The 72,089-nt window shown below is 44.6% G+C and overlaps 1 protein-coding gene and 1 pseudogene across 4 annotated transcripts; one reads left to right on the top strand and one right to left on the bottom strand.

The window, feature by feature from the left end:
- Positions 1-11,891: 11,891 nt before the first annotated feature.
- On the bottom strand, positions 11,892-68,741 carry LOC147449919 (ethylene receptor 2-like). 4 transcript variants are annotated; one of them, XM_086522261.1, is made up of 4 exons: positions 68,426-68,741; positions 66,588-66,762; positions 13,230-15,040; positions 11,892-13,148 (listed from the first exon to the last, which is right to left on the bottom strand). In XM_086522261.1, exons 3-4 carry the CDS (start codon positions 15,000-15,002, stop codon positions 12,612-12,614), a joined length of 2,310 nt encoding a protein of 769 aa, XP_086378387.1. In that variant the 5' UTR covers positions 15,003-15,040; positions 66,588-66,762; positions 68,426-68,741; the 3' UTR covers positions 11,892-12,611. The 4 variants fall into 4 exon arrangements, with proteins under 4 accessions (XP_086378387.1, XP_086378385.1, XP_086378384.1 ...); XM_086522259.1 differs by having other exon boundaries at positions 11,892-13,157; positions 66,588-66,821; positions 68,426-68,740; XM_086522258.1 differs by having other exon boundaries at positions 11,892-13,157; positions 66,588-66,786; positions 68,426-68,740.
- Positions 16,493-21,164, top strand: LOC147449920 (uncharacterized; annotated as a pseudogene).
- Positions 68,742-72,089: the final 3,348 nt, after the last annotated feature.

Raw genomic sequence — 72,089 nt, 5'->3', positions numbered from 1 at the left:
CTTGTTCCATAACAGATATTGGCACATACAGACAGAAAGATTAAGGGTAAAGTGATAAGGTGGTTCTTGGTTAATTCAAGAACTATCCTGCATTGGATGCGAAGTGGATGGAGGAGGAGGACCTAGCAAATATTCCTCAGATTGTGAATCTTTACCCTGAAGCTTTTGGTTTAGCATAGTCTATTCCAAATGGAACCATGAACTCAGCTTGGGCGGAATCTGGTGCAGCGGGTATGCACAAGAGGGGGGTTGCTCCGCTCCTTTGTCAACAGTTTGCCTCGATTTTTTAGATTAAAGTCTCTGATTTCTCTTTGAGTTTCAGAGATACTGTGAGCTAACAATATTCTGTTGTATGACTTTTTCAACTGGAATTTCCGATAATATGATACTAATTTGTTCTTGACTTGTTTGAGTGCAAGAACTGATAGACAAAATGACTGCAGCATTTTTGTCTGAATGATCTCGATAGACATGGTTGCAAGAGGGATTAGTCAATCGGGCATCTATGAGGTCCTGAGTGGATCTAGATGTGATTGCTAATTGCATTGCCGATAAATCATGGTTTGAGATCCGAATGAATGCTGAATGTGATTTGTCATGTGATGTCCTGTGATGTCAAGTGATGTCATGTGATGTCGTGTGATGTGATTGTTGATTGGTACATGTGCTAGATGTGTGTTCCTATTGCGTTGGTATTAACAATCAGTGTTTGCTAAGACATTTTATGTCTTCTCTCGGTTTTGCAGGCGTAATCAAGGGCGATTACAATGCTTTCAAGAGGGGGGTATGTCACAAACGGGTGACGTGGGCAATGGGCAGCAGACCCACACACACATACCCTTGCTAGCGGTGGAGTGTGAAAAACGCAAGGAAATGCTGATGTGGCATGCCGTACGGACCCTCTGCAATTTGCGACGCCAAAAGCGCTAGCAGCAGTGTACGGAAGAGCAGATTCGTGGACAGCTATTCATCTACACAATTATCAAGTGAGAGAGAGAGTTCATTTTTAAAGCTTTGCTTTATTTTCCTACCAAGGAAGTGAGAGGAGTTGCTTGCTTTGAATGGGGAGCTTTTGGAACAGCTTTTGGGGCTCTACTTTTGGCATCCCTTGTAACTCTTTATAAGCGTGGCTTGGGCTCCCACTTTTGCGAGCATCTGGATGTAGAGTTTGAGAGTGAGACCCAGCCACTCCGTGTACCTTGTGCAACAGATTAATTCAAAAAGAAATACCGAAAGGTGCACCAGTCTTTGGGGCCAATATCTCTAGGCACGGAACTCCATCGGGGCGTGTCGAATCAATTGTGACCTGTGAAATTTTTGAAGTGAATTCATGTTGTGTCATGGTAGAATCTTGACCTGGAGTGTCCAAGTCTGTTATAGCTCCCACCCGTCAGATTTCAACTACTCGTGTGTGAGGGCTCTGTTGACCATTGCACCAGTCCCGTCGTGTTCACCCTTCCCATGGCCTGAAGCAAAGAAATTGTGCGTCATTTCGACACGTGTCATATTAAAGAGTCGTGCAACAAAATAGAATGGTCGCGGCTCGCCTTGATTTGAATTGTGACGCAGCACCATCTGACCACACCCAATGTCGCTTGACACTATAGCCGTGTCTTTTCAGTCATTCATTGTGCAAAAGAAAACAATGTTGCACAAACAAAGTGTCATGTGTCTTGTCATCAGAGATGTAGAGGTGTGACCTGAGATGAATACCAATGCTTTGACTGGATCTCATTCTGCACCTTGAAGGAGTAATTATCTGCAAAATGCACTATAGACACCACTACATCGTCAGGAAAATTGGCCAAACGCTCCTTGAACCGTTGAGCTTGCCATATGTACAAGTAGTTGTGTTTGATGAACTTCCCTAGTTTCCGTCGGAGCACAGAAATGAAACTCATCGGATTGAGTTGTTGAACCACAAGGTCTTTTCGACATTTATCTAGACCTTCTTCATCCTTTTCTTGTGTAGGAACCTTTTCAAAAAGCTTGACAGTCATTCTAGAGATACCATGACGGGACACAACAAGAGCCTTTCAACCCCGCAATCAGTGCATGTTCCCAAAAGACATTTGCTGCGGTGAAAATCACTATCAATTGGCTTTGGACACAATACAAACTCCCATACTTCTGTCAAGGATGAAAAAGTGGTTTTTGATGCTGTGTATTGCGCTATTCCACCACTCGGACTGCACACAAGACACCTACAAAAGCATGACGTTCCATGTAGCCCGTATCTTCCATGACGCATCTGATTTAAGCCTTCCTTCAAGTAAACAAGTTGAACATAGTATTCACAACAGCAGGTGTTGCGGTCCTTCAACTTGCATACGAAGTATGGCTTCAGACCCTCAAAGCATCTAAGGGACATCCTAATGTTAGGATTAGCCTCTTGGAACCACATGTACAAATCTCTCTGCCACACAAAAGACATTTAAAAATACTATGAAGTACTGAAATCTAGTTGCAATGCTTACATACTGCCACCTCGGGGTGTATTTTCACAAAAGTAGATATGACTTCACCTTTTGTCCACAAAAGAAGTAGGTATGTCACTTCTCCACCTTTTCAACCAAAGTGAGGTGGGGTTGGTTGAGCAGTGGGAGTTGGTAAAGAGTGGGAGTTGGTGTCCATCAATGAATCACTTCAGTGCACTTGGAGAACGCTCTGAAGCACTTTTAAGCACTTTAAAGCACTTTGGGACACTTGAAAGTACTTTGAAGCACTTTGTGGCACTTTCAAGCACCACGTGGCACTTTCAATCAACCTATCATGCACCTTGGTGCCCTTTGAAGCACTCTGCAGCACTGTAAAGCACTTTGGGGCACTTGAAAGCACTCTGAAGCACTTCGGTGCACTTTAAGAGCACTTCAAGGCACTTTGTGGCAAGTGTCCCAAAGTGCTTCACAGTGCTTTAAAAGTGACATAAAGTGCTTCACAGTGCTTTAAAAGTGACATAAAGTGCTTCACAGTGCTTGAAAGTTTCACAGAGTGCCTCAGAGTGCTTTGAAGTGCCACAAAGTGCTTGAAAGTGCTTTTAAAGTGCCACCAAGTAGTTTAGAGTGCTTCCCAAAGTGCACCCATGTAGTTCAAAGTGCACTAAACTGCTGGTAAAGTGCTTCAAAGTGCTATCAAGTTAGTACACTATAGAATTGTGTGGCACTTTGAAGTATGTTGAAGCACTGTAAAGCACTTTTTGACACCTTCAAGCACTTTCTGAAGCACTTTGAAGTATGTTGAAGCAATGTAAAGCACTTTTTGACACTTTCAAGCACTTTCTGAAGCACTCTAAAGTACTTTGAAGCGCTTTAAAACACTTTGAAGTAGTATGCAACACTTTAAATCACTTTTGGGCACTTGACTCTGAAGTGCACTTTAAGGGCTCTTTGAAATCACTCCAATGCTATTTAAGAGCATTCTCTGCAGCACTCCAAAGCGCTTTATAGTTTAGAAAGCACTTTGAAGCACTCTAAAATACTTTGTGGCACTTTCAAGCACCATGAAGCACTTTAGTGTACTTTGAAAGCGCTCTGAAATACTATGAAGCACTTTTTGGCACTTTCATGCACACAGAAATGCACTTTTCTAGTGCCGTCAAGCATTTGCAGGCTCTGAGTGATGCACTTTGAGACACTTATAGAGCATTTCAAAGCTTTTGCAAGCACCCAAAATTACTAAATAAAGCATTGTGACACACTTTCAAGATGTTCTGGTTGATATACCTGAGGTAAATCGAGGAGATGCACCGGATGCACCACATGTGCCCTCCTGCCGATTCTCTTTCGAACGACATCTTTCTTGTTTGGGGAGATGCGGGTTTCCATTGACCAGAATCGAAACATGATTTCTCTGATTTTGATTGTTAAGGTACTGGTCCTATGTTGTTGACGTTGACACATGTCTAAGGGAAGTGACCCCTCCGCTATATCAATTTGCAGCCGAAAACTGGCTCCCACAACATTTCTTCGATGAAGTCCTAATGCCTTCGCAACATCATTATTGCTCATTACATTGTCAGCCCCGTTGACTCCATTGAGGCATGCCATGACAATAGCCCGTTTCAAAAATAGTTCATTGTTTGAACAAGGAGTGTATGACAAATGTTAGAGAAAATCAGCCTCCCAACTGTCTCCGATGTGGGTTGCAACAGTGAGAACGTTGGATGACTGAGAAGTTGCTGTAGAATGCTCCATTGAAGACCCTTGAAAAGCCCATTTGTTTGATTACACCAACACTCAGCAACTACTCTACAGATTTTCTCTGCCTCCTGCTCATCAATGTCACCATCCTCTCGTGCTCATGCCATCCTTTTTTGCATGTTTCTTTGTTCTTTCTTCTTTGCAGCCCAGTAGTTTTGTAGACTCGGCAGAAGATCCCTTGGGATATGCTATGTAGCAGATAATGGAGAAAGGTAAAGGGGTTTGTACTGCCATTATGGGTATTATGTGATTCCATGTGGAACGTGCAAGAATGATATTGACACGACAATGAAGACGGTCAAAACAGTGTCATAGTAATCATATATATATATATATATATATATATATATATATATATATATATATATAGAGAGAGAGAGAGAGAGAGAGAGAGAGAGAGAGAGAGAGAGAGAGAGAGAATGGGCACAAGAGGCGGAGGGACCCATTGAGGCAGTACTGCAAAGAGCCCAGAGGAGTGGCGGCGAGAGCGAATTTAAATGCGCAGGCAGTTTGCTACTTTATGCTTTAGTATTAAAGTGAAATGGAATTTCCAGCCCCCCTAACTTCCAACCTCTCAGCCAAAAAGATTTTATCTTTCCTTTATATGAAATGAAAATGAATAACCCACCACCCATTTCATCTCCTCCCAAAGGAGTGTCCAAGACACTCCTTTTTGGTACCACCTAAACATGCTATCACCCTAGTACAAGGCCTTCTATTGGGGTGTCCATGGTAGCTTCTTCATCGACTTGGTCTCACTATTGATGTCCACTATGAGCTGCAAAGAGGGTGTTAAAGTTTTGGCATCTCAAGTGAACTGCTCAATGTGATCCCATTATTTAGTTTGGCTTTTAGGTATTTATTTTACTTATTTGTCAAATTCTTGGGTAGGGCAATTTAGTGAGATTGCTATATAAGCAACCTCTTGCCTCCATTGTATACACATTCAGTTATTCATAGCCAAGATTGATTGGTTCAGAAGACTCTCTCTCTCTCTCTCTCTCTCTCTCTCTCTCTCTCTCTCTCCTACTCACTCCCCTTGGTCTCTACGCTTCCGCATCGTCGACTTTGACAGTTAAGTGGGACAGGGATCTATTATCTTGGTTGAAAAGGAGTTAGTTCAAGGTACACTGTTGGGAACTATAGTCCATAATGGAGTCTCTCGGGGCTTGCCTTTGGCTTAACCATTATTGAGCTACTAGCAAGCTCAACCGGAACCATAACAACCAAGCAATGTTAAACCCTCTCCACTAGTCTTTGCAATCAATAGTTTCTAAACCACGGGTATGGCTGCTTGAGAACTAATTTTCAAAGGTTGCAACAAGTTATAGGCAACCCTTCTTTGCAAGCCGAAGTTATTCAACAACTTCGTGCTTATGGGATTTCCTTCCCTTTCCAAGAGGAGAGAGAGCTTAGGAGGCCTCTTAATGAGACTCCCAGAAGAAGACTCTCTCCCATAAGAGATGAGAATCCAAAGAACGAGAAAGAAGCAAATCACTAAGTTCCTCTAAAGATGTGGCTCCACGAAGACGACGGTCTAGACGATTGCCAACTCCTCCCAAAAGGAAACGGTCAACCCATAGTCCTTCGGTCAACCCATAGTCCTTCTCCTCGTCGCTCCAAAAGGGAAGACAGGAAACAAAGGAAGAAAAAGGTAAGAAAGAGGTCACCCTCTTCTCCTTCTTCTTCAACCCATAGTCCTTCTCCTCGTCGCTCCAAAAGGGAAGATAGGAAACAAAGGAAGAAAAAGGTAAGAAAGAGGTCACCCTCTTCTCCTTCTTCTTCACCTTCCTCCTCTTTGGACGAAAGCAACAGTTATTCTCCTAGAGAATACAAGAGGAGAGGACATCGTAAATCCTACCCAGCATGGAGAAGGTCCCAAAAGCTCAAGAAATTCAAAGAGGGAGGAAATAGTATCTCATTCCTTACCTATGATGGCACCTTTGGTGCTACCGACAAAGTGTTGCCCTTTATCCAGCAATCTGATGCGGCCTTTGGAGATGAGGGCTTCACGGAGTCCTCAAGCTATGTCATGTAGCTATGCACTTCCAGAAATCTGCTCGTCAATGGTGGGCTAGCCTTCGAGGCAACGACAAAGCCCCAAAAACATGGAAAATTTACGAGTTTCCATCATGAAGCAATTTCTTGCAAGCGATGCAAAGGACAAAGTGCTTTCCGAATGGCGGAGTTTGAAGCTGCTCTCCAAGGATTCTATTCACAAATATGTTGACAATTTTTGGGATTTACATCTCAAGGCTACAGTCTTTCAAAAGATAGACTTCGTTGAGCAAAAGCAACAATTCTATGCGAGATTACTTGAAGAAATGGCCGAGTATGTCAACTCCCCACTGCCTGGTTCTATCACCGAAGTAATCCACTACACTATGGTTGCTTCACGCATCAATTTCCAACAAGGGGCTCAAAGGAATGCCAAGCCCATGGAAAACAAAGATCAAAATGATGCAAAGGGGAAGAACACTGTCCAAAACTCTCCCCAAAGAAATTTCAACAACAACAACAACAACAATCAGTCCAAGAGAAGGGAGTTTACAAAGGCAAAAATAAACTCTCTCCTGAAGAGCTGGAAGCTTTTCGTAAAAGGACCACAAATGCTTCAAGTATGAGGAGCAAGGACAAGGCTATCGTTATTGTCCCAAAAGAAATGCCCGCAATGAGACTCCTAGAGCTTCCACAGTCAAAGCTCCAAAATAGGATGCTCATTGCAAAGGATCACCTCTCTCATATGCTTGGGGAAAGGTAAGGAAGCATGATGCCTTCATCTTGTTTGACCCTGGCTCTACTCACAACTTCATATCAACACTCTTGGGCATTCAAGCTTTCGAGATGGGAGATATTGTAACTGCCGATGGAGCTTTCAAGGGACAGCAAGCCTCCATTACTCCCTTGATTGGGAAGTTCATGCTTCGTGTCCAAAGCTACATCAACAAACAAGACTTTTTTATCTCTCCTCTCCAACTATTCTGTTGTGCTGACTAAGGTGCTTGAGGTGCTCCATGACTAAGGTGCTTGAGGGGCTCAAGGTACTCCCAAAAGTCATTAAGTATCCCTACTCATGGGGGCGAGCCCTCATTGTAGGATCATGAGAGAAAACACACATACCCTCACACAAGTCAAGCCTTTCCTAAAGAAGCAACAGTGACATATGCCCTTATAAGGTGTCTAAAGTCTATTGGTTGGCCTCTCAAGGGGTCCAATGATAATTTAGCTAATCTAATTAATTGTTCATGCATTTATCAAGTCCTCTCTCTCAAAGGGGAAAGGGGGACACTTGTCCCAAGGCTAGCATGGTTGCTTGATATACACTATGCATGTGATGAATTAGGATTGTAGAGGTCCGATCAACTTTCAGCATGAACTACAGATGGGGGGGATCGACCAAAGCAAGTTGGGGGTGTGCTTGGGGGGTATACTCTCTCTCACACAACATGCTCATTCTTGCTTGGCAAAGTGCAAGAGCTCCATCTCCTTCTCCAAGCTTGTTGAGAAGTTGAGAGCCTACACCAACACTCTTGGCTATGGAATGCAAATCCAACCAAGAGCCATGCTTCAATGCTTAAGCTTGCCATCTTCTCCATCTTCATTACTATGCTATTATGATATGCTAAACAAAAAGAGTAATGATAAGTGAGAAACTATTTCTTTCTCATATGATGTTTCTTCATCCTCTTCCCTACCCTCATTCTCCACTAGCTCTCTCCACCTTCGAAGGTGTTTGAGGCCTTGGGACTGAGGCCGAGGATGGTTAATGCTTTTACAAAGTTTACGTTATGTTCGTGTAGGTCACAAGGAACACAAAGATTGTATTGTACCAAGTCTCTCTTAATGGGAGAATCTATAATACCTATTGAAGGGGGGCTCGGCTCCACATAAATCGGGTCCTCAATTATTGCCATGTTCTCTAATTCTCTCTCTTACAAAATTATTGTTCATACCAAGTTAATTAAGTATAATGGTTGTGTTGCTGTTGCTAATTAAGTTCACCATATATGTTCTCATAGTCTCATAAAAATGGTCACTATAATTCTCTTAATTCCGTTATTCTCAATGTTATAGGCCATCTCCATTACATTTAGTCTTGTGTTTATCATCTTAATTTGAATCGACCTTGTCGATTATCAAGCAAATAACCAACCATAAGTTGAACGATGAAACCTTGACAGAGCATCCTGCATCGTAGCGAAGGCGCAAAAAAGTGTTCTTGAGTGGGATTAAGTCCACCATACTGGTATGTCATGCATGTTTGTTGTGCCTTTCTTACTCGAAGGCATTGAGAACAAATGCCTTGATAGGCCATCAGCATTAGTGCTACTCATAAAGTAGTTGCTCACATTCCTGGAAAGTGACTAGCATTTCCCTATCAAAATTTTTGCTACTAGCATGCACTACATACCCTCAAGCAAGTATGCGCACAATATATCTCAAGCTATGGAAATGCTTGTAGAAATCTCATGAATAGCCTTGCTAATTTTGTTATAGGGTCGTTCTCTGCAAAACAAACTTAAAAACCGAGTTCAAAATAAATAAACTTGATAACCTCCAACCTTGCTAACCAAGTGGAACAAGTATTTCTTAATTTCAAATCATCAATGCTGACATGCACTTGCATGTGTAGAAGCCTTGCTTCTCTTGGTTCAACGTGCTCAATCACTTCGCGGCCAGCTTCTAAAGCACGTAGCCTTCACGTAGCCTTTGAAGAATTGGGAAGAAGAACTGATATTCAAATACTAGAAAAAAAAAGATGATTTGATAAACATCAGAAACTTTGAGATACACACAACCTTACTCAATTCCGCATGTGTGGGTGTGTGGACACGATTCTAGCGGCCAACCCCTGCAAACTCAAAACAAGGCTTACATCCTAGCCACAATCCGGGTCTGCAGTGGGATGGTGGAAGCTTTAAGACGCCTTAATTACTGAAAACTAATCGTAAGAGAGTGGTTGAATTTTGGCTTGCTTGTATGCATGTAGCTGGAGCTGACATCCACAGTCGCCAAGTTGTAACGGCACTTTGTGGGGGGGCACCACAAGCTTTAAAAATATAAAGCACAGGTGTCTATGCTCTTGCATGTGCACGTAGCAATAAGGGCAACTCCCTTTGATCAAGAGGTCGCATGTTCGAACATGCCAAGTCCACTCTGTGGGTTGGCTTTCTGGTCAAAGCCTAGCAGCAGGTTGCGTTCAATCGACAACCGGCTTGGCGTGCTTTGTCATGAAGGCTAGCCTCATGACTAAGTGACACAGAGCATTTAAGAGGGGGGAGGGGTGAGGGGATCAATGGATGGGAACTCCATGCGCAACCGTCGAGACGATGTGCACCGTAAATCGCTTGTTAAAACTAAACCCCGCCAAGAACTAGACCCGGACATGAGGTTTGTCCGGGTTTAGTTATAGACCAGTCCAAGTTTATCATTTATAACACCATAGAAAATGGCATTCCTAATGGCCTTCCTTTCACATGCACGCGGACGGGCTACGTGGTTAGCTCAAGCCTCAAAAGGCATTGGAGCATGAGGTCATGGGTTCCAATCCGGGCTCCTCACACCGCCCCCATTTACTCGCCTAGTGCCGTGGGAAGGCTAATGCCTAATTTCCTCGAACTCAACTGCGTCTCATATCGTAGCCAATTGCATGACTACTGTGCGAGGGCCTAGGGGGCGCCTAACTTAACCCTTCTAGGCGGCAGCGAGAGAGAGACTCGTCGGCAGTGCTACAGGCAGTTTAAGACGGTCTTCCATGACACGAAAATGGTGCAGCGGGTCCATGCGAATCTCGTTGGCACCATGGCTCTTGCCTCTATGTAGCCCCCATTCCCGCGTTCACCTCCATTCTGAGTTTTCTTGCTTACCTCTTTCTCCTCGACCACTGCAATAATACACGTAGCGATATGATAGATCAGCAGTATGACAACGTAATTGTATGTCTAGAATAAAATTTATGGGGTTTCGACAACGATATATAAGATGTGGATCATCAGCATCAACCTCAACCCTTGAAATTAATGGTAAAAATAGTTTAGTGGTCTAAAAAATCTCCTATACTCTTGTAACTGGATTGAACTACAGTTTTTGGTTAAAGGGACTTTACCATGGCCAAATAGTGGGGAATTTTGCACGTTAATTATGTTTCCCATAAGAAGTGGTCTTTTAGCTTTAAGATTGAGCAAGGATTGTCATAAAATGACCAGTCTTGTTTTAACCTGTATTACGTGATATGCAAACAGAGAAAAGAAATGGGAATCAATAGGTGGCTCATCCTACAAAGGTTGCCCATCACTACTGCCTTTGCTTCCCATGTTATGGCCACTTCTAGCGTCTAACGTTTTCTTATGCCTAATAAATCTATAGATGTTGTAATAGAGGAGGAAATAATGCAAAATGCAAGCACAAATGGATACACCAATCCCTTGAGCTTCTAAAGAACGGTAGGTAGGGAACTCCTTTGCACGTTGGCTTGCTGGTCTCAAAAAGTTGGGAGAGCCACAGAGACCCGAGGGGGGTTTCAAAATGGCGCCATTGGATAAGCCAAAATGGAATTGTCAAAATGTAAAGATGTCAGGAAAACCAGAGTATAGTGCCAGGGAGTAGGAGGGAACTTGACATTGTTGCAGCTGATGATGTAATGCCTCGATTCCCCTCGAAAGAGACCACTCATGCACCAAGCTCTCTAATGAGCAACCCCTGAAGCTTGACAAAAACCATCGGGAAGATGATGCAAAACTTTTCACTTCAGGGTCCTACAAATTTTTGATGAGTGCCTCCTCAGCAGTTGGCCACCCTGTCTTGGGAGCAAAAGTTCAAGGCCATTCTAAACTAGAATGCTCCTCTCTTCCAAGGCAGCTTCTACTCTGAAGTTCTGCTACTCTCTTGTCACGATGAGGCACCGTTTGACACTCTTTTGTGATGATAACAAAGGCAACTAAAGTTGAAGCTCTCTTTGCCATTTCCCTCTTGAATAACAGGTCTTGAGTTCAACTCTCCTCATCGGATAGATCTTTAAGGTCTCTTGGGATAGTTTCCTACGACAATGAAATTTTCTTCTTCTTCTTCTCCTCTCTCTCTCTCTCTCTCTCTCTCTCTCCCCCCTCGTTGAGGAGCTCCAACACCTAAGGTGAAAAAAGGCAGATTTTGTACAAGTAGGCAACAAAACCCTTTGAGTAATTACAAGGGTTGACATTTGTCTGTTTTGTTTGACGTGCCCTTCATGGCACGATGCCCCAAGTGACATGTAACAATAGGATGTATCTGATAGGTAGTATAGGTCAGCTTTGGCCTGCAAAAGAAGTTAATAGGGTAAAAGCCCCTATTATGTAGAATGCATCAATCTGTGTGATCTAGAGTGCAAATGATAGCTCAGGACATCTAGTTTTAAGCAAAGTAGACAACAACGCATCCAACACTCCACAAACAAAACACGACAGTATGTCAATTCGCTGTGTTAAAAAGTATGCCCTGACAGACAAACATACACACCCTGTTGAAAAAGTACAGCAGTAGCAAGTAGAGAACCGAACCACCATTTCCACTAATAGACTTAATGCACGTTGCGCTAGACATCCCATTATTCGGTAACTTGTGCTCTCGGACGTCAATGTACTCAACATTTGTCCTCAAAATGAGGTGCGCATGTCCACGTATCGGGACATTTACCCTACACCCACTTGCACTCGCACATGCACACACACACACATTGGATAAAGAAGATGGGGGAAATCTCAATGGGAGAGAGAAGTTTTACAAATGGCCCCCAGCACAGAAATGGTAGTTTTTCCTCCATTTGTGGCCAACAACAGAGCCAAACGTACTATCTTTTACACCCAATGAATTGTCTGAAGCACACTTTTGTGAAGAGGCCAGCACTCCCCTCCTGTAAACATTTAGTTTTGCAAGGTATAAACCTGACTATTACATAATAAAGGGTAGTTGGCAGCCAACATGATACAATCGACAAGCTCATTTTGAAGAACTGTGCACGACTTAAATATGGAAGCCAGTGCAGCAGCTAATCCTCAAAGTCAACATTTGCAATAAAGAGTATGTTGACTATGTGCAGTGGGCAATAAAGAATTTTTGTTGACTTTGCAGGCCCCGGCCTTTGAACATTTCATGTCATGAGTCATGACTGAGGCTGTCAACAGGGTAAATAACTACCTCACTGTGACTGAAGAGACTATCTTCTTCACAGACATCGGTCCCAAGAGCTGATTTCGGTGTACTTCAGAGAAGCCCTTCGGCTGAGTTGCACTGCTTAGTGGGCCTTGTATCCCTCACACCCCCAAGAGTTTAGATTCTGAAGTTGAGCCATGGCATTGCCAAAGCAACAATCAATGTGCTCTAGAAAGCATTTGCACAGGTTGACCCATACACACAACCACTTTCGCTGAGGTACAAACATCACCGAACATTGTAATAAACTTTTGCCCTCCGCAGTATTGAGCAGAGCTTGTTGCTCATCTCCATCAGTGAAACTGGCTTAAGCACAACACCATCCATTCCCACCTTCAAACATCGATCCTGAGTACTTTTATCCGTGTCAGCCGTCAATGCAATAATCAATGGACGTCTTTCAGGATGAATGTTCTTCTGAATGCGAATCGCCACTTCATAGCCATCCATGTCAGGCATCCACAAATCCAGTAGCACAAGCTTATACATACTTCCAGGTTGAGCAAGAGTCGCCAAGCATTGTCGTCCAGATTCTACAACAGTGGCCTGGCATCCTAAATTCTCAAGAAGCTGCTTTGTTACTGTGCGATTTATTAAATTGTCATCTGTCACTAAGACCTTCAGCCCCTTCAAGGCGTCCCTGTAGATGGTTTCCTTCTGAGGAACACTTACAGACATAGTGGGTAACTGCAGTCTAACTACAAATGTTGCCACAAATCCAAACCCAGATCCATCATTCTCGATCCAAAGATGGCCGCTCATGAGCTGTGTGAGCTACAATCCAAGTCATTAGCAAAGAAAAAAGTACCCACAAAGCACAGAAAATGCAAGGAAAAGGAGTGTTACCTTCACAATCTTCTCACACATGGTTGACCTCGAACCAGAGTGACCATGATGGTCACCTGACATCGCATTCTCACCCTGCAAAAATTTCTGGAACAGCTTTGACCTGCCACAGTCTGCAAGCATGCTTGTGCCCTGCACTTCTGTGCGTAGAAACACAAATCCGTCACAAAAAGCAGGTCGCCATGTTGGCTTTTGTGGATCCCAACTGAAGTCCTCTTTTGTGTCCAGCCATACTTTTACCACCACACTTCCCTGCTTGGTAGATTTAATGGCATCTCCAATCAAATTCAGGGTGACCTGAAGAAGACGCTTTTCATCACCAATAACATGCTTGGGTATCTCACTTGAAAGATCCAAAACAAATCTTAAGCCCTTGCTTCTAGCCATAGGATTTGCAAAATTAGCAGCATCCCTGAAGACGCAAGGTAGTTCAAAGAGTCGCAGGTCGAGGTCTAGGCTACCATCCTCAAGCCTAGAATAGTCCAGCATGTCATTTATTACAGTGGACAAAAGCTCGCTGCTCTTTGCAACTGTTTCTACAACAGCCAGTTGCTCAGGGCTTATATCAGACTCTTGTAGCAGAGATGATAATGCCTTGATGGAGTGCAAGGGTGTCCGCATCTCATGATTCATAACGACCAAGAATTCGTTCCTAGCTAGGACAGCTGTCTCTGCCTCTTGTCTGACAAGATGCAAAGCCTTGTTCTGCTCCACAAGTAGGTCTTGTATTCTGTGCGATTCTTCTAATATGGCCGCATGAGACAGAGCAACTGCCACCTGATCAGCCACAGTCTCAACAATTTCAAGATCATTTGGGCCCCATTCTCTCCCACTTCTTTTAGGAAGCCCCAATACCATTACAGCATAAGCTGTATCAAGCCTCTGAGGTGTACCTCCCTTAAAATTTGAGCACCGTAAAATCGGAAGCCTGATGGCCAACATTGAGCCCAGCATGGCTCCTTCATGACTACTCTCTACTCCAAGAACAGAGTCAACAGGAACCATTAAAGCTTTTGTGGAGCCCTGCACAGCCTTAACTAGCTCGTCATCTGCAGGTACCACAACTGGAACCTGTAAAACTCTTCGCTTAAGTTCATGTGTGAGCTCCATTGCAGTTTTCTGAGAATTGGGCATCCATATTGTGCAATTCTCTAGCTGAAAAGTCTTTCCTAGTTCTTCGAGCATGATTGCGAGGATCGTATGCTTGTCTATAGAGCGCCGGATTTCTTGTGTAAGGATTCGAGTATGCCTTTCTGCCTCCTCTTGTCTTCTTATAAAGTTCACTTCACGATCGAGTTCTTCAGCTTTGTTTTTGAGAAACAACTCACGGACTTTCACATGTAGTAAAACAGGTATGATGCGAACAAGAGATATTGCAGTGGCACAAGATACAAGAGCTGTAAGCACCTTCAAGATAGTCTGAATAAGCATGATTTTGAAAGTATGTGGCCCATAGGTCCACATGGCGACAAAATGTGTGAGCCCACAAAGCACTATAAAAGCTCCAAATTGTGCTACTACCCACCAAAATGGGAATACCTCTGAATAACTGATAAAATATAAAAGCTCTACAGGAATTGAGAAATAAGCCAATGCAATCAAGAAATCACTTCCAAGCTGAAAGTGCATTAAGAATTCAAGATCCCACTCAGTCTCATCACAACTACAAGAGCTCAATCTGTAATGTGATTCTGGCAGACTAATCACTGCCAAAGCTATGACCATAAAAAATGCCAAAAATAGCACTGCAAATCCTGCGCTGGGCATTGCCATTGCCACAAAGACATCCAAACGAGTCACTGCATGGTCACCTGTAAAGTCAATGTACCAACTTTAACTTTGTTCACATAGCACATAAATTCAATAAAGAAAATTCCTAAGATTGGTTCCACAAGAGCAAATGATTTGCTATAACTATTTGATATTTCCAAACTATTGTTGTCAACTAGAAACTGTGCTAGCTTCCACCATTCATGATCAACAAAATAACCACATCATAAATGGAAGGACTGTCAATATCTATACCTACATAAATCCAGACATACCATATTGAGACAAACAAGTGATAAAATCATGACGCCTGCCAAAGGAGGGAATGATTACAAGGCCCACAAGGTGATCTTCAATTCTTATGCCTACCATTTTAAATTCCACTAACTTTAAATTTTATAGGCAAATGAAAGAATTTAGAGAGAGAGAGAGAGAGATTTTTAACGTCTATTAAAAGGCCGAAGTCGGCCTATGAGACAAATCAAAGTACATGAGGTGGGTGTCCTCTGTGTATCCATAAAGGATAAAAGGTACAAAAGTAAAAGTAAGCTATCCTGTGTAATGACTGGGGGAGGAGGTAAGTGATACAAGGGTTGGGGGGGAGCTCCAAAAATGGGGGAAGATGCAAACCTATATGCTGGGATAAGTACAAACATGAGATGCTATCCTATCTCTAGCTCCATCCAATCCCATCAGGGTAGTTTTCGTACGACGTACAGAACGTCTCGTTCCGTACTGCGGGTCACGGACCGTCCCATTCGTTTAGTACGTTCTTTTTTTTTGTAAAAGCAAAACTCACAATTGTGAGTGGATTATATTGAGCAGCCAAGGCCGTTTTGGGGCGCCAAGTCAAGCCCTAGCCACATTCAAACATTGGATTCTATGTGCTAGGGCTCCACTTCTCTTATGCTCTCCCTCTCCCCCACGCTCCCCCTCTCTCATCAAGAGTCATCCTCCATACTCTCTCTCGAGTCTCTCTCATGCTCTAGCCTCTTCCTATTTAAGCAATGCCTCTCCATCTTGTTCTCCAACACTTCCAAGCTCTCAATGCTCATTGCTCTCAAGCTCTCAATGCTCTCAGCCTCTCACTGCTCAATGCTTCCATGTTCTAGCTCTCAAGTGACAAGCTCTAGAGACTAGAGTCTTGCCTCGCCATCTTCTCTCCATTGGGTCTCTCCCTCTCAAGCTCCCATTGAAGATCTCATAACATCAAGTTTCTTTAAGTGTAAAGTTTAAACCCAAGGGCCTAAGCCTTAGACGTAAGAATTCTTTGTTTTCTTATTTTGAACGTACGTAACGTCATCGTACATCTTAATATTTTTTAGTTCGTTTAGTACCTCACATCATCGTACGTGTACAAAACGTACGAGACCGTACGAGACCACTATGAGTCCCATAGTCAGGATGTAGTACATAATGCATGGGCGGATAGGGTGTGAACAATCCGCGTAAGATGGCGGTTGGATCTGCGAAAGCTCGAATGCGTCGCTCCTCCAAAGATCTATCGTAGTGCTCCTCGATCTCCTGAATCTCTCTCTGGTGTAGGCGAGGTGCCCTACGTCCATGGGTACGTGTGTGTCTGCAAGCTCAGACCTCCTCAGCATGCTGTAGAGTCACTCCTCTCTGGATGGTCGGAGGTGATGGTGCTGCTGTGGGCCTCTGAAAAAAGTCCGTGAGCTTTTGTCTGGCGCTCATCCCTCCCACTTGATGCCGCCCGGAGGAGGGAGTCCCGATGCTGCTGTGCCTCTATGAGGAAGCGGCCGAACTGCCGCTGGTCTCTGGACTCAAAAATCTGATGTAAGGTGGGCTGATCTGCAAACAAGGTCAGATATCTGCCTCTAATCTCCTATTCTCTACATCTGCATACATAATGCTCCTCGCTCTCAACCTCTGCTGTGCAAAGTCTGCATATCCTCTCTGCTCTGGGAACATGTGCAGCTCTCCCTGCCTCAATCTCTAGCTGGTGTGATGATACTCTGAGCTGTCTAATGGCGACCCGTGCTCTATGTGGCATGTATACATCCATGTATCTCGGTCTCTGGATGAACCCATCTGCTAGAATGGTCAGGAAGTGGTCTTTGTAGTACTCTCTCTTCGTAGGAAAAGACTCTCTAGGTGTGATCCATGTCTCCCTGATGTATAGCTGCCAGAGATCTTGTCAGAGAACTCGATTCCTCTCGGTGTGTGAGAGGCGTATGTGAGGGGAGTCAAGATCAAACTGAAAAGGAGGCAGATCCGTGATGTCCAAGCCATGGGATGTAAACCACTCTATGAACTGTGAGTACCATGCCCTCGTGTCCCTCTCCTGATGCAGTTGTATCGATGCCTCAAAAGCTCTACGGGTGAGTCTGTCTGGTGGGAGCTCTCGCATGCGCTGGATGAAACAAACTCTCTAAAAGAGGGCCTCTACTAGCATCGGAGGTGCAGCTAGCTCTGCTCGAATGATGTCATGTGGTACTGAGGGTTTGCTGTGGAGCAAACAGAGATCATGATGATCTGTGGACGCTCTATCTGTTACCATAGAGATGCTGATAGCCATCGTGCCCATACTGCGGCTGCATACATCATGGCAAGTGTGACTAGAGTGCGGGGCTCCTGGAAGTGGGCCTGATGGCATCTACGCTCCAAGGTGGCTAGCGCTGCATATCCTCGTGTAAGCCGGTCTCGGGCTGCCTGGGCCATGGAAAATCTACCAATGGTGCCAGTGAAAGTCACCCCCAGGTATGCATATGAATCAACCACATCGACCTGCCCGCCTGCTACTGTGAGTACAGCTCTGCTCCGAACTGTCCTGGAGGTGTGGAAGATCATGACCTTGGTCTTGCCAAGGTTCACTGTGAGCCCTCGATGTGTGCAAAAATCATCCTAGGCTCGTAGGTGGCTCTGTAGAACCTCCTGTGTCTCAAAAACTAGAATGGTATCATCAGCATAGAGCATAATATGGACTCGTATACCTGCTAAGTCTGATCCCGCTCCGCCTGCTCGTAGAATGTAATCCGATATCTCGTCGATGTAGAGACCAAATAGAGTAGGGGAGAGGGGGCATCCTTGCTTCACCCCAATGGTGCTAGCAATGGAATCCGATAGTCCACCTGGGCATCGCACTCTACCAAAAACCTGTGCATACAAAGAATGAATGGCCCATATCATCTCAGATGGTATCTGTAGCTCTTGAAGGCGCTAAAAGGATAGTTACATGGGACGGCGGGTCGGGATCGGGAACGGGGTCGGGACGGCAAAAGTCAAGAAACGGGGACGGGGGTCGGAACGGCAAAAAAAAAAGAGAGTTTTTTTGGCATTTTTTGACCTACACACATGCCACACACATAGAGCATCACTTTGACCATAAATTTACACTAAATAGACCAAAGAACACGAGTCATATAGGCTAAAATGTGCTAATAAAACATCGATGATCGATGGATACAAAATGAGAAGTGCATGCCACAGGGGCTCATGGTGCTAGCAATGGAATCCGATAGTCCACCTGGGCATCGCACTCTACCAAAAACCTGTGCATACAAAGAATGAATGGCCCATATCATCTCAGATGGTATCTGTAGCTCCTGAAGGCGCTAAAAGGATAGTTACATGGGACGGCGGGTCGGGATCGAGAACGGGGTCGAGACGGCAAAAGTCAAGAAACGGGGACGGGGGTCGGAACGGCAAAAAAAAAAAGAGAGTTTTTTTGGCATTTTTTGACCTACACACATGCCACACACATAGAGCATCACTTTGACCATAAATTTACACTAAATAGACCAAAGAACACGAGTCATATAGGCTAAAATGTGCTAATAAAACATCGATGATCGATGGATACAAAATGAGAAGTGCATGCCACAGGGGCTCAAGAGTCAAAAAGCCTAAAGGACTTAGGACAAGCCTGAGGCCTCAAGGATAACAAAAAGTACAAAGGGCTATGTAGTAGGTAGAGTAGTAGACTCAAGAGTCTAGACTCGAGAGTCGAGTGATCAATGATCATCAAACTCAAGAAGTGCTCGCCTGCTGAATCTCCACATCGTCGTCGTAGTCGAGGTCGTCATCGACGTATGAGGGCTCCGGCTCGGGAGGCTCGCATTGAGGCTCGAAATCCTCCTCTAGCTCCTCCAAAAGAGTATCGGCCATAGATGGATTCTCTTGTGCCATCTCCCACTCAGTGAAAGGATCTGCCTTGTGTGTGACGCTCTTGGCAAGCATGCGCAAGTTAGCGCTCACAAACACCAAATCATTGGCCCTATGAACCCCAAGGCGATTCCTCTTCTTAGAGGCAATGTGGCTATACACACTCCATAGTTGCTCCAAGCAACTAGTGGTACATGCTTGGCTAAGGACACGAACAGCCAAGCGTTGCAAATGTGGGCCATCTCCTCCATAGTCCTCCCACCACAAAACCGAGCCAATCTTGTTGCGATCAAGCTGTGCATCTACACATCCATAGGAGCCCTTCTTTTGCCTGTAGTTGAGTAGCTCGTCTCTAATCTTGCGCCTAATGTCACTGCTAGGCTCAAGGCGCTCCAATGCAATCCGCCATCCTTTGCTCACCTCCTTGTCGGTCTCTTGACGCCTTCCTTGAAACTCAGGGTCAAGCACATAAGCTGCCACATGAAGTGGAGAGTAGTATCCATTCCACCTCGACTCACACAAGCCATGAATCTCCGCATACTGAACAAGGTCAGGCACAAGCTTCTCAAGTTCCTCTATCATCCGATCCATGGATTCGTAGACTTTGCCAATGCATGGCTGCAAGCCATCCACCACTCGAAGTAGGTGTAGAATAGGCTTGACCATGGCGTCAAGAGTCTTCACCTCCTCCCACCAAGCGACGTCGTCGGCCCATTCTCGGCATTTCAATCCTACTGCTGATGTAGACTCCGGCATGCCCTGGAACTCATCACTGAGAAAGAGGCCCCTTAAGGCTCCGCCACATGTAGACAAGCGGCCTAGCATAAGCCAATTGAATGCAAATCTTGTCTCTGAATATTTGAGCAAAGACAAGTGGCTCCTCTTTGAGAATTCATGGCGCACTTTTTGATGGTTGAGCACAAAGGAGACAATTCGAGAGGAGTCACCAATGGTGGGTGAAATCCATGACAAGTTCCCTATGTCCTTGAGGAGGTTATTGAGGCAATGCGCCATGCAAAATGTGACATGGATGCTGGGATACATGCCCTCAATGATAGCTCCGGCTACCCTATTTGACGCCTCTCCATCTGCAACCATACAAAGGACATTCTCCGGGCCGGTGATCTCTATGGTGCTTGTCCACTCCGTAGCAAGCATCTCGGCGGCCTTGCCACTATCGGATGCATCATGTGACTTCATCCCACCACGACCACGTTTGCACGGCGGGCCTCCTTCGAGAAGAAGCGGCTTGAGAAGTGGAGTTGGCTTGAGATGACATGATGGTGGAGAGACTCGAGAGAGTAGAGCTTAGAAGTTAGAAGGGTTAGAGGAGAGCTTGTGTGGAGAGAGAGTAAAGGAGAGCTTCAAAGTGGGTAGAAGAAGGAGAGGAGAGCTTCAAAGTTCAAACTTGAGCCTTGAGCTTGAGGGAAATGGAATGAGCTTGAGCCTTGAGCTTGAGGGAAATGGAATGAGCATTGAGCATTGAGACTATGAGTATTAAGAGGCCCAAGGGAGCCTTTTATAGCCTCCCAAGGGCCAAGGCTTAAAAAATATGGCAGTTGGGGCTGCACAGAGCCGTTGCAAACGGTCAAAAACGGTCATTTTTTTGAATCTGTTCCAGTCCGACCCCGTCCGACCCCTGCCGTCCCCGTCCGGTCCGTCCGACCCCGGTCCGGCCCCCCTGCGACCCACCCGTCCGGCCCGTTTTCCATCCGTCCTTCGGCGTTCCCAGCCGTTCCCGGCCCGGTTACGGCCGTCCCCCGTCCCTAGGGCCCGTCCCCCCCGTCCCCTGTAACTATGGCTAAAAGAGTCTCTCTCTAGGGAGTGTCAAAAGCCTTGCGGAAATCCACAAAGCAGCGGTAGAGTCTTCTCTTCCATGCTTTTGCTCCATCGATCAGGCAGCGAAGCACCAAGATGTGGTCGATAGTCGAGAAAGTGCGTCGAAAGCCTACCTGTCCTGGTGCGCGTATCCCTGACGCCTCTGCATGTGTGCTAAGCTCTACCTCAAGAACTTTCCCGTACAATTTGGCCAATGTGTGACCAATCATGATTGTCCTGTAGTTCCCTGGGTCCAGGGTGTCGCCAGATTTGTGAATAGGCACAATGGTGTGCATAGTCCACTCCTTTGGTAGTCTCTCAACCAAAACACGGTTGAAGAGACGTGCTATCAAGGGGGGGAGAGTGTCTACTGCATATATCAAGTGCTCACTCTGTAGTCCAGTGTGATCTGCTGAGCGGCCATGCTAAAGGCGTCGGATGGCCCTCTCTACCATGCTAGATGTGAAGAAAGTCGAGCTGGTAGGTCAAGGATCAAATGGTGATGGGATTAGTGGCTGCCCACGTATCTGGTATAAGCGCTCGGCATAATCATGCCAGACCTGGGAGTCCTCCAACGGGGTGGTGGGGCGTGGCTCTCTGAGAATCCTCCATGCTGTGGCGCAGTCTGTACTTATGAGAAGGAGGTATAACTCAAGCTCTTGCGCCTCCTCGAAGGCCCGCCGTTTACAGCGTGTGATGGCCTTCATCTATCGCCTGACTTCGCTCTCGGTGATCTCCTCTAAGGCTCGTTGAGCCCGTAGATGTCTGTATAGATCTCTGCACTCCCCGTCGTACCATCAGTTCTGGGGTATCGTCCCAGAGGGTGGGGGTCGACCACTATGGGTAGTGTGTGGAAAGCAGCTGAGGGCTGAGGTGTGTAAGACTGCGGAGAGCTGGCTAGTGAGTGTAGAGAGTGGTGTGTCTGGATCAAGGGTGTAGATCCCCTCATATACATGTGATGAGTAAACTCTGGCTAGCTCATGTGTGAAGTGTATGGTGGTGTGTGGTGTGGATGTAGGTGGTGTATGTGGGATGGGTGGGGTGAGCCAGTGCGAGATAGGGCGAGATATGCGTGGTCAGTCCCAATAGGTAGAGATGGGATGGTGAGAGATGTGAGCAAATGGGCTGCCTCTTTGGAGCCGATGATGTAATCAATTGTGCTACCTCCACTGGCTACTGATGGGGGTATACAAGTCAGCCGTCGGATGATGACCATTGCGCTATCCCGTTATAAATAACAAAACGGTGTTGTGATGTCTCCCATATGGCATGGGTGTGGTGGTATCTCTAGAGATCCTCTCTGTCCCTGTGTCCTCCATGGTGGAGAGTAGCTCTGGGTCGTCAAAGTCGTAAATATCACACTGTCTACTCTGTGTCCTGGTGTTGAAATCCCCCGTGAGGAAGACTTCACCTAATCTAGAGTACTCCATGATCTCCTCTCTGAGACATGCATGGTGAGTGTGAATCATCCTCCTCCTCTTCTCTCTGTGTGTGGACCTCCTCTGTCTCTCATCCATCTATCTGTGCAAACCTGGAGCCGCTAGGTGCAAAGTAGCATATGGCGATGTAGAGGATGTGCTCCTCAGATAGCTCAATCCGTATCCACATGTATCGTGCTTCTGGATCGCATGCTACTATCTGTATCGTGTTGTGACGTGAGCGGCGGTAGAGGACTGCTACTCCGCCAGATCCTCTCGAGGTGTTGTGTCGTGTACACTTCCTATGTGTAGACTCTTGTTGATAGTCCTGTACTCGGGGTAGACCTCTCTCTGAGCTCTTGTGTGTCTCGTGTGTCTTTGTGAGTTGAATGATGTCTCTACCATGCATCACCTCTTCCAATCTCCCTGGGTGTGTCCATAGAGAGCCGTTGCAGTTCCAAACTGCCATAGGAACTGCCATATTGGAACTGCCATATGTATCTCCTCGTAGAGTGTCCCATAGGCCGCGAGTTATATTAAATGAAATGAAATGAAATGTTATATTAACGTCTTCAAAAGGCCAAAATGACCTATGAGACCAGAAAGTTACAATGTGGTGGATCTGATACAGAGTCAGAGTGACAAAAGTAACAAAATGACAAAATAAAAATACTATGCTATGGAATCCTAAACTACTAGGTGTGAACTAAGCAACTAGCTGGGATAGCTAAATCACAAGAGATCCAGCATCGGTCGCTGGCGGATCTCATCAATCTCCTCCATGGTCAATAGTCTTACCGGGCATCGTGCATGTCGGGCCAAAGTAATCCGGATCCTCTGATGCAACCTCCGTCGATGCTGTGTAGTCCTCCACAGTCGTGGGCGTCTGGATCTCCCCATCTCGGTCGCTCGATCGATCAGTGTGCCTCTGATGTAAGGCGACGAGCTCTGCTGTGGTGGTAGCTCCTCCGGGTGTCGAGTGTCTGCTCTAAAGAAGTCTATGATTTGTCTCTGAGACTCCCTCTCGTCAAGCTCTCTCTGTGTCTGCGCAGCTCGAGCAAAAACAAACCCAGGCATCTCTGATCCTCGTATCGCATGACTCTAGAGAGTGGTCCAAATCCCTCTCTGAACAAGCAGTGGAAGCGGCCTCGTATCTCGTAGTAGACGGGGCAGTGGCATGTGTAGTGCAACTCTGTCTCAGTCTCCATGTCACACAGGGGGCATGTCCTAGCCTCTGCTGGTACTCCGTTGTATCTCCCAGGGAGAGAGAGAGCTTTTTAACATCTATGTGAGGCCGAAGTCGGCCTATGAGACAAATCAAGTATACACGTGTGTATGTCCTCTGTCTATCGAAAAAGACAAAATAGTTCAGATTGGTACAAAATAAAAGAGAGAAGGACGTCCCGTGGGTAATGAGATCTATGGGGATGGGTGGAGCTCTAGTACTAGGGATATGCGCATGTCTATATGTTGAGGGTAGTACAACCATGCAAATGCATCAATCTAGTTAGCTCCATCCTGTGCTAATGGGGGGGTGTAAAATGTAGTACATGGGAGGGTTGGGAGCAAGGGCTGCCCTGATGAACACCTCTGGGTGAGCCATCATCTAGGCTCGCCGCTCGTCTCTCCTTAGCAGCTCGATGAGCTCGAGTGCGGACCTCCTCGCTCTTTCTGCAGTGGAGTCGTGGGGCTTGGCCCTTGGTAGCCCGCGGGCGTCATCTGGCCCGATTCGCCTCAGCTTGCTGAAGGGTCACTCCCCTCGGTGGGTCTGGTAATGGAAGGGGTAGAGGTGTAACTCTCTGAAAGAAATCTGTAAGCAGTGACTGTCTCCCCCCCCCCCCCCCCGGGGGTCTCTCTAGCAAGTAGCGTCCCAGCTGTCTCTGATCTCGAGAGTGCATGATATCTTGAAAGGTAGGCTGCCCTCTGAATAGGGACTCGTATCGGTCTTTGATATCCACATAAGCTCTACATCTACGAACAAAACGCTCCTTGCTCTCCACTTCCTCTCTGCATACTCTACACACTCTCTCCTCCCTAGGAATGTCATGGGCTCGTCCCACCTCGATCTCTAGTTGCGTGATGACACTCTGAGCTGACCAATCGCCACCCGTGAGTTGTGCGGCATGTAGGTGTCTATATAGCATCGTCGTTGTATGAACCCATCCTCCAGTATGGTAAGAAAATGGTCTCTATAGTGTGATATCTTCCGTCAGAGGGAAAGATGTGATCCAAGTCTGTCTAATATAGAGCTAGCTGCCAGAGATCCTGTCGGATCACTATGTTTCTCTCACAACGTGAGAGATGGAGTTGGGGGGAGTCCACGTCATACTGGAAAGGTGGCAAATTCTCCAGGTCAAGGCCATGTGCTCCGAACCATGCTCTAATCTGTGTGTACCATGCTCTGTCATATCCAGCTTCTAATATCTGTATAGCTGACTCAAATGCTTGTCGTCTGAGTCTGTCCGTCGAGAGATGTAACTATGTCAATTTATGTAAATAATTAACTTATTTGCTAGAAAATAATTATTTAAATAGTAGAATAGATCCAGTAGTTGTAGGGCCTTTGGTGCACCTAAAAGTAGGCTAGAGCACCTCGGGGAGGCCCGAGCAGAAAATACCCTGAAGCCCTAGTGATTGGGAAATCGGGCCTTCAAAAAAGGGTAGACACTAGCCTTAGAATTTTAGGCTCATAAAATTAACGCGAGTAAGTGCAAGCAAAGGAATAAGACGGGGTCCTTAGAGTAGTGATCCTAAGGCCGAGAATTATTTTTAATAAGGCCTTAAAATCAGCTAATTAAACTAAGGTTAATTATTTGTGTATGGGCCAAATGGCCGAACAAGTGCGAGCAGATGGTGCAAGAGCAATGTCGATACGACTTTGTACCATACGTTTTCATAAGAAGCATTCATGTGTGCAGTTGTGAGTGAATTGCGCATTTTATTAATGACCTGATGAACTTTTAAAGTTAAAAGTTAAATGGTTTTTAAGTTGTAAGGTAAGTGTGCCAAGTGGCACACTTACCAATGCAAACTCTCTCTCTCTCTCTTGGCACACTTACCAGTGCAAACTCTCTCTCTCTCTCTCTCTCTCTCTCTCTCTCTCTCTAGCACCCCACCCCCTCCTCCTGGAGTCTACTTAAGAGGAGCCCCTCCCCCTCATGGGAGGTTGGCAGTGCACTTACCCCCCCTATTGTGAGTATGCTCTACACGATGGAGCTCTCCATTGAAGCTTGAGAGCAGCCCCTTACCACGTATGTGGTAACTTTAAGCTCCCATAGTCTAGAACAAGGGCTCTCACAGCCATAGCCACTCTCTCTAGTAGTTTTGTCGCGAAAGGTTGCACTCTTTCTCGAGTGTATTGGCTGTAAATTCTCTGTTTTCAGCCCCTAATCACCTTTCTTAGAGCAATTTTCAGCAAAGCTCTCATAGAATCTCAATCTTCTTTGTCATTCCTACGCATACACAAAGTTTGGTGCAATTCTATCGCAAAAAAGGCCTCCATTTCAGCATTGGAACGTGCTCAGGTAACAATTTCAGGTTATGTACAGAAAATTACAGCAAGCATGTGTGTGTGTGTGTGTGTGTGTGTGTGTGTGTGTGTGTGTGTTTTGCATGTTTCTCACTTGTGTTAATTGCAAGAATGACTACTTAGCGGAAGATAGACTTTCTTCTTTGAGAGCTTCCAAGGAGATTTGTGGAAGGTAGACTCTCGCTTACAAGAGCTTCCCAAAATCTCACAGAAGAGGGGAAAAGTCCTCTTAGGAGTTAGAAAGTAGTTCTCCTACTCTCTTATTCAAAAGCAGAAAAAAGACAAGAAAGAATAGAGGACGGGCATTTGCCCCGTTCCTGTGCTTGTAAAGATACTCCCTTAGTAATAAAGATATTCTCTTTATGGGCCAACCCATCTTCTGGTCCCCAATGATGTGTTAAGCTCTCTCTCTCTCTCCCCAATTCTCTTGAGTATTTGAATTGCATTTAAAAGTCAGTTTACTTTTGTGAAAATGGTATCAAAGCAAGGTCATCTCTCTTTCTTAAGGGATTGAGGACTCTTGACAGACTGCAGAAATGGAAGGACGTGAGATAGAGTTCACTCTCCTCCAGCAACAGATGGCAGAGTTGCAGAAAGCTCTCTCCCATCCAAAAGTTTAGAAGATTCTTCATACCCTTGTAAAAGGGAAGAAGAAAATGCTGTTGGAGTCGGGAGGAATCCAAAGGGACAAGAGCATAAGAAAGACCCTCTAGTCGGAACGTCCCGTGTACACGAGAGTTTTCTCCCGCAGAAGCCAAAGAGGCCAGAACCTTAGAAAGATCCTCTAGTTGGAACCTCCCGCATGCACGAGAGTCAGAACAAGAGCATAAGGAAGGCCCTCTAGTCGGAACCTCGCGCATGCACGAGAATTTTCTCCCGCAGAAGCCAAAGAGGCCAGAACCTCAGAAAGATCCTCTAGTTGGAACCTCCCGCATGCACGAGAGTCAAAACAAGCCTCCAATAAGATATGTGCGGTTTAATCCAAAGGTTCAAGAACTGAATCCTCCTAATTCTCCTCGGTTTTCTTTTATGAAAAATTTGGATGATATAGTCTCTGCAGAAGACATGTTCCTTGAAGATCCAATGCAACAGGAAGTGCAATCAAAGGAAAGGGCTCCTGTCAACGAGGAGTCTAAACCCTGAGAGAAGGAGCATCATAAGAAGAAGCACCGCAAAAAAATCATTCAAGTCAGGTGACAAAGATGTCAAATTTGATTCCTACAACGGCCGGCGAGACAATGACAAAGCTCTAGCTTTCATCCGCCAATTTGAAGTCGCATTTGCAGAAGGAAACTTTAAAGAAAGGTCTAAGCTTCGCCATGTTAGTATGTACCTAAAAGGCACAGCCAGCAATTGGTGGCTGACCTTGATCCTCGAAAAACGCAAGCCTCAAGATTGGACTACTTTCAAGAAGGAATTCTATGCACAATTCCTTCCTCTAGACTATGAGGAAGAAGTAAAGAAGAAATGGGATCGACTCTCTCAGTTAGAGAACGAGACTGTTCCACAGTATGTGGATAAGTATTGGGACATTCTCTTGAAAGTCACCCCATTCAAGAAGATTGAAGATTCGGAGAAGATGCTTGAAGCCGGGCTCCATGAAGCCTTACAAAAGGCTATGAAGCTTTATCCACGAGGCAACTTACAAATACTTATGGAATCAGCTCGCATAGCTGATGCTTTACATGACAAGGGTACTCCTAAGAAGATGGAGCAAAGCACTTATCTTTCTTACTAGCTTCACTTGAGGGGTGTGATGTAATCCTTGGAATGCCTTGGCACTACAAGATGCACCCCATCCCCGATTATCCTTTGATCACAAAGGAAAGCAATATGTTGTAATTGCGGATGCACGTGAATGGCGTATCCCCATCGCCAATCACATTGCAATTAAGAAAGAAATGAAAAAGTGTGTTTCAACGTACTTAATTTTTGCGAGAGAGAGAGAGAGAGAGAGAGAGATGTGTCTTCTTCACAACTTTCCTCCTCTTCAAAGGAAAATAGAATTAAGTTGTTAGAAAGTTTTAAAGATTTTTTCGCACACGAACTTCCAAATGAACTTCCACCTTCTCAACCTGAGGATGAAACGATTGATTTGATCCCAGGGAGTTCTCCTCCAAATCAGCCTCCTTATAGAGTCGGTTTAATGCAGCAAGAGCAGATCCTCAAGTAGGTTAATGAACTTTTGGAGAAGGGTTTATTAAGGCCTAGCACTTATCCATATTGTTCACCTGTCCTCTTAGTACAGAAAAAGGACGGCACATTCCGTATGTGCATAGATTATAGATCTTTAAACAAGATCACAGTCAAGAATTGATTCCCAATCCCTCGGATTGATGACATTCTTGATAAGTTACAAAAAGCAAGTGCTCAAAAGCTAGCAACGCAAAAGCAGGAATCGGTACAATTCTGCCACGTCACCAACCAACGTAAAACGCGAAAATCCGTCCAATCTGCCACGTCAGCAAGCCAACGCAAAATGTGGGATTCTACAATATGCCACATCAGCAGGCCAACGCAAAATCCGGAAATCCGTACGACAGCTGCCACGTCATCAAGCTACTTGCTTTTTGTATGTGTGGACTGCTTTACTCTAGGCCCCATCGGACGGGAACCTTAAGTTGGTTGGGTCTTCCTCTACTGCTTTTGTTGCTTCTCTTAGGGTTTAGGCCCCTCGGCCGGGATCTGCAAGTCAACTCCGTTCTTCAGTGGCTTGACACGTCAGCAATTTGTGACATCCCTCCTTCTTGAAAGAAAGTAATCATCCGCGATTACAGCATATCTGCAAAACAACTCAAGTTAGCTCAAAAATTTCCGAGGGTCATTCCAAGGGACAATTAGTTTTCTTATTCCAAATCGGAGCTCTTGATTTCCTAGGTCGTTGGCTTCCCAGAAGAATCTCATCCAATAAGGAGTCTCATTCCAGATTGAAACTCTTGATATCTTGGGTTGTTGACTTCCCAGAAGTATCTCATCCAAAAAGGAATATTCATTGGGTGGCACATCACAATGCAACACAAATGCTCACATATGCACATTACAAGACATAGAAACGTAAAGTGGCCGATGAACACTCCTCCCGCATAACCTAACGAGGTTCGAGCCGGAAGATATTCAACAACTCCCTCATCACTCCTCTCGCATAACCTAAAAAGGTCCGAGCCGGGAGATATAGAGGCCTTCTACAACCAAACGCCCCAGACTGCAACCTCTGTCGTTTGGAGGTGCTGAGAGTAACCACTGTCCCAATACTCCCCTCGCAAATAACCACAAGGGTCCGGGCCACGAGTATGTGCAAGCATTCTCAAACACCATTTCTCACTACTCCACCCGGGAGTAAATCACCAAGCATTGAAACCAGTATCCAAACCAGAGTCAAACAGTTCAAATCGGCACCCAGACAGGTTTAAAATAGAGCTTGAAAAGTCGATTGACTTTCCATCCTGAAACCTGCACCAAAAATTAGGGTTAGATTCCTTGCATAAGGTTGTAGCCGACCACAACATGGTCCACAAGCTCTTGGACAGACTGTTCCTCTGGCAGCGATGATAGTCCTAAGACATAGCAATCACACTAGACCTCCTAGGTTATCAGCTTGAGAAGAGACACCTAGTGAGAGATGTCCAAAAATTTCAAGCACGTAATCTGCTAGGGTTTCCGTGGAAAGCATTACCCCACTCTGCCAGAAGTTGCACTCCGAAGGAGCATGTCAAGAACCATATAACTTCGGGCAAACATTTTCTTGAAAGCTTACCAAGTCCTTGGAGCATGCGGCTTGGTAGCTATAGACATCCACCATTGCATGGCACTGCCTCTGAGAAAAACGACAGCTCGGAAAAAAAAGTTTTGATCCTTCTCTACAAGTGATCTTTATGGCTTATGCCCTGTAAGACATGAGCAATGAAGACGGAAGCGCGTCCGATGTGCGATGAAGTAAGGGTGTGAGTGGCTAATGAGTTCGGGGTCGGGGCACTAAGATTCTTCAAATTCAATTCCAGTAGACTTTGGAAGCACCGGTTTGCTCTGTCTGTTCTTTGGTCGGACCGGTATACTTTCAGAAAAGCACACGCCTGAAGTCTAATACCATTGTCACAAGACGGGCACCACGTGCCAACGGAAAAGAACAGACTGAACAACTTGAAGCACTTCAATAACAACCGAATTGAAAGAGAGACGACACGAGGAGTGGCGAAGTTCCACCCTAGAGAGTATTGGCCCCAAACCTTGGCGCCCCTTTCGGTATTTCTCTATATTACTTGAACTCAGTACAATGCCGATACTCCACCATCTGCACCTTTGTATTGAAGCATGCCAGAGAATGAGCCCTTGGCTCACTTCAAAACAATTCACAATTCACACTTGATTCGACACGGCCCGGCAGAGTTCAGTGCCTAGAGATATTGGCCCCAAAGACTGGCGCCCCTTTCGGTATTTCTTTTTGTACTGATCTATGTTCAAAGAACAAGAGAGTGGGAGGGTTCTCACTCTCAGACTCTGCGTCCAGATGCTCGGAGTTGTGAGGGCCCTGCCCACGTATTTAAAGGTTACAAGGGATGCCCAAAAGCAGAGCCCCAAAAGTAGTCTCTTTTAAAAGCTCTTTGTAATAAAGCAATTGAGCCAAAAGCTGCCAATTTCAGCCCCCAACCCTAAAGCAAAATTCCATACAGCTGCGTAAAAAGCGAAAATCCGTACGCTTTGCCACATCAGCAAGTCAACGAAATTTGCGCCGCAAATCACGGGACTGCCACGTCAGCAGACCAACCGGTTTCCCGGGCAGGCTGCCACGTGTCACTGTCGCCCGTGAGTGTGTTCGGGTCTGCTGCCTGTGTGTCGAGCATGCCACGCCACCGGTTTGTGACATACCCCCCTCTTGAAAGCATTGTAATTGCCCTCGATTACTCCTACAAAACAGACAGAGGCCATAAACTGTCTTAGCAGACACTAATTGTTAGTACCGACGCACTAGGAACAACACATCTAGCACATGTATCAATCAATAGTCACATCATAGGACATCACATGACAAATCACATTCAACAATCATTCCAATCTCAGACCATGATTAATCGGCAACGTATTTAGCAATCGCATCTAGATCGAGTCGGGATCTCTCAGATGCCCGATTAACTCATCCTTATTGCAATCATGTCTATAGAGATTTATCATACCAAAATGCTACAGTCATTTCGTCTATCAGTTCCTGCACTTAAACAAGTCAAGTACAAATCAGTATCATAGTATCAGGAATTCCAAATCTTAAAGTCATTACAACAGAATACTGTCAGCTCACAGTATCCCTGAAACCCAATAGAGACATCAATGACTCTATTATCAAAAATCGAGGCAATATGTTGACAAAGGAGCGGAGTGACTCCCCTCTTGTGGAAGCCCGCTACACCAAATTCTGCCCAAGCTGAAATAGGGTTTCTATCGGAGTAGACTATGCTAAACCGAATGCTTCAAGGTAAAGATTCACAATCTGAGTAGTATCGGTAAGGTCCTTCTCCTCCATCCACTTCGCATCCAATGCGGGATAGTTCTTGAATTTAACAAGAACCATCTAATCGCTTTACCTTTTATCTTTCTATCTTTATGTGCCAATATCTAAATTGGAACGAGTATCTCCTCGCTTTCCTCCACTTTGGGTTGCTCATCTCGCTCCCCATCATCGGGCACATCGCCTTAAAAGGCTTCAAGAGACTCACATGAAAAGCATTGTGAATCCTCCAAGTATCGGGCAACTTCAGTCTGAAGGAGTGCAACAGACTTGGACACTCCAAGTCGAGAATCTACCGCGACACCACAAACAATTACTTCAAAACAGTTCAGAGTTCACAATTGATTCAACACTGGCCCGGCGGAATTCCGTGCCTAGAGATGTTGGCCCAAAGACTGGCACCCCTTTCGGTATTTCTTTTTGTATTAATCTGAGTTCAAAGTACAAAAGTGTAGGCAAGCACTCACACTCAGGCTGCGTCCAGATGTTCTGAGTTGTGAGGCCCCGCCCACATATTTAAATGTTTACAATGGATGCTAAAAACAGAGCCCAAAAGCTGAAAATCAAAAGCTCTTCAGAAATAAAGCAGAAGAGGTTTCTCTCTCTCAAGCTCTCTCTCTTGAGCCAAAATAAAGCAAGAGCTTCCCTCTCTCTCATCTCTTGCGTAGAAAAGCAAAAGCAGCCCAGGGCTTCCGCAATTTATGCCGCAAAACGCAGGCGTCCGTACAGCATGCCACGTGTCACCATTTTCGCAAATTGCGGGCCTGTCCGTACTGCAACGCCACATCAGCATTTTCAGCCCGCCAGGGGTCCCTGCCAGAGAGTGTATGTGTACTGGGCAGCCACTCACCAGTTTGTGACATACCCCCCTCTTGAAAGCATTGTAATCGCCCTTGATTACGCCTGCGAAACAGACAGAAGCGATAAACTGTCTTAGCAAACACTGACTGTTTAGTACCGACACACTAGGAACAGACATCTAGCACATGTACCAATCGATAGTCACATCACACGACATCACAGGATATCACTTGACATCACAGGACATCACATGACAAATCACATTCAACATTCATTCGGATCTCATACCATGATTTATCCACAATGCAATTAGCAATCGCATCTAGATCCACTCAGGACCTCATAGATGCACGATTGACTAATCCCTCACACTAGGAACAGACATCTAGCACATGTACCAATCGATAGTCACATCACACGACATCACAGGATATCACTTGACATCACATGACAAATCACATTCAACATTCATTCGGATCTCATACCATGATTTATCCACAATGCAATTAGCAATCGCATCTAGATCCACTCAGGACCTCATAGATGCACGATTGACTAATCCCTATTGCAACCATGTCTGTCGAGATCATTCATACCAAAATGCTGCAGGCATTTCGTCTATCAGTTCCTGCACTTAAACAAGTCAAGAACAAATCAGTTTCATATTTTCCGGAATTCCATTCAATAACGTCATACAAAAGAATATTGCCAGCTCTCAATATCCCTGAAGCTCAAAGAGACATCAGTGACTCTACTATTCAAAAATCGAGGCATCTATTGACAAAAGAGCGGAGTAACTCCCCTCTTGTGCAACCCACTGCACCAAATCTCCGACCAAGCTGAATTCGGGGTTCCATTTTACTCTCGAGTCAACCAAGAAGAAATGAAAAGCCTTTTGAATTTTAGCCATTTGATTGGCGCTGTCTTGTTTAATAGAAGCGTGGACCATCAAGTTCGAGCATTCCCCTTAAAGTAAGAGGCAGCTCTCCGAATCTTAGAGTGCTTTGAGTAACGCCCTCCTGAGAAAGCTATATCAAACTGCTGTACAAAAGACAAAGCCTTCGAAGCATTTCTATAACCAAAAAACGTGTCAAATTTAATTGACTGTCCACCTTCCTTAAACTCTTGGACTTTCTTGCTTTTGTCTTCCAAAAAGTCATACTGGTTGGCTTTATAAAAATTCTTCTTCTTTGTGTAAAAGCTGTTGTCATCAGAGTCCGAACTATCTGAAGAAAGGTCCTCTGTAGAACTGTCAACCACAGGGAGAGATTTAGACTTCTTTGCCTTTTTCTTCCTCTTTCCGAAGCCTTGCTTTTTGCTTCGCTTTTTGCCTTTGTTGTATCTTCACTCGAGTCAGATGAGCTAGAAGAACTGTCAGAAGAAGAAGAAGAATTGGGTACTCCTTCAAATCGAACACGCTTCTTCTGTTTCTTTGCCGATTCAAATGTAGACTGACGACCCAAATAACCCGAGAAGTTGGCGCCTTTCTTCTGCTTTTTGTCGTGCTTTTTAGCTTTGTTCTGCACGTCAAAGAGCTAAGCAATTCATGCATCAACCACCTCTTCTAATTCTTGCTCTGTATACTTCCTGGGAGTAAAAAGTTTCTTGAGAGTAGGTTTGCGGGGAGGTTTTGTGGTCTTCCGCCACTGCGTGTGCACCTAATCAAAAGAAGTTTGGCTCATATATTTTGCAAATTTCGGGTCCTTCGCAAAATTAAGCATCATCTTTGTTGCATCGCCGATCAATTGTCGACGCTCCATCTCTTGACGCTCCGCCGGAGTAAGGCCGAGGCGGGCCGTACTCCTTGCGTGAATCTCCCACATCTCCGGATGCAGAGAGAGTCGATTGATCTTTGCATGAAGCCATAGGTGCCAAGTAAAAAATATCGGATTTCCCGTAGGAGAGAAATCGGTCATGCTCTGATACCACTGTAACAGACTTGGATACTCCAAGTCGAGAATCTACCGCGACACCAAAACAATCACTTCAAAACAGTTCACAGTTCACAATTGATTCGACACTGGCCCGACGGAGTTCCGTGCCTAGAGATATTGGCCCCAAAGACTGGCGCCCCTTTCGGTATTTCTTTTTGTATTAATCTAAGTTCAAAGTACAAAAGTGTAGGCAGGCACTCACACTCAGACTCTGCGTCCAGATGCTCTGAGTTGTGAGGCCCAGCCCACATATTTAAATGTTTACAAGGGATGCTAAAAGCAGAGCCCAAAAGCTGAAAATCAAAAGCTCTTCAGAAACAAAGCAGAAGAGGTTTCTCTCTCTCAAGCTCTCTCTCTTGAGCCAAAGTAAAGCAAGAGCTTCCCTCTCTCATCTCTTGCGTAGAAAAGCAAAAGCAGCCCAGGGCTTCCGCAATTTACGCCGCAAAACGCGGGTGTCCGTACAGCATGCCACGTGTCACCATTTTCGCAAATTGCGGGCCTGTCTCGCAGACTGACGGGCAATCTGAGATTGCCAATTCAGTGGTTTTAGATTTATTGAAGTCTTATAACTCGGATTAGAAGACTCAATGGGAAAAGTATCTACCTTTGGTGGAATTTGCCTACAGCAACACGATACACTCTTCGACAAGGAAGACGCCATTTGAGATTATTGAAGGTGCTGCGAAGGTTCCACCCTTCCTAAGCACGAAAGATAAGATTTTTGTAGCTTATGAGTACACGCGCGACTTAGATACGGCTTTTGCTAAGGTCCGCGAGGCTTTGCAGAAATCTCAGGAAAGACAGAAAAAGGCAGCAGATTGCCATCGTCGCGATTTGAAATTGGAGGAGGATGATTGGGTGCTCTTACGTTTTGAGAAGACACGCCTAAGAAGGAGAAAGGGAAAGGAGAGGCTTTTTCCAAAGCTTAGAATGCAATACTACGGACCTTTCCAGATCTTCGACAAGATCAACAATGTCTCCTTCCAACTAAAACTGCCTCACACTTGGAGGATTCACAATGCATTTCATGTGAGTCTCTTGAAACCTTTTAAAGGTGATGTGCCCGAAGATAAGGAGCCTGATGAGCAACCCGAAGTGGAAGAAAACGAGGAGATCCTTGTTCCTGAACAAATTTTGGCACATAAGGACAGAAAGAATAAGGATAAAGTGAGAAGGCAGTTCTTGGTTGAATTCAAGAACTATCCTGCATTGGATGCGAAGTGGATGGAGGAGGAGGGCCTAGCAGATACTCCTCAGATTGTGAAACTTTACCTTGAAGCTTTTGGTTTAGCATAGTCTACTCCAAATGGTGAATTCTGCCGGCTGAAAACGCTGGTTTACGCTGGCAAAAACGTTGATATTCTGATGCTATGCACTTGTGAAAATGCCGGGGATGTGGGCGATCATGGTCTGCTGAAAAACGCAAGCAAAGGGTGACCTATGGCTATGAGACTTCTTGATGAAAAATGCTAGATGCTGGGAGGTCTTGGCGATGAGGCTATGGCTGGAAACGCTGGATGCTGATGGTTCTTGCTTGGAGGAAAAACGCCACCAAAGGGGGGATCTTGCTGAGAGAGAGAGGGGGAACCTGCTGCATGCGGCATGTGTTCTCCTTCTCTTTTGCCAAATAGTGCTAGCCTTGGTTTGCTTATATACAAACTTACTCAATTTGCCCTATCTACTTTCCAACAATAGTCAATTAAATTAATAAGTAAAAATGTCAAAAATAGGGAAAATAGGTTAAGTGCATTGGAAAATTCCCCTGAAGGATTCTAATGGATTCTGATGGGAATGCTTATGATCATGCTCTGTGCAACCAGAGGATATGCATCTACACTAAGTGCCTGGGCATGCACGGTCTGCGAACAGACTCACAAAAGTGCCAGAACACTTGCTAATCTAGACTGACTGGATTGACGGAACCCTTGTTATGAAGTAGCTTGTCCACGGACACATAGGGTTGGATGTGTCATGTGACAAAATGGAACCCCGAATTCAGCTTGGCCGGAGATTTGGTGCAGTGGGTTGCACAAGAGGGGAGTTACTCCGCTCCTTTGTCAACAGATGCCTCGATTTTTAAATACTAGAGTCACTGATGTCTCTTTGAGCTTCAGTGATACTGAGAGCTAACAGTATTCTGCTATATGACTTTATGAAATGGAATTCCGGATAATATGAAACTGATTTGTTCTTGACTTGTTAAGTGCAGGAACTGATAGACAAAATGGCTGCAGCATTTTGGTCTGAATGATCTCGATAGACATGGTTGCAATAGGGATTAGACAATCAGGCATCTATGAGGTCTTGAGTGGATCTAGATGCGATTGGTAATTGCATTGCCGATAAATCATGGTCTGAGATCCGAATGAATGTTCAATGTGATTTGTCATGTGATGTCTACTGATGTCTTGTGATGTCGTGTGATGTGACTATCGATTGGTACATGTGCTAGATGTGTGTTCCTAGTGCGTCGGTACTAACAGTCAGTGTCTACTAAGACAGTTTGTGGCCTCTGTCTATTTTGCAGGCGTAATCGAGGGCGATTACAATGCTTTCAAGAGGGGGGTATGTCACAAAGTGGATGACGTGGCAGCTGGTACACACACACACACCCTCCCCCTTGTGGGTACTGCCGAAATGCAGGCTGCAGCGTACGGACAGTCCGAGAAATGGAGCGGAAATGTGGGACCGTACAGAGCTGCTAACGTGGCAAAAGTATGTACGGACGGCAGGCTTTTTGCGGGCTGTTTTTCTACGCAGAAGCTGGGAAATCCTACGCAAGGTTAAGCGCTGCTTTTTGGCCTTGTTTTATTTACGCAAATTAGAGAGAGAGAGAGAGAGAGAGAGAGAGAGAGAGAGAGAGAGAGAGAAACCTTTTTTGCTTTATTTCTTTCCAAGGCTTGTAAGAGAACATTTTTTATTTTAAAAGCTTTTAATTCTCAGCTTTTGGGGCTCTGCTTTTAGCATCCCTTGTAATCCTTAAATATGTAAGCAAGGCCTCACAACTCAAGGCCTCACATCCCTGGACGCAGAGTCTGAGAGTGAGCGCCTGCCTACACTTGTACTTTGAACACAGATTAATACAAAAAGAAATACCGAAAGGGGCGCCAGTCTTTGGGGCCAATATCTCTAGGCAACTCCGCCGGGCCAGTGTCAAATCAATTGTGAACTGTGAACTGTTTTGAAGTGAGTGTTTGTGGTGTCGCGGTAGATTCTCGACTTGGAGTGTCCAAGTCTGACACAGTTCCTGATCCAATTCAGACATGTTCGTTCGTTGTTCATCATTCAATTCTTTCAGATAGATCGAGTAAACAAAGAGACTTATGGCCGAAGCTGAGACAGACTCATGCTGACTGTATCTAAGAAGGTCTGCCAGGCGAGTTACCCCCATCTCGTCTTGAGGACCATACTATTGATCTGATTCCTAGAACCACACCATCGAATCGGCCACCTTACCGTGTTAGCCGAGCCCAGAATGAAGTGTCACGTGACACATCCAACCCAATGTGTCCGTGGACAAGCTACTTCATAACAAGGGTTCCGTCAATTCAGTCAAGTCTAGATTAGCAAGTGTTCTGGCACTTTTCTGAGTCTGTTCGCAGATCGTGCATGCCCAGGCACTTATTGTAGATGCATATCCTTTGGTTGCACACAGCATGATCATAAGCATTCCCATCAGAATCCTTCAGGGGAATTTTCCAGTGTATTTTACCTATTTTTGACAATTTTCACTTACTATTTTAAGTGACTTTTGTTGGGAACTTAGTAGGGCAAATTAGGTAAGATAATATATAAGCAAACCAAGGCTAGCACTATTTGGCAGTAGAGCAAGGAGAACACAGGCCGCAGGCAGCAGGTTCCCCCTCTCTCTCTCGACAAGACCCCCCCCCTTGGTGGCGTTTCCCTCCAAGCAAGACACTTCGACCTCAGGCGTTTTCATCAAGCATCGCCATAGCCTCCCAAGCCTTGGCGTTTTTCATCCAAACCTCATTGCAAGACCACCTCAGCCCTGGCGTTTTCCAGAAGCCCCAAATCGCCCCTTTGCATAGCCGTTTTCAGCATCGCCAAGCATCAACAGATTTCAGCCTTTGACCGCCTAAAAACCAGCGAATTTCAGCCAGCAGAGACCAGCCCACATCAGCGTTTTTGGTTCCAGAAATTTTCAGCCATTAGCGTTTTTGAGACAGCAGTAGAATTGCATCAGATTTCAGCCAGGAGCGTTTTTGGACAGCAGGACAAAAGCAGCCAATTTCAGCCTTTAGATCGGTCTCGTCATCCCAGTCGTCGGCATCGATCTAGCCTAGACTTGCATCAGTCACATGCATCCACTTTGTACCAGTTTGTGCAATCAATCGTAGACCACTCTCGCCAACGAGAGTGGGGCCTTCAGAGGAGGGTTTTACAACGTCTCTGGTGTCATATTCTCTTCTCTCTCTATCTCTCAGTCTCATATTGTTGCTAAATTGGCTTTATCTGACATAAAAATAATTCTAAATGAATTATTGGATTTATAAGTGAGAGGGTTTTCTCGCTTGGAACACCAGGAAAAATAATTCTAAATGAATTATTGGAATTTTAAGTGAGGGTTTTTCTCACTGGAGACATCCGAGTAGAGAGTATTCCTAGTGCGTCATTCAAAGTAATGACGAGAGCACTGAGAACGGGAATATCTGTAAGGCCCATCTTCCACTCTCTATCTCTCTCTCTATCTACTTCTCTCTGTATCCTCTGGCTTCAGTAATAAGTGATAAATCCTATTTATCCGAATGTATCTTATATTGTTATGTGCTCCCGTTTGTGACAATGGTATCAGAGCATGGTCTCCTCTCTTTCTCTGTAAAGGAGGACGACTTTGGGAAGATACGGGAAGAAGACATGACAAGCCAAGAGAGGAGTAAGCAGGCAGAACCCTAAGCCCTGCAGGAAAAAGCTCACAGAGTTGGGAAAAATTTTCTCTCTGCAAGAAGTCGATACAAGACTTGGGATTCTCTAAGAAGCCGACAAGAGCATGATGCTCAAGAACCTAGAGAATCCAAGGAGTGGAATGCTCAAGATCCTTTAGAACCCAGAAGATATCAATGAACATCAATCCAGAACCATAGCCAAGAAATCCCGTCATTTCGGGAAGGATATGAAGGTCTCTAGACCTAGGAATACTCAAGTCAAGTTTGATACTTTTGACGGAAGAGAAGATGTCCTGAAAGCTATTGCTTTCATTCGACAGTTTGAAGTTGCCTTTGCAAACGGCAATTTCTAAGAAGTGTCGAAGACTCGAAGGTGAGGCATGTGACCAAACACCTCAAGGGGATTGCAAGTACTTGGTGGTACACCAAAGCTCTGCAAGGAACTTACAACAAGACTTGGATTCATTTCAAGGCTGAATTTTCCGAGAAAATTTTTTTTCCTTTACGCTTTGAGGAAGGCATCCATTAAACACAGAAAGTTTGGAGTAAGGGAATTCAACAACTCCTGAGTTCTTGAATAGAAGACCCTCGAACTTTAAGTAAGAGGGCAGGTTTTCGATCAAAGTTACATCTTTGCGGAAATCATAAAGTGCATTGTGCTTGTTTACTCTTTTGCACGCGGCATGGTTATGTCTAACCGGGACTACTCACTCTCGAGTGTTTATGAGAGCAGGATCAAATTGAAACATTGTTTTCTGAGATGAATTGGTTTGCTTAACTAGCCGGAAGGTCAACTATTGATCTGGTATCCGGTAATTCTCGAACAGATTACCTGCTACTGCGGGTAGGAAATTATGAAGGAACCATTCTGAGCTTTCCAGCAAAGAAAAGCTTTCATTAAGCTTAAATACTCTTTAAGCCCACACCCCCTACCCGGTAAGGGAAGATATGGTAGTGCTTTTCGCACAAGTGAATGAACACTCTCTTTACGAGGGAAGGAACAGGCGACGACTACGGCCTGTGCTTGAGGAATCCAAGGATTGAAATCCTAGATTATTTGATGAGCGGGTTTTACTCTAAGATCGAGCCAAGGGATCGTCAAGTTGAGCGTCTTCGCTCTAAGGATCTTACAAAGGGAAGGTAATTTCCCAGGTTCACCGAAACTCTAACACAGCTTAAGAATTATGTATACTTGTCACAAAGTGATGACGTGGCGGACAGCAAAAACCCTAATTTCTGCCAGAAACCCTAAAATTCCTGCAAATCCTAATTTTTACCAAAAACCCTAATTTTCGGAAATCGCGGAGGCTATTAAAAATAAAATTTTAAAAAAAATTGATGAGCGACACGAATTTCGCTTTTTTCTCTATGCAATGAGAGAGAGAGAGAGAGAGCTTGCTTTTTTTTTGTTAAAAAAGAGAAAAGACTCTCTAAGAGAGAGAGAGAACTGATGCATTTTATTTTAAAAGCTTTTGGGGCTCTGATTTTGGGCATCCCTTGTACCTTTAAATACGTGGTGAGGGCTGCACTTCTCAAAGCATCTGGAAGCAGAGTCTGAGAGTGAAACCCTAGCCACTCTCTTGTACTTTGATCTGATTAATATAAAAAAGAAATACCGAAAGGGGTGCCAGTCTTTGGGGCCAATATCTCTAGGCACGGAACTCCACCGGGCCAGTGCAAATCTATTGTGATCTGTGAATTGTTTTGAAGTGGTTATTTGGTGCTGTCGCAATTGATTCTTGACTTGGAGTGTCCAAGTCTGTTACAGTGGTATCAGAGCACGGCCGATTTCTCTTCTACGGGAAATCCGAACCCCGAAAATTTTTTCCGCGGCACCTATGGTTCAGGCAATGATCAGCCGACTCTCTCTGCATCTGGAGATGCGGGCAAGGATCACAACAAAGATTCCGACACGGAGTATGGCCCGCCTAGGCCTACTCCAACGGAGCAACGAGAGATGGAGCGTCGAAAATTTATTGATGATGCTCAATTTTGCCAAGGACCCAAAGATGGCAAAATATATGAACCAGACCTCTTTGGAAGAGGTACAGACGGAGTGGTAGAGAACCACAACCTCTTTGGAAGAGGTACAGACGGAGTGGTAGAGAACCACAACACCACTCCCGAAACCCGCTCTCAAGAAACCTTCTGCCTCCAAGAAATATACGGAGAAGGAACTGGAGAACGTGGTTGATGCACGGATTGCTCAGCTTTTCGACGTGCAAAAGAAAGACAAAAAGCACGGCAAAAAGCAGAAGAAAGGCACTAACTTCCCGGGATATTTGGGTCGTCGGTCGACATTCGATAAGGCAAAGAAACTGAAGAAGCGCGTCAAGTTTGAAGGCCTACCCAGTTCTTCTTCTTCTTCTTCTGGCAGTTCTTCTAGCTCTTCAGACTCGAGCGAAGAAGACAGGAAAAGCAAAAAGCGAAGCAAGAAGCAACGCTTCGGAAAGGGCAAGAAAAAGGCAAGGAAGTCTAAGTCTCGCCCAGTGAGTGACACTTCTACAGAGGACTCGTCTACGGACAGTTCAAACTCTGACAACGGAAACTTTTATGCGAACAAGTAGAATTTTTACAAAGCCAACCAGTATGACTTTCTCGAAGATAAAAGCAAGAAAGTCCGAGAGTTGAAGGAAGGTGGCCAAGCACTTAAGTTTGATACTTTTTCGGGATACTTCGATGCTTCGAAGGCTTTGTCTTTTATACAGCAGTTTGACATCGCTTTCGTGGGAGGACGCTATTCAGAGCACTCCAAGATTCGGAGAGCTGCCTCTTATTTTAAGGGGAATGCTCGTACTTGGTGGTCCACGCTTCTCTTAAGCAAGACTGTGCCGGTTACATGGCTGAAATTCAAGAGGCTTTTAATTTCTTCTTGGTTGACTCAAGAGTTTGAGCAAGATATACGAGCTGCTTGGAACCATCTCCGGATGACCAAGAGCGATACAGTGAATTCTTACTGTGAAAGATTCTGGAGCTCTTTCCTACGCGCCTCTTCATTCAAGAAGATCTCATTCAGAGAACAGATTCAGCGGTTTAACTTGGGTCTACCTACAGAGATCCGAGATCACTGCTTGGAACAAAAGTCAGCTTCTATTCAGGAGTTGATGAGTCATGCAAAGCGGGGCTTTGCCATTCACTCTGGCAGTCTGACCTACCCCACAGATGAGGCCATGACACAACGAGCCGAACAGACTTCTGGGAATGAAAGTAGAAAGAAAAAGAGCAACCCAGAGAAAAATGATGCACGACCCAAGCTTACTCCTGAGGAGAGAGCTCGCTTCATCAAAGAGGGGAAGTGCTTTGCATGCGGAGAACATGGACATATCTCCACGAAGTGCCCTAATAAGGCACAGAAAGAACAGAATGATAAAGACGACGACAGGTCTGAGAGTTCGAGAGCAGCTGAGAAATGTGGCAGAAAAGGCAGATAGAAAAGCAGAACTGGTACCACATGGCGTGGGACCTGCACCGAATCTAATGAATGGAAGTACAAACTTTGCCGCTTTTGGGGCAAAGTGAAGGATCAGGAAGCTCTTTTGAAGGAGCCAAGGACAACTTCTTTTCACTTGGAATTGGCGGCTCGATTTGGGATTACGCCCGACAAACTGATGCCACAGGCGGAGGTAGTTCGACTGGCACCCGGATGGGATGTTGCCATTACATCGAGCATTGGCAAACTTCGTTTGCAATGACAGGGGTGTTCAGGGCACGCGAGTGACGTTCTACTCAGGATCCCTTGGTGCCACAAGAACTACGCCGTATTTGACTACCGGGCCGAGAAAGCGACTTTGATAAATGAAGGGCTTAGAGATTGTACTTGATGAACTTCAATTTCTTACTCATTCTTTTGGGAGAGAATTGAACGATGGATAAAGGTTGAATATGTTTTGCCCTGATCAAAAGAACGCCAAGATTTTTCTCCACACTCATGCCAATTGCTTTTTAGAGGGCCTGAAGATCAAACCATTCATCTGATCCCTGGAAGCACGCCACCGAATCGGCCACCTTACCGTGTGAGCCGAGTACAGAATGAAAAGATTATGAACCCAGTGAAAGACCTCTTGGAAAAGGGTCTTGTCCAGCCTAGTACTTCACCGTATTGCTCTCCAATGTTGTTGGTTTTGAAGAAAGACGGATCTTGGAGAATGTGCATCGATTATAGCACTCTCAACGAAATCACCATCAAGAACAGGTTTCCGATTCCTAGGATCGATGATGTACTCGACAGGTTACAAGGATCCTCGTGCTTTAGAAAGATTGACTTGAAGAGTGGATATCATCAGATCAGGATAGCGCCAGGAGATGTCTACAAGACAGCTTTTCGGACGACTTTTGGGTTATTTGAGTTTTTGGTGATGCCTTTTGGCTTAACCAATGCTCCTGCGACATTTAACCGGATGATGGACAGGATTTTTCAGAGTACAAGCTATTTGTTGGCACTTTATTTGACGACATCATTGTTTTCTCCAAGAATGAAGCAGAACACAGAGATCATCTGCTTCAAGTCTTTCAGGCATTACGAGATCACACGTTAGTGATTAATGCAAAGAAAAGTGAATTTTTCCTACCAGAGATACACTTTTTGGGACACATTGTGTCAGCAGCAGGAGTGCAAATGGACCCGGCCAAGATAGAGACTATCCGTGATTGGCCCGATTTGAGGAATTGTCCATGAAGTTCGAAGCTTCTTGGGACTATGTTCGTACTACAAGCGGTTCATACGAAAGTTTGCAGAGGTTGCTTCCCCTTTGCATACCTTGACACAGAAAGGAGTACCTTTTTCGTGGGGACCCACAAAGGTGACTGCCTTTTAGACATTGAAAGAGAAATTGACTACGGAACCTATTTTGACTTTGCCAGACTTGCAGAAGTCATTTGAAGTATATTGTGATGCTTGTGGTCGTAGTCTGGGTGCGGTCTTGATGCAAGAAGGCCATGTCATAGCTTACGAGAGCCGTTTGTTCTCTAGGCCGGAGATGACAGCACAGATTTATGAGAGAGCTTTTGGCGGTTATCCATGCTCTTACTCAGTGGCGGCATTACCTACTCGGAGCGGATTTCACTGTCTTTACAGACCATCAGAGTTTGCGCTACTTCTTGTCACAGAAGCAGCTTTCGGAAAAGCAGATGCAGTGGGCGAACATCTTGTCACAGTTCCACTTCCAGATTGTCCATGTGCAGGGACAGAAGGATGTGGTGGAAGATGCTTATTTTGCAGATATTTTCACACGGATACGGGATGGGGAGACAATAACTGGATACTCCCTTCGGGAAGGCTACTTGATGAAAAAGACTATGTTATGCGTTACACAACCGTTGAGAGAAAAGGTTATGACTGAATGCCATTGTCCACCTTTTACGGGTCATCGCGGCATTGCTACCACCATGAAGGGGTAGAGAGATACTTCTTTTGGCCGAGACTCAAAAAGGATGTGGAAGAGTTGTGCGCAGTATGCCAGAAGGTCACCTTTGACAGGCATAAGGCACAGGGATTGTTACAGCCTTTACCCATACCCACCCGCCCCTGGGAAAATATTGAAATGGAATTCATTTTTGATCTCCTGAGAACACAAAATGATCACGATGATTTTCCGATTACATGGCACGTCTGAGACGATTGTCTCAGACAGAGACCCCAGATTTTATGAGTTTGTTTTGGAAGGCAATTTGGGAGAACATTGGCACGCAGTTGCAGTTCTCATCATCGTTCCACTTGCAAACTGACGGGCAATTTGAGATTTCCAATTCAATGATTTTAGATTTATTGAAGTCTTGTATCTCGGATCGGAAGACTCAATGGGAAAAGGACTTACCTTTGGTGGAATTTGCCTACAATAACACGATACACTCTTCGACGGGGAAGACGCCATGTGAGATTGTTGAAAGTGCTACGAAGGTTACATCCTTCCTGAGCACGAAAGATTAGATATTTGAAGTGGATGAATATTCGCGAGATTTGGATACGGTGTCACAAATGCGGGCACCGCGTGCCAACAGAAAAGAACAGACTGAACAGACTTTTAGCACTTCAATAACAACTGTTCAATAACAACTGAACTGAGAGAGAGAGAGAGAGAGAGAGAGAGACGACACGCGACACGGAGTGGCGAAATTCCACCCCAGAGAGTATTGGCCCCAAACCTTGGCGCCCCTTTCGGTATTTCTTTATATTACTGCTGATTCGCAAAGTACAACAGCCGGGGAGCACCTCCTCTGCAATCTGCGCGCTGAAGAGTGCCAGAGAGGGCCCCCAAGGCTCATATTTAAAGGCCCAAAGCCTAAAAGCATAAAATATGAAAAGCTGACTCCAAAAAATCACTTTCCTAAAATTTCGGGATTTCCCTAGAAATCCGCCGCGAATTTCGGGACGTCCGTATAGGTGCCACATCATCATATTTTGATGTGCAAAGTCTTTTGAGTGTGTTCTGCTTTATTTTTAATGCCTTTATGTCACTTGGGGCCCCATCGGACGGGGTCCCCATAAGTTGGTAGGACTTCTTTTGTTGCTTGTTCTTCTTAGGGTTTCTAGAATTAGGGTTTGCAGCAATTAGGGTTTCTGGCAGAAATTAGGGTTTGCAGGTTTTAGAGTTAGGGTTTCCAAAATTAGGGTTTCAGCAGTTAGGGTTTCTGGCAGAAATTAGGGTTTAGGCCCCTCGGCCGACATCTGCAAGTTGGCTCCCTTCTTCAGGGCTTTGACACGTCAACAATTTGTTACATCTCCCCTTCTTGAAAGAGAGTAATCGTCCGCGATTACAGCATATCTGCAAAACAACTCAAGTTAGCTCAAAAATTTCCGAGGGTCATTCCGAGGGACATTCCGAGGGACAATCAATTTGCTCTTTTTATTAAGGAGTTAGCTTCTCCTTTCTGCTCTTTTGATCAAGGAGTTAGCTTCTCCTTTCCGCTCTTTTGATCAAGGAGTTAGCTTCTCCTTCGGCTGTTTTGATCAAGGAGTTAGCTTCTCCTTTCGTCCAGATTGGAACTCTTGATATTCCGGCGTAGCAAAATTAGCCATCACACCCAGACCGTACTGATCTTCCACGGGTGTCTTGATGCACTAAAATTACATACCCAGGCAATCTCATCCAATTAGGAATATTCAGTAATTGACACATCACAATGCAACACAAATGCTCACATATGCATGTTACAAGACACAACAAACAGCGCCGCTGAGCACTCCTCCGAGACAAACGGTCTGCGGTATGAAGCTACTCAACGACTACCTCGTCACTCCCCCCGCAAATAACCTAAGAAGGTCCGGGCCATGAGCTCAGAGGACTGTACAACCAAACGCTCCCCAGACCGCAGTCTGCGTCGCTCGGAGGTTCAAGCATACAACGAAACGCTCCCCAGGCATCGGCCTGCGTCGTTCCGAGGTTCAAACAATATCAAGACAGTATTTCTCACTTCTCCACCCAGGAGTAAAATCACCAATCTGAAACCAGTATCAAACCAGAGTCAAACAATTCAAATCGGCACCAAAACAGGTTCAAAACAGATATCATCCATTTCAAACAAATTCCAAACAGGATCACCAAACAAGATCAAACAGAACTTAAACTTAAAAAACAATCTCGACATCAATCGAGCTCGTAAAATCGACTGACTTTCCATCTTGAAACCTGCACCAAAAATTAGGGTTAGGTTCCTTCCATGAGGTCGTAGCCGAGCACAACATGGTCCATCAGCTCTTGGACAGACAGTGTTTCTTTGGCGGCGATGGTAGTCCCAAGAGATAGCAATCACACTGAACCTCCAAGGTCATCTGCTCGTGAAGAGACATCTACTGAGAGATGTCGAGAAATTTCAATTTATAATCTGCTAGGGTTTCCATGGCAAGCATTTCAGGATACCCCACTCTGCCAGAAGTTGCACTCCGAAGGAAGATGTCAGAAACCATATAACTTCGGGCAAAAATTTTCTTGAAAGCTTGCCAAGTACTTGGAGTATGCTGCTTGGTAGCTATAGACATCAACATCTGCATGGCACTGCTTCTGAGAAAAACAGTGACTTGAAACAAATCTGGATCCTTCTCTTGCATGGCTTATGCTCATGTAAGACATGAGCGGTGAAGACGGGAGCGCGCCCGATGCGCGATGAAGTAAGGGTGGGAGTGGCTGATACCTCAAATATAATTCAATTCCAATAGCTCTATCTGCTCTTTTGTAGGACCGGTATGCTTTCAGAAAAGCACACGCCTGATGCTCTGATACCACTGTCACAAATGCGGGCACCGCGTGCCAATAGAAAAGAACAGACTGAACAGACTTTTAGCACTTCAATAACAACTGTTCAATAACAACTGAACTGAGAGAGAGAGAGAGAGAGAGACGACACGCGACACGGAGTGGCGAAATTCCACCCCAGAGAGTATTGGCCCCAAACCTTGGCGCCCCTTTCGGTATTTCTTTATATTACTGCTGATTCGCAAAGTACAACAGCCGGGGAGCACCTCCTCTGCAATCTGCGCGCTGAAGAGTGCCAGAGAGGGCCCCCAAGGCTCATATTTAAAGGCCCAAAGCCTAAAAGCATAAAATATGAAAAGCTGACTCCAAAAAATCACTTTCCTAAAATTTCGGGATTTCCCTAAAAATCCGCCGCGAATTCCGGGACGTCCGTACAGGTGCCACGTCATCATATTTTGATGTGCAAAGTCTTTTGAGTGTGTTCTGCTTTATTTTTAATGCCTTTATGTCACTTGGGGCCCCATCGGACGGGGTCCCCATAAGTTGGTAGGACTTCTTTTGTTGCTTGTTCTTCTTAGGGTTTCTAGAATTAGGGTTTGCAGCAATTAGGGTTTCTGGCAGAAATTAGGGTTTGCAGGTTTTAGAGTTAGGGTTTCTAGAATTAGGGTTTCAGCAGTTAGGGTTTCTAGCAGAAATTAGGGTTTAGGCCCCTCGGCCGACATCTACAAGTTGGCTCCCTTCTTCAGGGCTTTGACACGTCAACAATTTGTTACATACGGCTTTTGCCAAGGTTCGCGAGACTTTGCAGGAGTCTCAAGAACGACAGAAAAAGGCAGCAGATCGCCATCATCGCGACTTGAAATTGAAGGAGGATGATTGGGTGCTCTTACGTTTTGAGAAGGCACGCCTACGAAAGAAAAAGGGAAAGGAGAGACTTTTTCCAAAGCTTAGTATGCGATACTACGGACCTTTCCAGATCACTGACAAGATAAATGATGTCTCCTTCCGATTGAAACTGCCAGATACTTGGAGGATTCACAATGCATTGCATGTGAATCTCTTGAAACCTGTTAAGGGTAATGTGCCTAATGATGGGGAGCCTGATGAGCAACCCGAAGTGGAAGAAAACGAGGAGATCCTTGTTCCTGAACAGGCACATAACGATACGAAGAAAGGTAAAGTCCGAAGGCGGTTCTTGGTTAAGTTCAAGAACTTTCCTGCATTTGATGCGAAGTGGATGGAGGAGGAGGACCTAGCAGATACTCCTCGGATTGTGAAACTTTACCTCGATGTTTTGGTTTAGCATAGTCTACTCCAAACGGAACCCAGAATTCAGCTTGGCTGGAGATCTAGTGCAGTGGGATGCACAAGAGGGGAGTCACTCCGCTCCTTTGTCAACAGATGCCTTGATTTTGATACTAAAGTCACTGATGTCTCTTTGAGCTTCAAGGATACTGAGAGCTGACAGTATTCTGCTGGATGACTTTATGAAATGGAATTCATGATAATGATACTGATTTGTTCTTGACTTCTTTTGAGTGCAGGAACTGATAGACGAAATGACTGCAGCATTTTGGTCTACTTGATCTCGAATAGACATGGTTGCAATAGGGGTTAGTCAATCGGACATCGATGAGGTCCCGATTGGACCTAGATGTGATTGCTAGCTACATTGCCGATAAATCATGGTCTAAGATCCAAATGAATGTTGAATGTCATGTGATGTCCTGTGATGTCTAGTGATGTCGTGTGATGTGACTGTCGATTTTGTACATGTGCTAGATGTGTGTTCCTAGTACGTAGGTACTAACAGTCAATGTCTGCTAAGACGGTTTATCGCTTTTGTCGATTTTGCAGGCGTAATCGCGGTCGATTACAATGCTTTCAAGAGAGGGGTATGTCACAAAGTGATGACGTGGCGGACAGCAAAAACCCTAATTTCTGCCAGAAACCCTAAAATTCCTGCAAACCCTAATTTCTACCAAAAACCCTAATTTCCGAAAATCGCGGAGACTATTAAAAATATTTTTAAAAATTAAAAAAATGATGAGCGATGCGAATTTCGCTTTTTCTCTACGCAATGAGAGAGAGAGAGAGCTTGCTTTTTTTTTGTTAAAAAAGAGAAAAGACTCTCTAAGAGAGAGAGAGAGAGAGAGAGAGAGAGAGAGAGAGAGAGAGAGAGAGAGAGAGAGAGAACTGATGCTTTTTATTTTAAAAGCTTTTGGGGCTCTGCTTTTGGGCATCCCTTGTACCTTTAAATACGTGGTGAGGGCTTCACTTCTCAGAGCATCTGGACGCAGAGTCTGAGAGTAAAACCCTAGCCACTCTATTGTACTTTGATCTGATTAATATAAAAAAGAAATACCGAAAGGGGTGCCAGTCTTTGGGGCCAATATCTCTAGGCACGGAACTCCACCGGGCCAGTGCAAATCTATTGTGATCTGTGAATTGTTTTGAAGTGGTTATTTGGTGCTGTCACAATTGATTCTTGACTTGGAGTGTCCAAGTCTGTTACAATACTTTTGAGTACATGGATAACACACGAAGATGCAGACCTATGCCAAGGAACTGGACGAGAGTTTGTTATACTCTCTTGAGCGCCTTTTTGCGCCCAAGGATATTCCGACACGAGAATCTCTATTTGAGGTATGTTTGGTAGAAGGAATTTGAGTTTCTCTATGGAGAAGAGGTTTTCTGATGGTTGTTGATCGAGTACGCTATGTGCTTTTACCATTACAATAGCAACTTTTGGTTGCGGTATATGTTTCTCCATGAGCAGGTCAAGTAGCATTTACACGCTGCTGGAATAAATTCGAACTATTATGTTCGTAAGAATATAGTTCACCAACCATTTCAAAATGGTAAAAATTACATATGGGAGAACATCCCTGAGACTCAAAGAGAGTTCGCTCTATTGTGAACCGGGTTTGAACGTACGTTCAGAAAATGCTATGGCTAGAATCCTATCTGCCTGAGATTTTGCAAGGCATCATTGATGCTCGCAAGGTGAATCATTTTTTATGATTCTGTAAGGAAGAGACTCTAATGGGCGTCTGGAAAACATTGATGGGTGGTAATAACTCGCAGGAGGAAAAAATTGGAAGGAAGTACTGCCGTGCACAAGGAATCTTCGGATTGGAACCGTCCGCCTACGTTGAGCGACGGCCCGAAACCGCCTACGTTGAGCGACGGCCCGAAACAAGAACCTTCTTTAGGTGATCGCAAATTGTGAAAGAAAGACATCGAGCTTAATGCTCTATGACTTGGGCATTCCCTATGTGGGAGGGAAGGACACAAGAGGTTTAATACCCTCTGGGCTAACAACGCAAGATTATGCGCAAGGACAGATACCTAGATTGATTTCTAGGAAGATTATTCTTCTCGAATTTGAGAAGACGGAATCAAGTTAACAAAGTCTCGGATAAGGAAACTTTGGATCAAAACAATTGGCCTACCCAAAGCAAAAGCCCGGAATAAGAACTTACTTTGGTAAGATGACACACTTTGTCTGCCACAGGAAGATTCACATGAGCTTAATGCTCTCGACATGCCCTATGCGAGAGGACAGAAGAGGTTTAATATCCTCAGGACTAATAGGGCAAGGTTATGCGCAAGGACATAGACCTGAATTGATTTTTAGGAGGATTATTCTTCTCGGGATTGAGAAGCTGAAATTGAGTTAACAGATTCTCTGAAAGACGCGAATGACGAGTTCTTACATGGCTCGTAAGTTTGATGAATGGTGAAGGATATCCTCGAGGTACCAGAGGAAGGACATGAACTGGTAAGGTAAGTACTGAATTATGAAATTTTTGTTTAATTTACTTTTTAAGTTCTCTACTGAGAAAGGACCAACTCAACTCACCATTGAGCAAGATTTGGAATTTTTTCTGGTTTCTCCCCGGTAGTTCAGTTGGACCTCTACAGTTGAGGACAACTGTTTATGAGTGAGAGGGATGTTGCTAAATTGGCTTTATCTGACATAAAAATAATTCTAAATGAATTATTGGATTTATAAGTGAGAGGGTTTTCTCGCTTGGAACACCAGGAAAAATAATTCTAAATGAATTATTGAAATTTTAAGTAAGAGGGTTTTTCTCACTGGAGACATCCGAGTAGAGAGTATTCCTAGTGCGTCATTCAAAGTAATGACGGGAGCACTGAGAACGGGAATATCTGTAAGGCCACCAGGAACGGGTACTTCTGATGCGTCACATCGGATGGGTGACGGGGAGCATCGGGAAGAAGTATTCGACCATCAGGGAACGGACATCTCTGATGCGTCATAGGATGGGTGACAGAGAGCATCGCGAAGGAGATTGTACCGTAAGTTCGGTAGGAAAGGACTAGGTGATGGGTATTCCTCATGCGTCACAAGGTGGGTGACGGGTGCATCGGAAAGGGGATATCCATAGTCAAGAGGAACTTCCGAACTGTGTTGGAATTGTGCACAAGGAAAAGCAAGCACTTGAATGAAGATGGGTTCAGAGGAAACTTTGAGGAAAAACGGATGCTTTCTGAGAAAGCGGGATTGCTTTTCGGGAAAGCAGATGCTTTTCCGTGAGGAAGTCTATGTCTGCATTGCAACTGTGCGTGTAATTGCATCCAGGAACGCCTGGGAAGTGTTGTGAAAGCATTGTTTTTAACTTATAAGGTTTTATTGAGTTTTTGGGCAGATTCAGACTATTTTTAAAATACGCCGGCCGCCCACTTAATGAGTGGGCAACCATCTAATAAATAAGGCAAGAGATCAGCCAACGTTTTCTCTCTCTTTTTCTCGCAAAACAGCGGGGGGGGGGGGACGGCCGCAATCTCTACGCGAGCAGCTATTCGTGCCCGTGGCCAGGAGCTATAAAAGCATCACATGCCCTCACTCAGAAGGGAGGATCAGTTTTTGCAAGAATGAGATGCTGCTGCAGAGTTCACCCGCAAAGAAGACGTTTGTTGGTGATGCCCATGACTATCCCAAGTGTAGCCGATGTCGCCAAGACCCAGTGCACGAGTTCCCTCGCGAAGAAGTGCCTACGGAGCATGTTTCCATCGCGACAAGCTGCTGTTTTTCTCTGTTTTCAAACCATAAACGTCGTAGACGAGGTTGATTTACGAGAAGGAACCCGAGAAAACACACCTCTTTTCTGTGTAGGATTGGAAGAGAGGATTTTCTATGTAGAAATCTCTTCCGGGGAATTGCTTTTCGAGAACCGAGTTGCGTTTCGAGCGTCGAGACTTTGAAGGTAACGATTTTCATGTTATGATCTCTGAGTATTTGATTGCAGGTGTACTTCCTCTTTGTGAGGGAGTAGGAGCAGAGGAGGGCATGAGCCTCTGCAAGAGAAAAGCGCTCTGAGGAACTAGAGCCAGATCAGCCCAAGGGTTTCGTACCCGAGTTTGGGAAGTAGATCCACGGATAGGAGAGAGGTAGTCTCTCAAGTTGTGATCCGGAAGTTGGGATTCCCAAGTAAGGACTTCGTGTCCGGGAAAGCAGAGTTGTTCTGTGGGAAGAGGACTCTAGAAACAGAGTTGGAAAAGAGAGTTGCAGGGATGTCATGCTCTGAGTCTGGAAGGTGAGATCCAGAGGCGAGAACCTTGGTTCTCAAGGATTTGAAATAAGGAACGGAAGTTCCTTGGAATAGGGCTTTGCCCTAGGAATCGGAAGCCGAGGCTTCCGGGAACCATCAAGTCTTATTCTAGAATGAACGTGGTAATACGTTCGGTTCAAGTGCTTGTATAGACTTCTCCTCTATAATAAAAATACTATTACGTGGGGGGACCAGCCCATCTTCTGGTCCCCAGTACTGTGTCGATCTTCCACTCTCTATCTCTCTCTATCTATTTCTCTTTGTATCCTCTGGCTTCAGTAATAAGTGATAAATCCTATTTATCCAAATGTATTTTATATTGTTATGCGCTCCTGTTTGTGACACATACACTTTCACGCACAGTGTCCATTCACTTGTTTGTGATCATTGCACTCTCTTTAAGAACGCAAGGCTCTCCCTTCCATAAGAACAAAAGGAACCTTGAGCACATCACGGAGCACTCATCCTGAGAAAGAACAACAGTCATTCCGTTGCACCTTACATTGGTATCAGAGCTTTGGCAGTGTTCTGTATCGCTCAAGGAAAGAACCACAAAAACCACAAAGAAAAATTTGCTTGTTGCGGTCGCACGTAACCCAAGTCCTCTTGGGTGTGTCGATTTTTAATCGTGCTTTTGAAGAGTGACAAGAAACCCAAGAAAGAAGGGCTTGTCCAACCTCCCCTTGTGCCTTTTTTCACTCACTGAGAGCGGACCGTGCACTTAGCGGTCGGCCAATCGACGTGAGGTGGGAAAAAGCAACTTTGGTGTGAGCGCAAGGCCGTCAAGGGGTGCGCCCGTGGAAAAGAGAAGAACTCGGGTGAAGAGAAGATCTTCTCTAACACAGATTGCAAGCAAAAGAAGACCCTCAAGAACCCAAGAACCGCAAGAACCCAAGAACCTCAAGACCCCCAAGAACCTTAAGACCCTCAAGAACCCAAGACCACAAGAGCCCACAAGAACCCAAGACTTCAGTGGATGGTCATCACTCGAAGCGGAATGGATACTTCGCTTGGAGGTGATGAGCATGAGAGAGGTGAAGAAGAATTTTCCCCACCAGGAGGTTTTTCCGACCCTCCCCATTTCCCATCTACGCCAAGGATTGCACTAACTCCTATGAAGGAGTCGACGCAGTTGTTTATAGACAACAAGTTCGAACACGAAGCAAGAGAAGCAGAAAGAAAGGCCTACGAAGAAAGTATGGCAGCCATAAATCGTGAATACGACGCAAAAATGGAAGCCATAGAGCGTGAGCGCGAGCGCGAGAACAAAGAAAGACTAGCAAGATTTGATCGCGAGAACAAAGCAAGAATGCAAGAGATGTTTGCTTTCTTTTCTCAAGTGAAGGCACAGATGCAAGAGATTCAGGAAAAGGAGACTCTCTCAGTCTCTTCTTCTCCAAAGCAAGACACACAGGATTTGAATGATAATGACAAGCATGATGAATTGAATGATAATGATAAGCATGATGATTTGAATGACAATGACAAGTATGAAGCATTGCATGACAATGACAAGCATGATGATTTGCATGATCAAGATGTGATTTCTCACGAGCATAATGATTTGCATGAAGATGATGTGATTGTTCACAGGGATGATGGTTTAGTTGATGCTTTTTCTAGGCGAAGCTAACCTCGTTGCAGATTCGATCAATCACGAAGACCCGATCTTGGCTTTCGAGTCGAGGTCCACAGCACCCCCACAAGCACATTCGATCGATCACGAAGAACCGATCTTGGCTCTCGAGCCTAGGTTCCAAGAACCCCCACAGGAAGTACTATGTGTTCAAATGATTCGTCAGCACGCATTGTTCGAGTGTTTCATTCGTTATCGTTTCCTGTATTTTAGTCAGCGTCTTTATGTGATCTCTTTTCCTAGGCATGACATATTGTACGTTGAGCACGTTTCCCTCATGAATGAGCACAGATGTATGCGGATTTCTCATGAACAGCTGAAAAGTATGCATTCAAGGAAGTCACATTCCATGTCTCTTCCTTGGCACGACACGGTGGTAGAAATAGCAATGGTAGAAATAGCACATGAAAGTATGAGCACCAAGCATGGGCATTTCCGTTGTGAATTGCCACAGTTGATTACTTTAGCTCAGAAAGACATTATTCGATCTCATTGTTTGCGTGTGTGTGGTGAACGGTTTGGCACTCCGTCAATTTGTTCATCTACATTGCATGCACAGTCTTTGAGGAAGACGAGATTTTTTTCCATCATTTTACATAGAATAGGTATGTTCATGGTTTTGTGTTGGAAGTGGTTTCAGGTATTTTCCAGCCATGGAGATTCTTGAAGAAGGTAGAAGCGTGACTATGGACAAAGTTGAAGCATTGAGTCACAGAAGACTTTGTCTCGCTTTCGGCGCGGCCCAAAGAAGCAAGAGAGACAATACTTTTTGAAGTTCAAGGATCGAGGGACCCACGAAGCGGTGTGGGTCGACGAAGAGTTTTTCAAAGACTATCCAGAGTTGTTGGCAGACTACAAGGAAGCCATACAGCTCGGTACCAGTACCTCACTTTAAAAAGGAGGGGATGTCACGTGACACATCCAACCCTATGTCTCCGTAGACAAGCTACTTCATAACAAGGGTTCCGTCAATCCAGTCAAGTCTAGATTAGCAAGTGTTCTCGCACTTTTGTGAGTCTGTTCGTAGACCGTGCATGCCCAAGCACTTAGTGTAGATGCATATCCTCTGGTTGCACACAGCATGATCATAAGCATTCCCATTAGAATCCTTCAGGGGAATTTTCCAGTGTATTTTCCTTATTTTTGACAATTTTCACTTATTATTTTAAGTGACTTTTGTTGGGAACTGAGTAGGGCAAATTGGGTAAGATAATATATAAGCAAACCAAGGCTAGCACTATTTGGCAGAAGAGCAAGGAGAACACAGGCCGCAGGCAGCAAGTTCCCCCTCTCTCTCTCGGCAAGATCCCCCCCCCTTGGTGGCATTTCCCTCCAAGCAATTTCATCAAGCATCGCCATAGCCTCCCAAGCCTTGGCGTTTTTCATCCAGACCTCATCAGAAGACCACCTCAGCCCTGGCATTTTCCAAAAGCCCCAACTCGCCCCTTTGCATACCGTTTTCAGCATCGCCAAGCATCAACAGATTTTAGCCTTTGACCGCCCAAAAACTAGCGAATTTCAGCCAACAAAGACTAGTCCACATCAGTGTTTTTGGTTCCAGAAATTTTCAACCATTAGCGTTTTTGAGACAGCAATAGAATTGCATCAGATTTCAGCCAGTAGCGTTTTTGGACAGCAGGACAAAAGCAGCCAATTTCAGCCTTTAGATCGGTCTCGTCATCCCCTTCGTCGACATCGATCTAGCCTAGACTTGCATCAATCACATGCATCCACTTCGTACCAATTTGTGCAATCAATCGTAGACCACTCTCGCCAACGAGAGTGGGACCTTCGGAGGAGGGTTTTACAACGTATCTGGTGTCGTATTCTCGTCTCTCTCTATCTCTCAGTCTCATACACTTTCACGCACAGTGTCCATTCACTTGTTTGTGATCATTGCACTCTCTCTTTAAGAACGGAAGGCTCTCCCTTCCATAAGAACAAAAGGAACCTTGAGCACATTACGGAGCACTCATCTTGAGAAAGAACAACATGCATTCCGCTACACATTACATGAAGAAATCATGAACCAATTGAAAGACGACCTTGAAAAGGGTCTCGTCCAGCCTAGTACTTCACCTTATTGTTCTCCGGATTTATTGCTACTAAAGAAAGACGGATCTTGGAGATTGTGCATTGACTATAGAGCTCTCAATAAAATCGCCATCAAGAATAGGTTCCCGATTCCAGGGATCGACGATATTCTTGACAAACTTCACGGATCCTCTTGTTTCAGTAGGGTTGATTTAAACAGCAGATATCATCAAATCAGATACGCTCCAGGAGATGTCTGGAAGATAGCATGCTTTCAGAAAAGCACGCGTCTGGAGCTCTGATACCACTGTCACGGGGACTGGCACCACGTGCCGACGGAAAAGAACAAATTGAACAACTTTAGGCACTTCAAATAACAATTGAATTAAAAGAAATAGAAAGTGCACACGAGACGGGGAGCGGCGGAGTTCCACCACGAGAGCACTCGTCCCAAACCCTTGCGTGCCCCTGTCAGTATTTCTTTATATTGCTTGAACTCGGTACAACGCCGATACTGTCACCAGCGTGTGACTACTATCTATCCTTTTTGTTGATTTCTTTCTTATTATCTATTTACTTTCACTTTTTGGAAACACCCCTCGGGAAATCTAACTGCCCTGCATTGCATAGCTAGTGTGGAACTGTCCAGAGGGAGTCCAGGCCTGAGGGCAAGAGAGCACTAAGGTTGGACAAAGACTATGGTTAGCCAAAGTGGGATCATTGACTAGCCAAAGTGGAATCCTTTGCTACAGAGGCTACATTTCAATTCTGGATGTGGCCGCAGTGTACAAAAAGGGTCGGATGACCTAGAAAGATACCATGGCAGTATCTCCTAAAATTTAGGGAACTGCTATTTTGGGACCTGAAAATGTGTTGGCGTCATTACCTCCGGAATGACAAGGGGAACATTTTCTTACTCTGCCGTGAAGTCAACTGGACAGCCGGTTGGGAGATTTTTAGGCGGCAACCCCGAAACGGGAAAATGCTTGTAAATGTGCCAAGTGGCACCTTCTGGTGCACTTGCCTCATTCAACAAGAAGTGGCGCTGAATTTAGGAGTGGGAGAGCCTCATTTTCAGATTTGTCACACGTTAAGAGCTATGGAGTGCTTGCTTTCCCTCTTATGCACAGTGCGGTGCCAGGAGTGATGCCCTACACGCTACGCACTGCCCTCTCTCTCCCCTTTGGCAGTATGTTATGCCCCTCTAGTGGGCTCTTCATTTGACCAATGTACAGTTGTGTGGGTTCATGCGCGATTGCCGAGGCAAGAGCCTCTTGCACAGGTACTGGATGAGCTAGCGGCTAATCCCCCCGCAGGTACAGGTGAATTCGGAGAGGTTTCACGCTAGAAATCTCGTCCGATTCAAAGGGCAAGTAGCCCTACAGGTACGGGAGCTCGAGGACTTGCTACGGATGCGATTGGCATGCGAAACGGAGCCAGAAACAGTGAATTACAGCCTGCTGTATATTTTTGCAGGTTTAGGGTTTTGGCCCTAAACGGACCCTAATACCCCATGAGGTTCCGGGACGCAAGGGGACCGTTGTACAGGTGGTCTGGCGCATTTTCAGGGCTGAAAACAGAGAATTCAGCGTGCTGCAGATTCTCGCCAGGTTTTGCAAAGTGCCCGTATGCGTCGGGAAGGTCAGTCAATGCGTGGGAATACTGACTATGAGGGGTCCTAGTACAGTTATGCTGCCGAAATCGGGCCGAAACAGTTGAAATTCAGCCGAGTTTGTGCGGGGCAGCTTGTAGGGATCCACAGCGTTTATTCCCTCTTTTGAACAATAAAGAAATACCGAAAGGGGCGCCTAAGTTAGGGGCCAATCTGGTGTCGGTCTACTCATACAGGTGCAATCTAGCAGCCTGTATCCCTCTCCCCTTTTGTTGTGTCTTGAAAGTACAGGTATAATAGACGACTAATAATGGGTGAAAGCTAAATCAAGGTTTGAAGTAAAGTCTACCGCCCTTTTTGGATTGAACAGGCCGGTTACATGGTTCCATCGACGGGATTAAATCACTTTTTCCCATAGAAGTGAGCCTTGGTCAGTTTTGGGTTTGAAGACACAGGGGATCATAGACCAGACACAGGGAATTGCAATTATGGCTGACAGACCAGATGATGTGACTGAAGAGGTTTCCTCTTCACAGGGTCAACAGACACATGAGGTGGGTGAGTCCTCAAGACCACCACAGACAGATGACGATATATTCAGAACCCAGTTGGCTACTGTTGTGGCTATGTTCACACAAGTAATGCAGAACCCGAGGTTTTTAGCCTTTCTGCAACCTCCTGTTCCGTCTCAGCAAGTTGGGTCACTGGATCATATTCAAAAGCCTGTTAAGGCTCGAGCACAGGTGATTCATACCGCACAGTCAATGGAAACACCTGTACACTTGACGGAGAACATGCAGTCTCCACAACCTATGCCTAAGGTGCAAGAACAGGTGGCTCAGATGCCAGTCTTTCAAGCTGTACCAGTTCAGCCCACCACCTTTCAGCAGCCTATAGCTGGTTCTAATGGGCAGGGAAGCAACCTACAGGCTATGCAACAGGTCTTCCCACCACCTTCAGTACACCCTGGCTATTTTGGAGGTGGATCCGTATTCCAGAGCATGGCTGGTCATGCACCTGGAAATCAGTTTTATACGCCAGGAACAGTATTCGGGGGTGCTCAAACGATGATGCCTAACCCCATGTATGGTGTCACGGGCATGCTACCAGGGTTTCAGAGCACTCAAGGCCAATTTGGGATGCCACAAGCAAATTTTGGTATGGCTGGAATTACAAATCAGCAGCCAAATATGGCGTTTCCAGGTCAAGTTAATAGCAGCCAAGGAACACAGATGAACCCTAACAGTGTTCCCATGTTTCAGTCACTTCCATATGACAATTTAACGCCGCTGGAGAGGCCAACTCCGTACAAAGAAGGTGGCAAAGGTGTGTCATTCACGACCTTTACAGGGTTTGATGACAGGAAGAAGGCTCTCTCATTCCTCCAGCAGTTTGACAAGGCCTATGCAGGGGGAAACTTTACAGAGGCTTCAAAGGTCCGCAAGGCAACCACTTTCTTGACAGGGAATGCGGGACAATGGTGGACAACTTTATTGCTTCAAGGGCAAGCTCCGTCCACATGGATTTACTTCAAGCAGATTTTTGCAGCAGCATGGTTATCTGATGACTTTGAAGCAGATGTCATGACAGAATGGCACCAGCTAAATGCTGCCACTTGCAGAAATCTGGATGATTACAATCGGAAGTTTTGGAAAGCTCTACTTTCAGTAACTTCCTATAGGTTTGTGCCATTGACAGAACAGATTGAAAAATACTATCGTGGCCTACCTAAAGGATTGATAAAGTACTGTACGAAGACAAAAGTCACTACTTTGACGCAGCTCATCGAGGTAGCAAACACTGGCAATGGTTTGCTCAAGGGAGAAGATTGTGAATTTAACACTGGCGTCAAGGCAGGATCTGGCAAGAAAAATTCAGCCAAGAAGCAATGAGGCTCCTAAAGGGACTCGGGAGTCAGCCAACGCTGGGAAAGATAAAGCTACGGCTGAATCAGAAAAGGGACCAGCAAAGAAATGGAAAAGACGTTTTCCTCGCAAGTCAGAAGAGCAAAAGAAGGTCCTGAGGACAGAGAACAAATGCTTTATATGTGAGCAGCCTGGCCACATTGCTTACAATTGTCCTACAAAGAAAAGGCCAGCTGATTCTGAAGACAAAGAGGACAGGAAAGGAAAGAAGCCCATGGCTGGTCTAGTGCCAGATATGGTGGGCGACAAGCCAAATTCAGATGCAAGTGAGCTTTGCAGAGCATGGGGAAAGGTCAAGGATCAAACAGTGCTTATCTTCTTTGATCTAGGTGCCAAAGCCAACTTCATTTCCCCAGAATTGGCTTCAAAGTTGGGAATCAGACCTGAAGAGATGGGGTATACAGCAGAGGCAAGTTTGGCATGTCCTGGCTATTCAGAGGCTGTGACACCCATCATTGGAAAGTTGCGTCTACATATCCAGTCCTATGTAGATGCTGAAGAATTTTACATCATGGCACTGGACGGATGTGATGTGTTGCTAGGTATTCCTTGGTTGTTTCGTGTACAGGGAATCCTGGATGCCTACAACAAAAAGATCATTGTACAGAGCAGGGGAAAGACTCACATTCTGGATGTAAAGCTTAAAGGGGAGTCTATTCCTACTGTATCAGCTTCTGCTATTACTTCTGTAATGAAAAAGCATCTTTCTGCGTACTTGGTTTTTGCACGTGAAGTGTCAGATTGTGATGAATCAAATTTATCTGTGCTAGATAAAGAAAGGTCAATGTTTTTACAACAGTACAGTGACTGTTTTTCCGATTCATTACCGTCTCAATTACCGCCAGAGAGACCCGAGGACCATGCGATAGATTTGGTGCCAGGCAGTAGCCCACCAAATAAGCCTCCGTACAGGGTTAGTGCGGCTCAGCAGAAAGAGATAATGGGCCAAGTACAGGAGCTGTTAGAAAAGGGGCTGATTCAGCCCAGTTCATCTCCATTCTGCTCTCCAGTGTTGTTGGTGCAGAAAAAGGATGGCTCATGGCGTATGTGCATAGACTACCGTGCACTGAACAAGAATACCATCAAGAATAGGTTCCCTATACCTAGAATTGATGATATTATGGACAAATTAGGAGCAGCAGCTATGTTTAGCAGGATAGATCTAAAGAGTGGGTACCATCAGATCCGCATTAGATCAGAGGATGTGCACAAGACTGCTTTTAGAACGACGTTTGGCCTTTACGAATTTTTAGTGATGCCCTTTGGTCTCACAAATGCTCCTGCTACGTTCAATAGGATGATGGACAGAATTTTCCGTCCACACCAGTAGTTTGTTGGTACATTCTTTGATGACATGATAGTCTACTCAAAGAATGAAGAGGAGCATAGGCATCACTTGGCCATTGTGTTCAAAGAGCTACGCAGTCATAGGTTGCTCATCAATGCAAAGAAAAGTGAGTTTTTTCTGGAAGAGATTCACTTTCTGGGACACATTGTCTCAAAGGATGGTGTCAGAATGGATCCTGCAAAAGTTGAAGCGATCAAGTCATGGCCAAATTTGAAGACGGTGCATGATGTCCGAAGTTTCTTGGGACTATGCTCCTATTACAGAAGGTTTATCCGAAATTTCGCTGAGATTGCTTCACCTTTACATGCTCTTCAAAAGAAGGCAATCACCTTTAGATGGACACAGAAAGAGATTTCGGCTTTTAATCTCTTAAAAGGAAAAGATGACTTCAGATCCAATCATTGTGTTGCCAGATCTTAGGAAGTCATTTGTGGTCCAGTGTGATGCCTGCGGTAGTAGCATTGGTGCAGTGCTAATGCTAGATGGCAGGGTAGTAGCCTATGAGAGCAGAATTTTGCAAGGGCCAGAGATGACCATGCAGGTCTATGAGAAAGAGTTACTGGCTGTGATTCATGCGCTCTTAAGTTGGAAACACTACCTGCTAGGTGCAGATTTCGTTGTCCAAACGGACCATTAGACCTTGCGATACTTCTTGACACAGACAAAGTTATCTGAGAAGCATATGCGATGGGCAAATATCTTGTCCATGTTCCATTTTTAGATCGTGCATGTGGAAGGCAAGAAGAACGTTGTGGCTGATGCCTTGTCAAGGAAGCCACAAATTTCAGCTGTGTCAATTCCTTATCATCATGAACTTGATGATATGAGAGAACAGTATGCAAATGATGAAGATTTTGCAAGGGTCTTCGAGCATCTAATGGATGGACAACGTCATGAACACTATCTTCTTAAAGACGGGTTCATGATGATGCATGGCAGATTGTGTGTCACAAAGCCATTGCGACGCAAAGTTATGGAAGAGAGTCATGTCCCACCGTATGCAGGGCATCGTGGTATCGATGCTACAGTTAAAGCGGTTGACACATTCTTCTATTGGCCTACATTGAGAAGGGATGTGGATGCGTTTGTGCGAGAATGCCTAATATGCCAAAAGGTCAAGTTTGACAGGCAAAAGGCACCAGGGTTATTGCAACCACTACCTATTCCAGATAAACCATGGGAAAGTATTGCTATGGATTTTATCTTTGATCTTCCGAGAACGCAGACAGGAAACGATGGTATTTGGACCATCATTTGCAGATTCAGCAAACAGGCTCATTTTATTCCTGTCAGGAAGAAGATAAAGCCAGATCAGATGGCACGCTTGTTTATGAGCAATATTTCAAGTATCATGGCATGCCACAGTCGATTGTTAGCGACCGTGATCCACGCATGACAAGTTTGTTCTGGAGAGGCTTGTTTGAGAATATGGGCACAATGCTCAAATTCTCTTCGTCATTTCATCCTCAAACAGATGGGTAGTCAGAAGAGGCAAATTCTACTGTCCTAGATCTGTTGAAGTGTTATGTGTCAGAGCATAAAGGAAAGTGGGAGCAGTATTTGCCATTGGTGGAGTATGCATACAATAATACAGTGCATTCATCAACTGGCAAGGCACCTTTTGAGATAGTTGAAGGTGGCAAGAAAGTTCCTCCCATACTGCATACAAAGGACAAGATATTTGAAGCAGATAAGTATGTTCAGGACATGGATGAAATGTACAAGAAGGTCAAAGTGGCCTTGGAAAAGACTCAGGCAAAGCAAAAGAAAGCAGCTGATCGTCACCGTCGTGAAGTGGTATATTCACTTGGTGATTGGGTGCTTTTACGCTTTGAAAAGACAAGGTTAAAGAAGATGAAGGGCAAGGAAAGACTGTTTCCAAAGCTCAGCATGCGTTACTATGGGCCTTTTCAAGTATGCGACATAATCAGTGATGTTGCATATAGGCTGAAATTGCCTGACAGTTGGAAGATTCACAATGCGTTTCATGTGAGTCTTCTCAGACCCTATGTGGGTGATGTGCCAGAAGATATGCCAGCTGAAGATCAACCGGAAGTCGAGGAACTTGACGAGATCTTGGTCCCGGAACAGATTTTGGCACACAAAGAAAGGAAAGTGAAAGGCAAGGTTGCTAGGCGTTACTTGGTAAAGTTCAGAAACTATCCACCAATGGATGCTAAGTGGATGGAAGAAGGTGAACTTGCAGAGTCACCAACTGTGTTATCACTTTACCTGGAAGCCTTCGATTTGCAACCTACCTTGACCCCTTGAGTTTCAAAGCTACATGGATTGTCAGTGTGACAATGGCTTCTGAAACAAATGATGTACATGGTATTTAGAGTGAGCTCAAATCAAATACCTGTTACATGAATGTTAGAGCTGTACAGATTGTCAGTTTGGCAATTGCTCTTATGGAATGTCCAAAAGTTTGGTTAGTGCTATAGAAGTGAGTATTTCGTGTCAGTTTGTCAAGAATACAATGATTGCTTCTATTGAAGAGTACATGTGTAGCTGCATTCTTAAACTGTCGGTTTGGGTATGCTCGAAAGTGTTACGGGATCCAACGTGTACTATAAGACAGTGGCAAAATGTGAAGCTACCATTTTGTCATTGGAAAGTTAGTGACTCAAAGCAATGGCAGAGTGCGAAGCTACCACTATGTCATTGGGACAGGGTTCACACGCAGGCAATACATGAGTCGACGAGGTGTTCAATACACCAGGGTTGACAATGAGCATGTATGTGTCATATATATGTCGACAGGTGTTAAATACATCAATGTTGACAATAAGCATGTACGACATAGATGCAAACGAGGACGTTTGAGATTTCAAGAGGGGGGTATGTCACCAGCGTGTGACTACTATCTATCCTTTTTGTTGATTTCTTTCTTATTATCTATTTACTTTCACTTTTTAGAAACACCCCTCGGGAAATCTAACTGCCCTGCATTGCATAGCTAGTGTGGAACTGTCCAGAGGGAGTCCAGGCCTGAGGGCAAGAGAGCACTAAGGTTGGACAAAGACTATGGTTAGCCAAAGTGGGATCATTGACTAGCCAAAGTGGAATCCTTTGCTACAGAGGCTACATTTCAATTCTGGATGTGGCCGCCGTGTACAAAGAGGGTCGGATGACCTAGAAAGATACAATGGCAGTATCTCCTAAAATTTAGGGAACTGCTATTTTGGGACCTGAAAATGTGTTGGCGTCATTACCTCCGGAATGACAAGGGGAACATTTTCTTACTCTGCCGTGAAGTCAACTGGGCAGCCGGTTGGGAGATTTTTAGGCGGCAACCCCTAAACGGGAAAATGCTTGTAAATGTGCCAAGTGGCACCTTCTGGTGCACTTGCCTCATACAACAAGAAGTGGCGCTGAATTTAGGAGTGGGAGAGTCTCATTTTCAGATTTGTCACAGGTTAAGAGCTATGGAGTGCTTGCTTTCCCTCTTATGCACAGTGCGGTGCCAGGAGTGATGCCCTGCACGCTACGCACTACCCTCTCTCTCCCCTTTGGCAGTATGTTATGCCCCTCTAGTGGGCTCTTCATTTGACCAATGTACAGTTGTGTGGGTTCATGCGCGATTGCCGAGGCAAGAGCCTCTTGCACAGGTACTGGATGAGCTAGCGGCTAATCCCCCCACAGGTACAGGTGAATTCGGAGAGGTTTCACGCCAGAAATCTCGTCCGATTCAAAGGACAAGTAGCCCTACAGGTGCGGGAGCTCGAGGACTTGCTACGGATGCGACCGGCATGCGAAACGGAGCCCGAAACAGTGAATTACAGCCTGCTGTATATTTTTGCAGGTTTAAGGTTTTGGCCCTAAACGGACCCTAATACCCCCAGGAGGTTTGGGGACACAAGGGGACCGCTGTACAGGTGATCTGGCGTTTCAGGGCTGAAAACAGAGAATTCAGCGTGCTGCATATTCTCGCCAGGTTTTGCAAAGTGCCCGTATGCGTCGGGAAGGTCAGTCAATGCGTGGGAATACTGACTGTGAGGGGTCCTAGTACAGTTATGCTGCCGAAATCGGGCCGAAACAGTTGAAATTCAGCCGAGTTTGTGCAGGGCAGCTTGTAGGGATCCACAGCGTTTATTCCCTCTTTTGAACAATAAAGAAAATACCGAAAGGGGCGCCTAAGTTAGGGGCCAATCTGGCGTCGGTCTACTCATACAGGTGCAATCTAGCAGCCTGTATCCCTCTCCCCTTTTGTTGTGTCTTGAAAGTACAGGTATAATAGACAACTAATAATGGGTGAAAGCTAAATCAAGGTTTGAAGTAAAGTCTACCGCCCTTTTTGGATTGAACAGGCCGGTTACAGATACTCCACGCTTTGCACCTTCACCCGAATGCATGTCAGAGAATGAGCCCTGCTCGACCTAGCCTTTTAGCCATATAAAGGAAACCCCAAGGTCACCACTTGAGCATCAGAACCTCAGTCCCACTATGATAAGCAGCCAGCCCTCAGGACCCACAGCATCCCCAACGTTTTCAGCACGGTAGATCAGCACCAGCATCAGCCAGCCATCAGTACCAGCCTTCGTGTACCAGATCAGCCTACCACATCAGATTGGCCTCAGTCCCATCAGTTCCGCCCTTCATTTTCAGTTTTCAGCCCATCCTCGACATCAGCCATAGCAAATCAGCCCATAGCCTCGCCGACAATTGCAAACCTCATCAACATCTCTAGCGTTTTGCATTTTCAGCCTTTAGCCTCGTAGATCCAAGCATCAATAGCGAGATCCCATCGGCATCTCAACATCTAGGGCCATTGTATCAGCATTTGTGCAATCTTAAGCAAATACCTCTCCATCACTAACAGTATCCTTCTCTCTTCTTCTCTAGTCTATTGCACATTTATCTCATGAAGAAAAGGAACTCTCTCGTGCAATAAAAGAAACTTGAGTAACTAGACTTGATCAATGCCCATTGCCAAGACTCTATGCTCCCCTTGCACTCTCTACACTCTCTGGCTTTACTCTGCAAGATTGCACAGGCTTCAAACTCATAGGTCTCTAAGCTCAAAAAGCCCTCGTCCACATAAGCGACCACACACAGATAGGCGGCCTTCAAGAAATTTTATAAATGTACATACAGATGTCATCTGCACATAAGCAGCTCAATGCATAAATTCCTACCATTTTTTCAAATAAAAACAAGCAAAAGAGCTACAGATTTCAGACTTGCAACCTATGCGACCTGTATAAGCAAACACCAAGGGAGTAGAATGACCACGTACCTCATAAGCTACTGCCCACCCAAAGCCATCTCATTTAGGATCATCTTGCAGGAGGATAGGAGTGCAACTGTCCACATGCTTTGACAAAAAGCATATCTCAACTCGTTGATGTATACAATATGCTCACTAGTATTTGCCTTAGCTAGTTTGAATGGAGCTTCATCATCCATAAGTCCTGAAACATCCATTAGCTGTCGAGCTGAAAGGACAAGTCTTGAGAACTCAAACAAATAACTACAAAACAAAGGAAAAGTAAATTAAAATACTAATTGTTTGTGTTTTTGGCTGCAGATGTGGACACAGAATTCTGAACATTGAGCACACAAACACATGGCAAAGACTGCCTTTTCCAATGCTACAATTGAGTGTAATCACTTAACATATTATTCGAGCATTACTGGTCAAACAAGTAGACACATTAGACCCTGCAAATTTAAGCCTACAGATGGGACAATTTGTTTCCATTCGACATGTATCTCCTAAAAACTTCTACACAACAGTAACCATCTTAAGCGAGCACTTTCAAATGACCAAGATTCAAGATGAAAATAAGCTATTTTGATAATCCCCCCTCAACCAATGCTCAACCCCATATGTAAAAATATATTATGCATCTGTATTCTCCTCAAGATGCAAAGACCTTGGTCACTTCAAAGCACCATAGAAGAACAACATAATCCAAGCACATGGAGCATGGAAAATACCTTTGAGTCAGATTAAAAAAACTTTGTGGCAATTTCCTCTAGAACAAGGACCACTATCTGTTTAAGTACTACTGTCACAAAACTCAAGCTTTGAGGACCACATAATTTAAGCATATGGAGCATGGATGATACCTTTGACTCAGATAAAAAATTTCCTCTAGAACAAGGACCGCTATCTTTTTAAGTACTACTGTCACAAGACTCAAGCTTTAAACATACAAAATTTATTAACCAACAGGCCAGGCAATGCAAGCACAAACAAGTAAACACAGAAAGAAACACGAATAGAATAGAATCGAACATTAAAAATAGAATGAAAAACATTGTAATCAGAACTTGCATTCAAATTTGCAAAGGATGGCATACTAGCACCTGTGAAATGAAGTACACACAAACCTTACCTTTTGCACACAAACTACTCTTATAAGTATGCAAATAACTCAGTAAAGTCAAGTAAGATATGCTTAATCTCCACCTCATATCACATCCATGTTCAAACATCTTGCAGTTTCTAATGTTGGTGTTGCCTGCAGAGATTACCACAAATTATAAAATTGTAGTGGAACAAACCTCAATGTGAGGAGATCCTTTCATATTCATCACAAAATATAACAAAGTGGATTTATAAGCTTGGGGCATAACGAGGACAATCACTTACCTTGGGACACAAGTAGAAGCCTTCATTAAAAAACTGAACATTAAGCTAGAGTCCGTATGTTAGACTCAGCTTAGTGAAACCAGAGCAAGATACAAATATTGCAAAAACCCAAAGCCTAGGATGTTAGAAAAACCAGCAGAAAAGTACGAAAATCAAAACACCGGATTGAAAAGCGTTTTTCTTTTGCAATCTGAAATACGAAGTACCCAAAACACTTTTGCTGTTGATTGAATCGAAAGCAAACCCAAGTTTCTGAAAGCTATTAAAAGGCAATAAATTTGAATTTAGTATGATAACATGTTCCTAATATGGGCAGCATTGATGAAGATTATTAGCAACATAAAGAATTATGGGGACAATGAAGACACTCACAGGCAAGGGGTGTGGTAATCCATGATGATGACTACGACAAAAAAAATGGTACCACGCTATTGTAAGAAAAAAAAAATGAGTAAGTATCAGGACAAAAGCTTCACCTTCTACTTCGACAGAAGGCACTTCAAATCGGCTAATCTTCACTGGAACACAGCAGCAAACGAAGAACCAATGCAGAAGAGATCGTAAGACGGAGAAAGGGCGAGACGGCTATGGCGATCTTGAGCTAGAAGAACGTGATGCAAAGCTGCCGCTAGGGAGCTCTCTCACATGGAAATGATATTGAACCCGCCCTTCTTCACATGGACAATGTGCAGTGCCTTTCTTGTCTGACCGACTAATTCTCCGAGGATTGTTTTGAATGCTACCTTAGGCTAGCATCCACTTGCAAAGGGTATTTTGTCACACCAGTCTTATTAGACGTAAAGTTATGCGTCTTGGCCACCGAAGAGCACATGCATTAGGCAATGTTTGGCCTCCACTAAGTAAGTACTCAAGTGGAAGGGCACACCAGATGATGTTGTGGAAGGGCCTCAACGAAAATGAGCCCCTGAGCATCTACACTTAGGACATTTAAAATTAATAATGCAGCTCCCAAAAAGCTACAAATGTCATAAAAAGCTTGCCATGTAAAACCATTGACAATAATGTTTTTTCTACTTGGATGATGTAATTTTTCATGTTTGCAACATTTAGCACCTAAGGTATGGTGTTAAAAAAATTCATGTTTGCAGCATTTAGCACCTAAGGTATGGTGTTAATCTTTTTTCATGTTTGCAGCATTTAGCACCTAAGATATGGTGTGATTTTGTTTTGCAACTTCAAGTTTGTGCATGTATGTGCATAGCATGTACATGCAGGTATGTAAAGCATGCATGCATGTCCGCCAAGGAAGACACACATGCAAGGCATGCAATCATGCTTATATGTTTTCATGAAAGGCGTGCATGGACTCTTTGGCTACGAGCCAATTTGTTGCTACAGCATAGCCAATACAACCTCAATTAGGTATCTTGATGTTTTGAATTATTGTTGTGGAACATAATTTTTTTTAACAAGATATTCGATCGAATTTCTATTCAAGCCGTAATCATAGTATCTTGAAACCGAAAGGCCGACATCTTTGAGCTTGTGACATTATGGCAAGGCCAATCTATAGTGCTCTACATCCATGCAAAATGCATTCTACTTGTCAGAGATTGTCTAACTACTTTCAACTTCACTAGACTTCTCATGGTATATCAAGTGATTTTGTCTATTTGTAATTGTATACATTATTGCTCACTACAAATTACAACAATGTTATGCATCTTGATAACAAGTGTATGGATGTATTTAGGTTCCACATAGTGGATGAATGGTTCAATTTGTCTCAATTTCCATGTTAACGATTTTGGGTTATAGAGATGGATTATGAATGTTGTAGACCATTTTGCAAGTTTATGTTGTTTACATCCAAGGGATGCATACCTTCAATTTGAATATGATGATGCTCGCAACATGATAATGTGTGAGTCACATTTTTGCTTCAACCTTCAAAATTACGAGCATGGTTTTTTGTTCAACATAGATGTTGTTTTCTTTGTTCTATGCTCCAGGTAAGGTCTCTTAGCATGTTTTTCCTTTTTCATCTAAAGGACGTGATGTGTTTAGATATATGATTCCTCATGCAAGGCATGTTTTTGAATCACACAGTTTATCTCAAAACCATTGTATGGTTATATAAATTTTTGTGAGCAATCCAAGAAGTTGAAACATGTTTCTATGAGAAACCATGTTTAACTTAGCTTTTTTAAGATAGTGCACAATAAATTTTTGAGCATTGTCATGTCTTTTATATGGCATGAGTATGTGCATGCAGAATTTTATTACTATACAGTTCCACTATCAGGGAGGTGTAGTTGATGTAGAATAGTTGTGTAGTCTACTTGCATTCCTTTCATAGTAAGCTTGCCTTATATCAATTTTTGAGCATTGTCATGTCTTTTATGTGGCATGAGTATGTGCATGTAGAATTTTATTATTGTAAAGTTCCACTATCAAGGAGGTGTAGTTGATGTATAACAGTTAAGTAGTCTACTTGCATTCCTTTCATAATAAGCTTGGCTTATATCAAGTTTTCCATTGAGAAGTTATGTCTTCTCTTTTTAGATTGCAATATGGCCAAGGGTCTTCTTCTCCATCCTTTTCCAACAATACCACACATTTAGAAACATACTCTTGTATGTTTTCTTTCATGGGAGGCCAATAGAAATATGTTTCAATCCCTTTTAGGGTAGACTGAATCCCTCTATGCCCCGCATAAGGAGGAGCATGAGATTCATACATTACTTTCTCATGTAGTGAGTTGGTAACGCATAGTCTATTGCCATAGAGAAGATAACCATCTTGTAAAGTAAGTGGTTCCTCTTTCTTCCCTAGTGCAAGGGCTGAAATCACATCTCTAAAATTGGGATCAATAGCGTACTCATCTATCATAGAAGATAGATCATTGTGAGTTGCTATGGAAACCGCATTGACTCTCAGCCGTCTTGAGAGTGCATCGGCTACTTGATTATGCGTGCCAGCAATGTGAGCAATATGAAAATGAAATTGCGAAAGGAAATTTGACCACCTCATTTGTTTATCGGAGAGCTTGGTCTGCGTCATGAAGTACTTAAGGCTTTGGTGATCCGTGCGCAGAATGAAAGGAGTCCCCAATAAATAGTGCTTCCACGAGTCTAAGGCATGTAGAACTGTGAGGAGTTCTTTTTCATATATGCCTAGAGCTTTCTCGACAGGGTCAAGCCTTCGACTTTCATAGGCTATGGCATTGTTGGAGCAAAACAGCTCCAAGGCAATCACCACAAGCGTCACATTGGACCTCACGTTTTTCTTTGTTAGGTCATGTAATGGTCCCACGATTTGTGAGAACTTTTTTATGAAGCATCTATAGTATGCACACATACCTATAAAGCTTCTTAGTTCATGTAGATTCCTTGGATTAGGCCATCCTTTTATTACCTCTAACTTCGATGGATCCATTTGGTTGCCATCTTGAGAGATAATGTGACCTAAATACTAAATCTCTTGTAAGAAAAACTCACTTTTCTTTCGATTAATATAAAGTTTATTCTCTCTGAAGGCTTGAAATATTACCTGGAGGTGTTGCTTGTGTTCGTCTAGTGAATTAGAATAGATGATGACATTATCAAAGAACACTCCAATAGAGGTTCGTTGAGGCCTGAATAGCTTCTCCATCAAGTGGTTAAATGTGGCTGGTGCATTGGTCAAGCCAAAAGGCATGACAATGTATTCATAAAGACCAAACGTAGTGCGAAATGCGGTCTTTACGATGTCTTGATCAACTATCCTTATTTGATGGTAGCCACTTTTTAGGTCAATCCTACTGAAGTAGGTCGACCCTTGTAGCTTATCAAATTGGTCTTCTACCCGTGGAACGGGAAACCTATTCTTGATAGTGATCCTATTTAGTGCTCTATAGTCGACACACATACAATATGTGCCGTCTTTATTTTGCACTAATAACACGGGTGAACAAAATGGAGATGAGCTAGACCTAACCATGCCCTTCTCAACTAACTCATGCACTTGCCGCATAATCTCCTCTTGTTGAGCTTGAGAAACTCTATAAAGAGGTTTATTAGGTGGTGAACTTCCTGGAAGAAGTTCAATTGCATGGTCATCATTGCCTCGTTTAGGAGGTAGTTCACAAGGGATGTCGTCAATAAAAACATCTTGAAATCCCTTGAGAAAATTGGATAA

Source organism: Adiantum capillus-veneris, chromosome 10, assembly GCF_014529385.1.
Source record: "Adiantum capillus-veneris isolate H3 chromosome 10, ASM1452938v2, whole genome shotgun sequence".
NCBI classification, from domain to species: domain Eukaryota; kingdom Viridiplantae; phylum Streptophyta; class Polypodiopsida; order Polypodiales; family Pteridaceae; genus Adiantum; species Adiantum capillus-veneris.
This window is presented reverse-complemented; position numbering and strand designations above follow the sequence as displayed.

Bases quoted from the DNA above. Each gene is read 5' to 3' on its own strand.
- LOC147449919 (XM_086522259.1), bottom strand. From the start codon at position 15,002: ATGGCAATGCCCAGCGCAGGATTTGCAGTGCTATTTTTGGCATTTTTT. The intron at 13,158-13,229 runs GTAACACTCCTT...CTTGGATTGTAG, and splicing joins TGTGTGAGAAGATTGTGAAG to CTCACACAGCTCATGAGCGG.